Source organism: Lonchura striata, chromosome W (assembly GCF_050655825.1).
Source record: "Lonchura striata isolate lonStrDom1 chromosome W, ASM5065582v1, whole genome shotgun sequence".
Taxonomy (NCBI): Eukaryota; Metazoa; Chordata; class Aves; order Passeriformes; family Estrildidae; genus Lonchura; species Lonchura striata.
Window position 1 is genome coordinate 24,565,916 of NC_140743.1, and position 69,500 is coordinate 24,635,415.

Consider the following 69,500-nt stretch of genomic DNA (forward strand, 5'->3'; position numbering starts at 1 on the left):
CTCCTACTAGGCTTAGGAATCTTGGTCTCACTGACGAGTTAAGGTCGAACGACCTGCCGAACCTTAGTCTCAAACTTATGCCAAGTTCCTTCGCCTGACTCCAACTAGGCTTAGGAAGCTTTGGCTCACAGCCGAGGTAAGGTCGAACGTCCTGCTGAGCCTTAGACTTGAACTCCGGCCATGTAATCTCGCCTGACTCTCCTACTAGTCTTAGGAAGCTTGGACTCCCTGCCGAGGTAAGGTCGAACGTCCTGCCGAGCCTTGCACTCAAACACCGGCCAGGCCATTTGCCTGACTCTCCTACTAGGCTTAGGAAGCTTGGTGTCCCTGCCGAGGAAAGGTCGAACGTCCTGCCGAGCCTTACACTCGAACTCCGGCCAAGTCATTTTGCATGACTCCTACTAAGCTTAGATAGCTTGGTCTCCCTGCCGAGGTAACGTCGAATGTCCTGCCGGACCTTAGTCTCAAACTTCGGCCAAGTTCCTTCGCCTGACTCCAACTAGACTTAGGAAGCTTTGTCTCCCAGCCGAGGTAATGTTGAACGTCCTGCCGAGACTTACACTCGAACTCTGGCCAAGTCCGCTTGCCTGACTCCTACTAGGCTTAGGAAGCTTGGTCTCCCTGCCGAGGTAAGGTCGAGCGTCCTGCCGAGCCTTGCACTCGAACTCCGGGCAAGTCCCTTTGCCTGACTCCTACTAGGCTTAGGAATCTTGGTCTCCCTGCCAAGTTAAGGTCGAACGACCTGCCGAACCTTACACTCGAACTCCGGCCAACTCCCTTCGACTAACTCTCCTACTAGGCTTAGGAAGCTTGGTCTCCCTGCCGAGGTAAGGTCGAACGTCCTGCCGAGCCTTACACTCGAACTCCGTCCGAGTCCCTTCGCCTGACTCTCCTACTAGGCTTAGGAAGCTTGGTCTCCCTGCTGAGGTAAGGTCGAACGTCCTGCCGAGCCTTACAATCGAACTCCAGCCAAGTTCCTTTTGCCTGTCTCCTACTAATCTTAGATAGCTTGGTCTCCCTGCCGAGGTAAGGTCGAATATCCTGACGACCCTTACACTCGAACTCCGGCCAAATCCCCTCGCCTGTCTCCAACTAGGCGTAGGAAGCTTGGTCTCCCTGCCGAGGTAAGGTCGAAGGTCCTGCCGAGCCTTACACTCGAACTCCGGCCAAGTCCCTTCGCCTGACTCCTACTAGGCTTAGGAAGCTTGGTCTCCCTGCCGAGGTAAGGTCGAAGGTCTTGCCGAGACTTACACTCGAACTCCGGCCAAGTCCCCTTGTCTGACTCCTACTAGGCTTAGGAAGCATGGTCTCTTTGCCGAGTTACGGTCGAACGTCCTGCCGAGCCTTAGTCTCAAACTTCGGCCAAGTTCCTTCGCCTGACTCCAATTAGGCTTAGGAAGCTTTGTCTCCCAGCCGAGGTAAGGTCGAATGTCCTGCTGAGACTTAGACTTGAACTCCGGCCAAGTCCTCTCGCCTGACTCTCCTACTAGGCTTAGGGAGCTTGGTCTCCCTGCCGAGTTAAGGTCGAACGTCCTGCCAAGCCTTACACTCGAACACCGGCCAAGTCCCTTAGCCTGACTCCTACTAGGCTTAGGAAGTATGGTCTCCCTGCCGAGGTAAGGTCAGACGTCCTGCTGAGCCTTACACTCGAACTCCGGCCAAATCCCCTCTCCTAACTCTCCTCCTAGGCTTAGGAAGATTTGTCTCCCTGCCGATGTAACATCGAACGTCCTGCCGAGCCTTACACTCGAACTCCGGCCATGTCCCTTCCCCTGACACTCCTAATAGGCTTAGCAAGCTTGGTCTCCCTGCCGAGGCAAGGTCGAGCGTTTTTCCGAGGCTTGTACTCGAACTCCGGCCAAGTCGCTTTGCCTGACTCCTACTAGGCTTAGGAATCTTGGTCTCACTGACGAGTTAAGGTCGAACGACCTGCCGAACCTTACACTCGAACTCCGGCCAAGTCCCTTCGCCTAACTCTCCTACTAGGCTTAGGAAGCTTTGTCTCCCTGCCGAGGTAACGTCGAACGTCCTGCCGAGCCTTACACTCGAACTCCGTCCGAATCCCTTCGCCTGACTCTCCTTCTAGGCTTAGGAAGCTTGGTGTCCCTGCCGAGGTACGGTCTAATGTCCTGCCGAGCCTTACACTCGAACACCAGCCAAGTCCCTTTGCCTGTCTCCTACTAGGATTAGGAAGCTTGGTCTCCCTGCCGAGGTAAGGTCAAGCGTCCTGCCGAGCCTTACACTCGATCTCCGGCCAAGTCCCTTCGCCTGACTCTCCTACTAGGCTTAGGAAGCTTGGTCTCCCTGCCGAATTTAGGTCGAACATCCTGCCAAGCCTTACACTCGAACTCCGGCCAAGTCATTTTGAATGGCTCCTAATAAGCTTAGATAGCTTGGTCTCCTTGCCGAGGTAACGTCGAACGTCCTGCCGAACCTTAGTCTCAAACTTCGGCCAAGTTCCTTCGCCTGACTCCAACTAGGCTTAGGAAGCTTTGTCTCCCAGCCGAGGTAATGTTGAACGTCCTGCCGAGACTTACACTCGAAATCTGGCCAAGTCCCCTCGCCTGACTCCTACTAGGCTTAGGAAGCTTGGTCTCCCTGCCGAGGTAAGGTCGAACGTCCTGCCAAGCCTTACACTCGAACACCGGCCAAGTCCCTTCCTATGACACTCCTACTAGGCTTAGGAAGCTTTATCTCCCATCCGAGGTCAGGTCGAGCGTCCTTCCGAGCCTTACACTTGAACTCCGGCCAAGGCATTTTGCATGACTCCTACTAAGCTTAGATAGCTTGGTCTCCCTGCCGAGGTAAGGTCGAACGTCCTGCCGAGACTTACACTCGAACTCTGGCCAAGTCCCCTCGCCGGACTCCTAATAGGCTTAGGAAGCTTGGTCTCCCTGCCGAGGTAAGGTCGAACGTCCTGCCGAGCCTTACACTCGAACTCCGGCCAAGTCGTTTTGCATGACTCCTACTAAGCTTAGATAGCTTGGTCTCCCTGCCGAGGTAACGTCGAATGTCCTGCCGAACCTTAGTCTCAAACTTCGGCCAAGTTCCTTCGCCTGACTCCAACTAGACTTAGGAAGCTTTGTCTCCCAGCCGAGGTAATGTTGAACGTCCTGCCGAGACTTACACTCGAACTCTGGCCAAGTCCGCTTGCCTGACTCCTACTAGGCTTAGGAATCTTGGTCTCACTGAGGAGTTAAGGTCGAACGACCTGCCGAACCTTACACTCGAACTCCGGCCAAGTCCCTTCGCCTAACTCTCCTACTAGTCTTAGGAAGCTTTGTCTCCCTGCCGAGGTAACGTTGAACGTCCTGCCGAGCCTTACACTCGAACTCTGTCCGAGTCCCTTCGCCTGACTCTCCTCCTAGGCTTAGGAAGCTTGGTGTCCCTGCCGAGGTATGGTCTAACGTCCTGCCGAGCCTTACACTCGAACACCAGCCAAGTCCCTTTGCCTGTCTCCTACTAGGATTAGGAAGCTTGGTCTCCCTGCCGAGGTAAGGTCAAGCGTCCTGCCGAGCCTTACACTCGATCTCCGGCCAAGTCCCTTCGCCTGACTCTCCTACTAGGCTTAGGAAGCTTGGTCTCCCTGCCGAATTTAGGTCGAACATCCTGCCAAGCCTTACACTCGAACTCCGGCCAAGTCCCTTTGCAAGACTCCTACTAGGCTTAGGAATCTTGGTCTCCCTGCCGAGTTAAGGTCGAACGACCTGCCGAACCTTACACTCGAACTCCGGCTCACTCCCTTCGCCTAACTCTCCTACTAAGCTTAGGAAGCTTGGTCTCCCTGCCGAGGTAAGGTCGAACGTCCTGCCGAGCCTTACACTCGAACTCCGGCCAAGTCCCCTTGTCTGACTCCTACTAGGCTTAGGAAGCATGGTCTCCCCGCCGAGGTAAGGTAGAACGTCCTGCCGAGCCTTGCACTCGAACTCCGGCCAAGTCCCTTTGCCTGACTCCTACTAGGCTTAGGAATCTTGGTCTCCCTGCCGAGTTAAGGTCGAACGACCTGCCGAACCTTAGTCTCAAACTTATGCCAAGTTCCTTCGCCTGACTCCAACTAGGCTTAGGAAGCTTTGTCTCACAGCCGAGGTAAGGTCGAACGTCCTGCTGAGCCTTAGACTTGAACTCCGGCCATGTAATCTCGCCTGACTCTCCTACTAGTCTTAGGAAGCTTGGACTCCCTGCCGAGGTAAGGTCGAACGTCCTGCCGAGCCTTGCACTCAAACACCGGCCAGGCCATTTGCCTGTCTCCTACTAGGCTTAGGAAGCTTGGTGTCCCTGCCGAGGAAAGGTCGAACGTCCTGCCGAGCCTTACACTCGAACTCCGGCCAAGTCATTTTGCATGACTCCTACTAAGCTTAGATAGCTTGGTCTCCCTGCCGAGGTAACGTCGAATGTCCTGCCGAACCTTAGTCTCAAACTTCGGCCAAGTTCCTTCGCCTGACTCCAACTAGACTTAGGAAGCTTTGTCTCCCAGCCGAGGTAATGTTGAACGTCCTGCCGAGACTTACACTCGAACTCTGGCCAAGTCCGCTTGCCTGACTCCTACTAGGCTTAGGAAGCTTGGTCTCCCTGCCGAGGTAAGGTCGAGCGTCCTGCCGAGCCTTGCACTCGAACTCCGGGCAAGTCCCTTTGCCTGACTCCTACTAGGCTTAGGAATCTTGGTCTCCCTGCCAAGTTAAGGTCGAACGTCCTGCCGAGCCTTACACTCGAACTCCGTCCGAGTCCCTTCGCCTGACTCTCCTACTAGGCTTAGGAAGCTTGGTCTCCCTGCTGAGGTAAGGTCGAACGTCCTGCCGAGCCGTACAATCGAACTCCAGCCAAGTTCCTTTTGCCTGTCTCCTACTAATCTTAGATAGCTTGGTCTCCCTGCCGAGGTAAGGTCGAATATCCTGACGACCCTTACACTCGAACTCCGGCCAAATCCCCTCGCCTGTCTCCAACTAGGCGTAGGAAGCTTGGTCTCCCTGCCGAGGTAAGGTCGAACGTCCTGCCGAGCCTTACACTCGAACTCCGGCCAAGTCCCTTCGCCTGACTCCTACTAGGCTTAGGAAGCTTGGTCTCCCTGCCGAGGTAAGGTCGAAGGTCTTGCCGAGACTTACACTCGAACTCCGGCCAAGTCCCCTTGTCTGACTCCTACTAGGCTTAGGAAGCATGGTCTCTTTGCCGAGTTACGGTCGAACGTCCTGCCGAGCCTTAGTCTCAAACTTCGGCCAAGTTCCTTCGCCTGACTCCAATTAGGCTTAGGAAGCTTTATCTCCCAGCCGAGGTAAGGTCGAATGTCCTGCTGAGACTTAGACTTGAACTCCGGCCAAGTCCTCTCGCCTGACTCTCCTACTAGGCTTAGGGAGCTTGGTCTCCCTGCCGAGTTAAGGTCGAACGTCCTGCCAAGCCTTACACTCGAACACCGGCCAAGTCCCTTAGCCTGTCTCCTACTAGGCTTAGGAAGTATGGTCTCCCTGCCGAGGTAAGGTCAGACGTCCTGCTGAGCCTTACACTCGAACTCCGGCCAAATCCCCTCTCCTAACTCTCCTCCTAGGCTTAGGAAGATTTGTCTCCCTGCCGATGTAACATCGAACGTCCTGCCGAGCCTTACACTCGAACTCCGGCCATGTCCCTTCCCCTGACACTCCTAATAGGCTTAGCAAGCTTGGTCTCCCTGCCGAGGCAAGGTCGAGCGTTTTTCCGAGGCTTGCACTCGAACTCCGGCCAAGTCGCTTTGCCTGACTCCTACTAGGCTTAGGAATCTTGGTCTCACTGAGGAGTTAAGGTCGAACGACCTGCCGAACCTTACACTCGAACTCCGGCCAAGTCCCTTCGCCTGACTCCTACTAGGCTTAGGAAGCTTGGTCTCCCTGCCGAGGTAAGGTCGAAGGTCCTGCCGAGACTTACACTCGAACTCCGGCCAGGTCCCCTTGTCTGACTCTTACTAGGCTTAGGAAGCATGGTCTCTTTGCCGAGTTAAGGTCGAATGTCCTGCCGAGCCTTAGTCTCAAACTTCGGCCAAGTTCCTTCGCCTGACTCCAATTAGGCTTAGGAAGCTTTATCTCCCAGCCGAGGTAAGGTCGAATGTCCTGCTGAGCCTTAGACTTGAACTCCGGCCAAGTCCTCTAGCCTGACTCTCCTACTAGGCTTAGGGAGCTTGGTCTCCCTGCCGAGTTAAGGTCGAACGTCCTGCCAAGCCTTACACTCGAACACCGGCCAAGTCCCTTAGCCTGTCTCCTACTAGGCTTAGGAAGTATGGTCTCCCTGCCGAGGTAAGGTCAGACGTCCTGCTGAGCCTTACACTCGAACTCCGGCCAAATCCCCTCTCCTAACTCTCCTCCTAGGCTTAGGAAGATTTGTCTCCCTGCCGATGTAACATCGAACGTCCTGCCGAGCCTTACACTCGAACTCCGGCCATGTCCCTTCCCCTGACACTCCTAATAGGCTTAGCAAGCTTGGTCTCCCTGCCGAGGCAAGGTCGAGCGTCCTTCCGAGGCTTGCACTCGAACTCCGGCCAAGTCGCTTTGCCTGACTCCTACTAGGCTTAGGAATCTTGGTCTCACTGAGGAGTTAAGGTCGAACGACCTGCCGAACCTTACACTCGAACTCCGGCCAAGTCCCTTCGCCTAACTCTCCTACTAGTCTTAGGAAGCTTTGTCTCCCTGCCGAGGTAACGTTGAACGTCCTGCCGAGCCTTACACTCGAACTCTGTCCGAGTCCCTTCGCCTGACTCTCCTCCTAGGCTTAGGAAGCTTGGTGTCCCTGCCGAGGTACGGTCTAACGTCCTGCCGAGCCTTACACTCGAACACCAGCCAAGTCCCTTTGCCTGTCTCCTACTAGGATTAGGAAGCTTGGTCTCCCTGCCGAGGTAAGGTCAAGCGTCCTGCCGAGCCTTACACTCGATCTCCGGCCAAGTCCCTTCGCCTGACTCTCCTACTAGGCTTAGGAAGCTTGGTCTCCCTGCCGAATTTAGGTCGAACATCCTGCCAAGCCTTACACTCGAACTCCGGCCAAGTCCCTTTGCAAGACTCCTACTAGGCTTAGGAATCTTGGTCTCCCTGCCGAGTTAAGGTCAAACGACCTGCCGAACCTTACACTCGAACTCCGGCTCACTCCCTTCGCCTAACTCTCCTACTAAGCTTAGGAAGCTTGGTCTCCCTGCCGAGGTAAGGTCGAACGTCCTGCCGAGCCTTACACTCGAACTCCGGCCAAGTCCCCTTGTCTGACTCCTACTAGGCTTAGGAAGCATGGTCTCCCCGCCGAGGTAAGGTAGAACGTCCTGCCGAGCCTTGCACTCGAACTCCGGCCAAGTCCCTTTGCCTGACTCCTACTAGGCTTAGGAATCTTGGTCTCCCTGCCGAGTTAAGGTCGAACGACCTGCCGAACCTTAGTCTCAAACTTATGCCAAGTTCCTTCGCCTGACTCCAACTAGGCTTAGGAAGCTTTGTCTCACAGCCGAGGTAAGGTCGAACGTCCTGCTGAGCCTTAGACTTGAACTCCGGCCATGTAATCTCGCCTGACTCTCCTACTAGTCTTAGGAAGCTTGGACTCCCTGCCGAGGTAAGGTCGAACGTCCTGCCGAGCCTTGCACTCAAACACCGGCCAGGCCATTTGCCTGTCTCCTACTAGGCTTAGGAAGCTTGGTGTCCCTGCCGAGGAAAGGTCGAACGTCCTGCCGAGCCTTACACTCGAACTCCGGCCAAGTCATTTTGCATGACTCCTACTAAGCTTAGATAGCTTGGTCTCCCTGCCGAGGTAACGTCGAATGTCCTGCCGAACCTTAGTCTCAAACTTCGGCCAAGTTCCTTCGCCTGACTCCAACTAGACTTAGGAAGCTTTGTCTCCCAGCCGAGGTAATGTTGAACGTCCTGCCGAGACTTACACTCGAACTCTGGCCAAGTCCGCTTGCCTGACTCCTACTAGGCTTAGGAAGCTTGGTCTCCCTGCCGAGGTAAGGTCGAGCGTCCTGCCGAGCCTTGCACTCGAACTCCGGGCAAGTCCCTTTGCCTGACTCCTACTAGGCTTAGGAATCTTGGTCTCCCTGCCGAGGTAAGGTCGAACGACCTGCCGAACCTTACACTCGAACTCCGGCCAACTCCCTTCGACTAACTCTCCTACTAGGCTTAGGAAGCTTGGTCTCCCTGCCGAGGTAAGGTCGAACGTCCTGCCGAGCCTTACACTCGAACTCCGTCCGAGTCCCTTCGCCTGACTCTCCTACTAGGCTTAGGAAGCTTGGTCTCCCTGCTGAGGTAAGGTCGAACGTCCTGCCGAGCCGTACAATCGAACTCCAGCCAAGTTCCTTTTGCCTGTCTCCTACTAATCTTAGATAGCTTGGTCTCCCTGCCGAGGTAAGGTCGAATATCCTGACGACCCTTACACTCGAACTCCGGCCAAATCCCCTCGCCTGTCTCCAACTAGGCGTAGGAAGCTTGGTCTCCCTGCCGAGGTAAGGTCGAACGTCCTGCCGAGCCTTACACTCGAACTCCGGCCAAGTCCCTTCGCCTGACTCCTACTAGGCTTAGGAAGCTTGGTCTCCCTGCCGAGGTAAGGTCGAAGGTCTTGCCGAGACTTACACTCGAACTCCGGCCAAGTCCCCTTGTCTGACTCCTACTAGGCTTAGGAAGCATGGTCTCTTTGCCGAGTTACGGTCGAACGTCCTGCCGAGCCTTAGTCTCAAACTTCGGCCAAGTTCCTTCGCCTGACTCCAATTAGGCTTAGGAAGCTTTATCTCCCAGCCGAGGTAAGGTCGAATGTCCTGCTGAGACTTAGACTTGAACTCCGGCCAAGTCCTCTCGCCTGACTCTCCTACTAGGCTTAGGGAGCTTGGTCTCCCTGCCGAGTTAAGGTCGAACGTCCTGCCAAGCCTTACACTCGAACACCGGCCAAGTCCCTTAGCCTGTCTCCTACTAGGCTTAGGAAGTATGGTCTCCCTGCCGAGGTAAGGTCAGACGTCCTGCTGAGCCTTACACTCGAACTCCGGCCAAATCCCCTCTCCTAACTCTCCTCCTAGGCTTAGGAAGATTTGTCTCCCTGCCGATGTAACATCGAACGTCCTGCCGAGCCTTACACTCGAACTCCGGCCATGTCCCTTCCCCTGACACTCCTAATAGGCTTAGCAAGCTTGGTCTCCCTGCCGAGGCAAGGTCGAGCGTTTTTCCGAGGCTTGCACTCGAACTCCGGCCAAGTCGCTTTGCCTGACTCCTACTAGGCTTAGGAATCTTGGTCTCACTGAGGAGTTAAGGTCGAACGACCTGCCGAACCTTACACTCGAACTCCGGCCAAGTCCCTTCGCCTAACTCTCCTACTAGGCTTAGGAAGTTTTGTCTCCCTGCCGAGGTAACGTTGAACGTCCTGCCGAGCCTTACACTCGAACTCCGGCCAAGTCCCTTCGCCTAACTCTCCTACTAGGCTTAGGAAGCTTGGTGTCCCTGCCGAGGTACGGTCTAACGTCCTGCCGAGCCTTACACTCGAACACCAGCCAAGTCCCTTTGCCTGTCTCCTACTAGGATTAGGAAGATTGGTCTCCCTGCCGAGGTAAGGTCAAGCGTCCTGCCGAGCCTTACACTCGATCTCCGGCCAAGTCCCTTCGCCTGACTCTCCTACTAGGCTTAGGAAGCTTCGTCTCCCTGCCGAATTTAGGTCGAACATCCTGCCAAGCCTTACACTCGAACTCCGGCCAAGTCCCTTTGCAAGACTCCTACTAGGCTTAGGAATCTTGGTCTCCCTGCCGAGTTAAGGTCGAACGACCTGCCGAACCTTACACTCGAACTCCGGCTCACTCCCTTCGCCTAACTCTCCTACTAAGCTTAGGAAGCTTGGTCTCCCTGCCGAGGTAAGGTCGAACGTCCTGCCGAGCCTTACACTCGAACTCCGGCCAACTCCCCTTGTCTGACTCCTACTAGGCTTAGGAAGCATGGTCTCCCCGCCGAGGTAAGGTAGAACGTCCTGCCGAGCCTTGCACTCGAACTCCGGCCAAGTCCCTTTGCCTGACTCCTACTAGGCTTAGGAATCTTGGTCTCACTGACGAGTTAAGGTCGAACGACCTGCCGAACCTTAGTCTCAAACTTATGCCAAGTTCCTTCGCCTGACTCCAACTAGGCTTAGGAAGCTTTGGCTCACAGCCGAGGTAAGGTCGAACGTCCTGCTGAGCCTTAGACTTGAACTCCGGCCATGTAATCTCGCCTGACTCTCCTACTAGTCTTAGGAAGCTTGGACTCCCTGCCGAGGTAAGGTCGAACGTCCTGCCGAGCCTTGCACTCAAACACCGGCCAGGCCATTTGCCTGACTCTCCTACTAGGCTTAGGAAGCTTGGTGTCCCTGCCGAGGAAAGGTCGAACGTCCTGCCGAGCCTTACACTCGAACTCCGGCCAAGTCATTTTGCATGACTCCTACTAAGCTTAGATAGCTTGGTCTCCCTGCCGAGGTAACGTCGAATGTCCTGCCGGACCTTAGTCTCAAACTTCGGCCAAGTTCCTTCGCCTGACTCCAACTAGACTTAGGAAGCTTTGTCTCCCAGCCGAGGTAATGTTGAACGTCCTGCCGAGACTTACACTCGAACTCTGGCCAAGTCCGCTTGCCTGACTCCTACTAGGCTTAGGAAGCTTGGTCTCCCTGCCGAAGTAAGGTCGAGCGTCCTGCCGAGCCTTGCACTCGAACTCCGGGCAAGTCCCTTTGCCTGACTCCTACTAGGCTTAGGAATCTTGGTCTCCCTGCCAAGTTAAGGTCGAACGACCTGCCGAACCTTACACTCGAACTCCGGCCAACTCCCTTCGACTAACTCTCCTACTAGGCTTAGGAAGCTTGGTCTCCCTGCCGAGGTAAGGTCGAACGTCCTGCCGAGCCTTACACTCGAACTCCGTCCGAGTCCCTTCGCCTGACTCTCCTACTAGGCTTAGGAAGCTTGGTCTCCCTGCTGAGGTAAGGTCGAACGTCCTGCCGAGCCTTACAATCGAACTCCAGCCAAGTTCCTTTTGCCTGTCTCCTACTAATCTTAGATAGCTTGGTCTCCCTGCCGAGGTAAGGTCGAATATCCTGACGACCCTTACACTCGAACTCCGGCCAAATCCCCTCGCCTGTCTCCAACTAGGCGTAGGAAGCTTGGTCTCCCTGCCGAGGTAAGGTCGAAGGTCCTGCCGAGCCTTACACTCGAACTCCGGCCAAGTCCCTTCGCCTGACTCCTACTAGGCTTAGGAAGCTTGGTCTCCCTGCCGAGGTAAGGTCGAAGGTCTTGCCGAGACTTACACTCGAACTCCGGCCAAGTCCCCTTGTCTGACTCCTACTAGGCTTAGGAAGCATGGTCTCTTTGCCGAGTTACGGTCGAACGTCCTGCCGAGCCTTAGTCTCAAACTTCGGCCAAGTTCCTTCGCCTGACTCCAATTAGGCTTAGGAAGCTTTGTCTCCCAGCCGAGGTAAGGTCGAATGTCCTGCTGAGACTTAGACTTGAACTCCGGCCAAGTCCTCTCGCCTGACTCTCCTACTAGGCTTAGGGAGCTTGGTCTCCCTGCCGAGTTAAGGTCGAACGTCCTGCCAAGCCTTACACTCGAACACCGGCCAAGTCCCTTAGCCTGACTCCTACTAGGCTTAGGAAGTATGGTCTCCCTGCCGAGGTAAGGTCAGACGTCCTGCTGAGCCTTACACTCGAACTCCGGCCAAATCCCCTCTCCTAACTCTCCTCCTAGGCTTAGGAAGATTTGTCTCCCTGCCGATGTAACATCGAACGTCCTGCCGAGCCTTACACTCGAACTCCGGCCATGTCCCTTCCCCTGACACTCCTAATAGGCTTAGCAAGCTTGGTCTCCCTGCCGAGGCAAGGTCGAGCGTTTTTCCGAGGCTTGTACTCGAACTCCGGCCAAGTCGCTTTGCCTGACTCCTACTAGGCTTAGGAATCTTGGTCTCACTGACGAGTTAAGGTCGAACGACCTGCCGAACCTTACACTCGAACTCCGGCCAAGTCCCTTCGCCTAACTCTCCTACTAGGCTTAGGAAGCTTTGTCTCCCTGCCGAGGTAACGTCGAACGTCCTGCCGAGCCTTACACTCGAACTCCGTCCGAATCCCTTCGCCTGACTCTCCTTCTAGGCTTAGGAAGCTTGGTGTCCCTGCCGAGGTACGGTCTAATGTCCTGCCGAGCCTTACACTCGAACACCAGCCAAGTCCCTTTGCCTGTCTCCTACTAGGATTAGGAAGCTTGGTCTCCCTGCCGAGGTAAGGTCAAGCGTCCTGCCGAGCCTTACACTCGATCTCCGGCCAAGTCCCTTCGCCTGACTCTCCTACTAGGCTTAGGAAGCTTGGTCTCCCTGCCGAATTTAGGTCGAACATCCTGCCAAGCCTTACACTCGAACTCCGGCCAAGTCATTTTGAATGGCTCCTAATAAGCTTAGATAGCTTGGTCTCCTTGCCGAGGTAACGTCGAACGTCCTGCCGAACCTTAGTCTCAAACTTCGGCCAAGTTCCTTCGCCTGACTCCAACTAGGCTTAGGAAGCTTTGTCTCCCAGCCGAGGTAATGTTGAACGTCCTGCCGAGACTTACACTCGAAATCTGGCCAAGTCCCCTCGCCTGACTCCTACTAGGCTTAGGAAGCTTGGTCTCCCTGCCGAGGTAAGGTCGAACGTCCTGCCAAGCCTTACACTCGAACACCGGCCAAGTCCCTTCCTATGACACTCCTACTAGGCTTAGGAAGCTTTATCTCCCATCCGAGGTCAGGTCGAGCGTCCTTCCGAGCCTTACACTTGAACTCCGGCCAAGGCATTTTGCATGACTCCTACTAAGCTTAGATAGCTTGGTCTCCCTGCCGAGGTAAGGTCGAACGTCCTGCCGAGACTTACACTCGAACTCTGGCCAAGTCCCCTCGCCGGACTCCTAATAGGCTTAGGAAGCTTGGTCTCCCTGCCGAGGTAAGGTCGAACGTCCTGCCGAGCCTTACACTCGAACTCCGGCCAAGTCGTTTTGCATGACTCCTACTAAGCTTAGATAGCTTGGTCTCCCTGCCGAGGTAACGTCGAATGTCCTGCCGAACCTTAGTCTCAAACTTCGGCCAAGTTCCTTCGCCTGACTCCAACTAGACTTAGGAAGCTTTGTCTCCCAGCCGAGGTAATGTTGAACGTCCTGCCGAGACTTACACTCGAACTCTGGCCAAGTCCGCTTGCCTGACTCCTACGAGGCTTAGGAAGCTTGGTCTCCCGGCCGAGGTAAGGTCGAGCGTCCTTCCGAGCCTTACACTAGAACTCCGGCCAAGTCCCTTTGCCTGATACCTTCTAGGCTTAGGAAGCTTGGTCTCCCTGCCGAGGTAAGGTCGAGCGTCCTGCCGAGCCTTGCACTCGAACTCCGGGCAAGTCCCTTTGCCTGACTCCTACTAGGCTTAGGAATCTTGGTCTCCCTGCCAAGTTAAGGTCGAACGACCTGCCGAACCTTACACTCGAACTCTGGCCAACTCCCTTCGACTAACTCTCCTACTAGGCTTAGGAAGCTTGGTCTCCCTGCCGAGGTAAGGTCGAACGTCCTGCCGCGCCTTACACTCGAACTCCGTCCGAGTCCCTTCGCCTGACTCTCCTACTAGGCTTAGGAAGCTTGGTCTCCCTGCTGAGGTAAGGTCGAACGTCCTGCCGAGCCTTACAATCGAAATACAGCCAAGTTCCTTTTGCCTGTCTCCTACTAATCTTAGATAGCTTGGTCTCCCTGCCGAGGTAAGGTCGAATATCCTGACGACCCTTACACTCGAACTCCGGCCAAGTTCCTTCGCCTGACTCCAACTAGGCTTAGGAAGCTTTGTCTCCCAGCCGAGGTAATGTTGAACGTCCTGCCGAGACTTACACTCGAACTCTGGCCAAGTCCCCTCGCCTGACTCCTACTAGGCTTAGGAAGCTTGGTCTCCCATCCGAGGTCAGGTCGAGCATCCTTCCGAGCCTTATACTTGAACTCCGGCCAAGTCATTTTGCATGACTCCTACTAAGCTTAGATAGCTTGGTCTCCCTGCCGAGGTAAGGTCGAACGTCCTGCCGAGACTTACACTCGAACTCTGGCCAAGTCCCCTCGCCTGACTCCTACTAGGCTTAGGAAGCTTGGTCTCCCTGCCGAGGTAAGGTCGAACGTCCTGCCGAGCCTTACACTCGAACTCCGGCCAAGTCCCTTTGCCTGACTCCTACTAGGATTAGGAAGCTTGGTCTCCCTGCCGAGGTAAGGTCAAACGTCCTGCCGAGCCTTACACTCGATCTCCGGCCAAGTCCCTTCGCCTGACTCTCCTACTAGGCTTAGGAAGCTTGGTCTCCCTGCCGAATTAAGGTCGAACATCCTGCCAAGCCTTACACTCGAACTCCGGCCAAGTCATTTTGCATGGCTCCTAATAAGCTTAGATAGCTTGGTCTCCTTGCCGAGGTAACGTCGAACGTCCTGCCGAACCTTAGTCTCAAACTTCGGCCAAGTTCCTTCGCCTGACTCCAACTAGGCTTAGGAAGCTTTGTCTCCCAGCCGAGGTAATGTTGAACGTCCTGCCGAGACTTACACTCGAACTCTGGCCAAGTCCCCTCGCCTGACTCCTACTAGGCTTAGGAAGCTTGGTCTCCCTGCCGAGGTAAGGTCGAACGTCCTGCCAAGCCTTACACTCGAACTCCGGCCAAGTCCTCTCGCCTGACTCTCCTATTAGCCTTAGGGAGCTTGGTCTCCCTGCCAAGGTAAGGTCGAACGTCCTGCCGAGCCTTACACTCGAACACCGGCCAAGTCCCTTCCTATGACACTCCTACTAGGCTTAGGAAGCTTTATCTCTCAGCCGAGGTCAAGTCGAGCGTCCTTCCGAGCCTTACAATTGAACTCCGGCCAAGTCATTTTGCATGACTCCTACTAAGCTTAGATAGCTTGGTCTCCCTGCGGAGGTAAGGTCGAACGTCCTGCCGAGACTTACACTCGAACTCTGGCCAAGTCCCATCGCCTGACTCCTACTAGGCTTAGGAAGCTTGGTCTCCCTGCCGAGGTAAGGTCGAACGTCCTGCCGAGCCTTACACTCGAACTCCGGCCAAGTCCCTTTGCCTGACTCCTACTAGGCTTAGGATGCTTGGTCCCCCTGCCGAGGTACGGTCGAAAGTCCTGCCGAGCCTTACAATCAAACTCCAGCCAAGTTCCTTTTGCCTGTCTCCTACTAAGCTTAGATACCTTGGTCTCCCTGCCGAGTTAAGGTCGAAAGTCCTGCCGAGACTTTCACTCGAACTCTGGCCAAGTCCCCTCGCCTGACTCCTACTAGGCTTAGGAAGCATGGTCTCCCTGCCGAGGTAACGTTGAACGTCCTGCCGAGCCTTAGTCTCAAACTTCGGCCAAGTTCCTTTGCCTGACTCCAACTAGGCTTAGGAAGCTTTGTCTCCCAGCCGAGGTAAGGTCGAACGTCCTGCTGAGCCTTAGACTTGAACTCCGGCCAAGTCCTCTCGCCTGACTCTCCTACTAGGCTTAGGAAGCTTGGACTGCCTGCCAAGGTAAGGTCGAACGTCCTGCCAAGTCTTGCACTCAAACACCGGCCAGGACATTTGCCTGTCTTCTACTAGGCTTAGGAAGCTTGGTGTCCCTGCCGAGGAAAGGTCGAACATCCTGCCAAGCCTTACATTCGAACTCTGGCCAAGTCCCTTCGCCTGACTCCTACTAGGCTTACGAAGCTTGGTCTCCCTGCCGAGGTAAGGTCGAAGGTCCTGCCGAGCCTTACACTCGAACTCCGGCCAAGTCCCCTTGTCTGACTCCTACTAGGCTTAGGAAGCATGGTCTCTTTGCCGAGTTAAGGTCGAACGTCCTGCCAAGCCTTAGTCTGAAACTTCGGCCAGGTTCCTTCGCCTGACTCCAACTAGGCTTAGGAAGCTTTGTCTCCCAGCCGAGGTAAGGTTAAACGTCCTGCTGAGCTTTAGATTTGAACTACGGCCAAGTCCTCTCGCCTGACTCGCCTACTAGGCTTAGGAAGCTTGGTCACCCTGCCGAGGTAAGGTCGAGCGTCCTGCCGAGCCTTACACTCGAACTCTGGCCAAGTCCCCTCTCCTAACTCTCCTCCTAGGCTTAGGAAGATTTGTCTCCCTGCCGAGGATACATCGAACGTCCTGCCGAGCCTTACACTCGAGCTCCGGCCAAGTCCCTTCCCCTAACACTCCTACTAAGCTTAGGAACCTTGGTCTCCCTGCCAAGGTAAGGTCGAGCGTCCTGCCGAGCCTTGCACTCGAACTCCGGCCAAGTCCCTTTGCAAGACTCCTACTAGGCTTAGGAATCTTGGTCTCCCTGCCGAGTTAACGTCCAACGACCTGCCGAACCTTACACTCGAACTCTGGCCAACTCCCTTCGCCTAACTCTCCTAATAGGCTTAGCAAGCTTGGTCTCCCTGCCGAGGTAAGGTCGAAGGTCCTGCCGAGCCTTACAATCGAACTCCAGCCAAGTTCCTTTTGCCTGTCTCCTACTAATCTTAGATAGCTTGGTCTCCCTGCCGAGGTAAGGTCGAAGGTCCTGCCGAGCCTTACACTCGAACTCCGGCCAAGTCCCCTTGCCTGACTCCTACTAGGCTTAGGAATCTTGGTCTCCCTGCCGAGTTAAGGTCGAACGACCTGCCGAACCTTACACTCGAACTCCGGCCAACTCCCTTCGACTAACTCTCCTAGCAGGCTTAGGAAGCTTGGTCTCACTGCCGAGGTAAGGTCGAACGTCCTGCCGAGCCTTACACTCGAACTCCGTCCGAGTCCCTTCGCCTGACTCTCCTACTAGGCTTAGGAAGCTTGGTCTCCCTGCCGAGGTAAGGTCGAATGTCCTGCCGAGCCTTACAATCGAACTCCAGCCAAGTTCCTTTTGCCTGTCTCCTACTAATCTTAGATAGCTTGGTCTCCCTGCCGAGGTAAGGTCGAACATCCTGACGACCCTTACACTCGAACTCCAGCCAAGTCCCCTTGTCTGACTCCTACTAGGCTTAGGAAGCATGGTCTCTTTGCCGAGTTAAGGTCGAACGTCCTGCCAAGCCTTAGTCTCAAACTTCGGCCAAGTTCCTTCGCCTGACTCTAACTAGGCTTAGGAAGCTTTGTCTCCAAGCCGAGGTAAGGTTGAACGTCCTGCTGAGCCTTACACTCGAACTCCGGCCAAGTCCCCTTGTCTGACTCCTACTAGGCTTAGGAAACATGGTCTCCCCGCCGAGGTAAGGTAGAACGTCCTGCCGAGCCTTCCACTCGAACTCCGGCCAAGTCCCTTTGCCTGACTCCTACTAGGCTTAGGAATCTTGGTCTCCCTGCCGAGTTAAGGTCGAACGACCTGCCAAACCTTAGTCTCAAACTTATGCCAAGTTCCTTCGCCTGACTCCAACTAGGCTTAGGAAGCTTTGTCTCACAGCCGAGGTAAGGTCGAACTTCCTGCTGAGCCTTAGACTTCAACTCCGGCCATGTAATCTCGCCTGACTCTCCTACTAGTCTTAGGAAGCTTGGACTCCCTGCCGAGGTAAGGTCGAACGTCCTGCCGAGCCTTGCACTCAAACACCGGCCAGGCCATTTGCCTGTCTCCTACTAGGCTTAGGAAGCTTGGTGTCCCTGCCGAGGAAAGGTCGAACGTCCTGCCGAGGCTTACACTCGAACTCCGGCCAAGTCGTTTTGCATGACTCCTACTAAGCTTAGATAGCTTGGTCTCCCTGCCGAGGTAACGTCGAATGTCCTGCCGAACCTTAGTCTCAAACTTCGGCCAAGTTCCTTCGCCTCACTCCAACTAGACTTAGGAAGCTTTGTCTCCCAGCCGAGGTAATGTTGAACGTCCTTCCGAGCCTTACACTAGAACTCTGGCCAAGTCCCTTTGCCTGATACCTTCTAGGCTTAGGAAGCTTGGTCTCCTTGCCGAGGTAAGGTCGAGCGTCCTGCCGAGCCTTGCACTCGAACTCCGGGCAAGTCCCTTTGCCTGACTCCTACTAGGCTTAGGAATCTTGGTCTCCCTGCCAAGTTAAGGTCGAACAACCTGCCGAACCTTACACTCGAACTCTGGCCAACTCCCTTCGACTAACTCTCCTACTAGGCTTAGGAAGCTTGGTCTCCCTGCCGAGGTAAGGTCGAACGTCCTGCCGAGCCTTACACTCGAACTCCGGCCAAGTCCCTTCGCCTGACTCCTACTAGGCTTAGGAAGCTTGGTCTCCCTGCTGAGGTAAGGTCGAACGTCCTGCCGAGACTTACACTCGAACTCCGGCCAAGTCCCCTTGTCTGACTCCTACTAGGCTTAGGAAGCATGGTCTCTTTGCCGAGTTAAGGTCGAACGTCCTGCCGAGCCTTAGTCTGAAACTCCGGCCAAGTTCCTTCGCCTGACACCAATTAGGCTTAGGAAGCTTTATCTCCCAGCCGAGGTAAGGTCGAATGTCCTGCTGAGCCTTAGACTTGAACTCCGGCCAAGTCCTCTCGCCTGACTCTCCTACTAGGCTTAGGGAGCTTGGTCTCCCTGCCGAGTTAAGGTCGAACGTCCTGCCAAGCCTTACACTCGAACACCGGCCAAGTCCCTTAGCCTGTCTCCTACTAGGCTTAGGAAGTATGGTCTCCCTGCCGAGGTAAGGTCAGACGTCCTGCTGAGCCTTACACTCGAACTCCGGCCAAATCCCCTCTCCTAACTCTCCTCCTAGGCTTAGGAAGATTTGTCTCCCTGCCGATGTAACATCGAACGTCCTGCCGAGCCTTACACTCGAACTCCGGCCATGTCCCTTCCCCTGACACTCCTAATAGGCTTAGCAAGCTTGGTCTCCCTGCCGAGGCAAGGTCGAGCGTCCTTCCGAGGCTTGCACTCAAACTCCGGCCAAGTCTCTTTGCCTGACTCCTACTAGGCTTAGGAATCTTGGTCTCACTGACGAGTTAAGGTCGAACGACCTGCCGAAACTTACACTCGAACTCCGGCCAAGTCCCTTCGCCTAACTCTCCTACTAGGCTTAGGAAAATTTGTCTCCCTGCCGAGGTAACGTTGAACGTCCTGCCGAGCCTTACACTCGGACTCCGTCCGAGTCCCTTCGCCTGACTCTCCTTCTAGGCTTAGGAAGGTTGGTGTCCCTGCCGAGGTACGGTCTAACGTCCTGCCGAGTCTTACACTCGAACACCAGCCAAGTCCCTTTGCCTGTCTCCTACTAGGCTTAGGAAGCTTGGTCTCCCTGCCGAGTTAAGGTCGAACGACCTGCCGAACCTTACACTCGAACTCCGGCCAACTCCCTTCGCCTAACTCTCCTACTAAGCTTAGGAAGCTTGGTCTCCCTGCCGACGTAAGGTCGAACGTCCTGCCGAGCCTTACAGTCGAACTCCAGCCAAGTTCCTTTTGCCTGTCTCCTACTAATCTTAGATAGCTTGGTCTCCCTGCCGAGGTACGGTCTAACGTCCTGCCGAGCCTTACACTCGAACTCCGGCCAAGTCCCCTTGTCTGACTCCTACTAGGCTTAGGAAGCATGGTCTCCCCGCCGAGGTAAGGTAGAACGTCCTGCCGAGCCTTGCACTCGAACACCGGCCAAGTCCCTTTGCCTGACTCCTACTAGGCTTAGGAATCTTGGTCTCCCTGCCGAGTTAAGGTCGAACGACCTGCCGAACCTTAGTCTCAAACTTATGCCAAGTTCCTTCGCCTGACTCCAACTAGGCTTAGGAAGCTTTGTCTCACAGCCGAGGTAAGGTCGAACGTCCTGCTGAGCCTTAGACTTGAACTCCGGCCAAGTCCCTTTGCCTGTCTCCTACTAGGATTAGGAAGCTTGGTCTCCCTGCCGAGGTAAGGTCAAACGTCCTGCCGAGCCTTACACTCGATCTCTGGCCAAGTCCCTTCGCCTGACTCTCCTACTAGGCTTAGGAAGCTTGGTCTCCCTGCCGAATTAAGGTCGAACATCCTGCCAAGCCTTACACTCGAACTCCGGCCAAGTCATTTTGAATGGCTCCTAATAAGCTTAGATAGCTTGGTCTCCTTGCCGAGGTAACGTCGAACGTCCTGCCGAACCTTAGTCTCAAACTTCGGCCAAGTTCCTTCGCCTAACTCTCCTACTAGGCTTAGGAAGCTTTGTCTCCCTGCCGAGGTAAGGTCGAACGTCCTGCCGAGCCTTACACTCGAACTCCGTCCAAGTCCCCTCCCCTGACTCTCCTACTAGCCTTAGGGAGCTTGGTGTCCCTGCCGAGGTACGGTCGAACGTCCTGCCGAGCCTTACACTCGAACACCAGCCAAGTCCCTTTGCCTGTCTCCTACTAGGATTAGGAAGCTTGGTCTCCCTGCCGAGGTAAGGTCAAACGTCCTGCCGAGCCTTACACTCGAACTCCGTGCAAGTCCCCTCGCCTGACTCTCCTACTAGCCTTAGGGAGCTTGGTGTCCCTGCCGAGGTACGGTCGAACGTCCTGCCGAGCCTTACACTCGAACACCGGCCAAGTCCCTTCCTCTGACACTCCTACTAGGCTTAGGAAGCTTTATCTCCCAGCCGAGGTCAGGTCGAGCGTCCTTCCGAGCCTTACAATTGAACTCCGGCCAAGTCATTTTGCATGACTCCTACTAAGCTTAGATAGCTTGGTCTCCCTGCCGAGGTAAGGTCGAACGTCCTGCCGAGACTTACACTCGAACTCTGGCCAAGTCCCCTCGGCTGACTCCTACTAGGCTTAGGAAGCTTGGTCTCCCTGCCGAGGTAAGGTCGAACGTCCTGCCGAGCCTTACACTCGAACTCCGGCCAAGTCCCTTTGCCTGACTCCTACTAGGCTTAGGAATCTTGGTCTCCCTGCCGAGTTAAGGTCGAACGACCTGCCGAACCTTACACTCGAACCCCGGCCGACTCTTTTCGACTAACTCTCCTACTAGGCTTAGGAAGCTTTGTCTCCCTGCCGAGGCAAGGTCGAATGTCCTGCCGAGCCTTACACTCGAACTCTGTCCGTGTCCTTTCGCCTGACTCTCCTACTAGGCTTAGGAAGCTTGGTCTCCCTGCCGAGGTAAGGTCGAACGTCCCGCCGAGCCTTACAATCGAACTCCAGCCAAGTTCCTTTTGTCTGTCTCCTACTAATCTTAGATAGCTTGGTCTCCCTGCCGAGGTAAGGTCGAACGTCCTGCCGAGCCTTACACTCGAACTCCGGCCAAGTCCCTTCGCCTGACTCCTACTAGGCTTAGGAAGCTTGGTCTCCCTGCCGAGGTAAGGTCGAAGGTCCTGCCGAGCCTTACACTCGAACTCCGGCCAAGTCCCTTTGTCTGACTCCTACTAGGCTTAGGAAGCATGGTCTCTTTGCCGAGTTAAGGTCGAACGTCCTGCCGAGCCTTAGTCTCAAACTTCGGCCAAGTTCCTTCGCCTGACTCCAACTAGGCTTAGGAAGCTTTATCTCCCAGCCGAGGTAAGGTCGAACGTCCTGCTGAGCCTTAGACTTGAACTCCGGCCAAGTCCTCTCGCCTGACTCTCCTGCTAGGCTTAGGGAGCTTGGTCTCCCTGCCGAGTTAAGGTCGAAGGTCCTGCCGAGCCTTACACTCGAACTCCGGCCAAGTCCCTTCGCCTGACTCCTACTAGGCTTAGGAAGCTTGGTCTCCCTGCTGAGGTAAGGTCGAACGTCCTGCCGAGACTTACACTCGAACTCCGGCCAAGTCCCCTTGTCTGACTCCTACTAGGCTTAGGAAGCATGGTCTCTTTGCCGAGTTAAGGTCGAACGTCCTGCCGAGCCTTAGTCTGAAACTCCGGCCAAGTTCCTTCGCCTGACACCAATTAGGCTTAGGAAGCTTTATCTCCCAGCCGAGGTAAGGTCGAATGTCCTGCTGAGCCTTAGACTTGAACTCCGGCCAAGTCCTCTCGCCTGACTCTCCTACTAGGCTTAGGGAGCTTGGTCTCCCTGCCGAGTTAAGGTCGAACGTCCTGCCAAGCCTTACACTCGAACACCGGCCAAGTCCCTTAGCCTGTCTCCTACTAGGCTTAGGAAGTATGGTCTCCCTGCCGAGGTAAGGTCAGACGTCCTGCTGAGCCTTACACTCGAACTCCGGCCAAATCCCCTCTCCTAACTCTCCTCCTAGGCTTAGGAAGATTTGTCTCCCTGCCGATGTAACATCGAACGTCCTGCCGAGCCTTACACTCGAACTCCGGCCATGTCCCTTCCCCTGACACTCCTAATAGGCTTAGCAAGCTTGGTCTCCCTGCCGAGGCAAGGTCGAGCGTCCTTCCGAGGCTTGCACTCAAACTCCGGCCAAGTCTCTTTGCCTGACTCCTACTAGGCTTAGGAATCTTGGTCTCACTGACGAGTTAAGGTCGAACGACCTGCCGAAACTTACACTCGAACTCCGGCCAAGTCCCTTCGCCTAACTCTCCTACTAGGCTTAGGAAAATTTGTCTCCCTGCCGAGGTAACGTTGAACGTCCTGCCGAGCCTTACACTCGGACTCCGTCCGAGTCCCTTCGCCTGACTCTCCTTCTAGGCTTAGGAAGCTTGGTGTCCCTGCCGAGGTACGGTCTAACGTCCTGCCGAGTCTTACACTCGAACACCAGCCAAGTCCCTTTGCCTGTCTCCTACTAGGCTTAGGAAGCTTGGTCTCCCTGCCGAGTTAAGGTCGAACGACCTGCCGAACCTTACACTCGAACTCCGGCCAACTCCCTTCGCCTAACTCTCCTACTAAGCTTAGGAAGCTTGGTCTCCCTGCCGACGTAAGGTCGAACGTCCTGCCGAGCCTTACAGTCGAACTCCAGCCAAGTTCCTTTTGCCTGTCTCCTACTAATCTTAGATAGCTTGGTCTCCCTGCCGAGGTACGGTCTAACGTCCTGCCGAGCCTTACACTCGAACTCCGGCCAAGTCCCCTTGTCTGACTCCTACTAGGCTTAGGAAGCATGGTCTCCCCGCCGAGGTAAGGTAGAACGTCCTGCCGAGCCTTGCACTCGAACACCGGCCAAGTCCCTTTGCCTGACTCCTACTAGGCTTAGGAATCTTGGTCTCCCTGCCGAGTTAAGGTCGAACGACCTGCCGAACCTTAGTCTCAAACTTATGCCAAGTTCCTTCGCCTGACTCCAACTAGGCTTAGGAAGCTTTGTCTCACAGCCGAGGTAAGGTCGAACGTCCTGCTGAGCCTTAGACTTGAACTCCGGCCAAGTCCCTTTGCCTGTCTCCTACTAGGATTAGGAAGCTTGGTCTCCCTGCCGAGGTAAGGTCAAACGTCCTGCCGAGCCTTACACTCGATCTCTGGCCAAGTCCCTTCGCCTGACTCTCCTACTAGGCTTAGGAAGCTTGGTCTCCCTGCCGAATTAAGGTCGAACATCCTGCCAAGCCTTACACTCGAACTCCGGCCAAGTCATTTTGAATGGCTCCTAATAAGCTTAGATAGCTTGGTCTCCTTGCCGAGGTAACGTCGAACGTCCTGCCGAACCTTAGTCTCAAACTTCGGCCAAGTTCCTTCGCCTAACTCTCCTACTAGGCTTAGGAAGCTTTGTCTCCCTGCCGAGGTAAGGTCGAACGTCCTGCCGAGCCTTACACTCGAACTCCGTCCAAGTCCCCTCCCCTGACTCTCCTACTAGCCTTAGGGAGCTTGGTGTCCCTGCCGAGGTACGGTCGAACGTCCTGCCGAGCCTTACACTCGAACACCAGCCAAGTCCCTTTGCCTGTCTCCTACTAGGATTAGGAAGCTTGGTCTCCCTGCCGAGGTAAGGTCAAACGTCCTGCCGAGCCTTACACTCGAACTCCGTGCAAGTCCCCTCGCCTGACTCTCCTACTAGCCTTAGGGAGCTTGGTGTCCCTGCCGAGGTACGGTCGAACGTCCTGCCGAGCCTTACACTCGAACACCGGCCAAGTCCCTTCCTCTGACACTCCTACTAGGCTTAGGAAGCTTTATCTCCCAGCCGAGGTCAGGTCGAGCGTCCTTCCGAGCCTTACAATTGAACTCCGGCCAAGTCATTTTGCATGACTCCTACTAAGCTTAGATAGCTTGGTCTCCCTGCCGAGGTAAGGTCGAACGTCCTGCCGAGACTTACACTCGAACTCTGGCCAAGTCCCCTCGGCTGACTCCTACTAGGCTTAGGAAGCTTGGTCTCCCTGCCGAGGTAAGGTCGAACGTCCTGCCGAGCCTTACACTCGAACTCCGGCCAAGTCCCTTTGCCTGACTCCTACTAGGCTTAGGAATCTTGGTCTCCCTGCCGAGTTAAGGTCGAACGACCTGCCGAACCTTACACTCGAACCCCGGCCGACTCTTTTCGACTAACTCTCCTACTAGGCTTAGGAAGCTTTGTCTCCCTGCCGAGGCAAGGTCGAATGTCCTGCCGAGCCTTACACTCGAACTCTGTCCGTGTCCTTTCGCCTGACTCTCCTACTAGGCTTAGGAAGCTTGGTCTCCCTGCCGAGGTAAGGTCGAACGTCCCGCCGAGCCTTACAATCGAACTCCAGCCAAGTTCCTTTTGTCTGTCTCCTACTAATCTTAGATAGCTTGGTCTCCCTGCCGAGGTAAGGTCGAACGTCCTGCCGAGCCTTACACTCGAACTCCGGCCAAGTCCCTTCGCCTGACTCCTACTAGGCTTAGGAGGCTTGGTCTCCCTGCCGAGGTAAGGTCGAAGGTCCTGCCGAGCCTTACACTCGAACTCCGGCCAAGTCCCTTTGTCTGACTCCTACTAGGCTTAGGAAGCATGGTCTCTTTGCCGAGTTAAGGTCGAACGTCCTGCCGAGCCTTAGTCTCAAACTTCGGCCAAGTTCCTTCGCCTGACTCCAACTAGGCTTAGGAAGCTTTATCTCCCAGCCGAGGTAAGGTCGAACGTCCTGCTGAGCCTTAGACTTGAACTCCGGCCAAGTCCTCTCGCCTGACTCTCCTGCTAGGCTTAGGGAGCTTGGTCTCCCTGCCGAGTTAAGGTCGAAGGTCCTGCCGAGCCTTACACTCGAACTCCGGCCAAGTCCCTTCGCCTGACTCCTACTAGGCTTAGGAAGCTTGGTCTCCCTGCTGAGGTAAGGTCGAACGTCCTGCCGAGACTTACACTCGAACTCCGGCCAAGTCCCCTTGTCTGACTCCTACTAGGCTTAGGAAGCATGGTCTCTTTGCCGAGTTAAGGTCGAACGTCCTGCCGAGCCTTAGTCTGAAACTCCGGCCAAGTTCCTTCGCCTGACACCAATTAGGCTTAGGAAGCTTTATCTCCCAGCCGAGGTAAGGTCGAATGTCCTGCTGAGCCTTAGACTTGAACTCCGGCCAAGTCCTCTCGCCTGACTCTCCTACTAGGCTTAGGGAGCTTGGTCTCCCTGCCGAGTTAAGGTCGAACGTCCTGCCAAGCCTTACACTCGAACACCGGCCAAGTCCCTTAGCCTGTCTCCTACTAGGCTTAGGAAGTATGGTCTCCCTTCCGAGGTAAGGTCAGACGTCATGCCGAGCCTTACACTCGAACTCCGGCCAAATCCCCTCTCCTAACTCTCCTCCTAGGCTTAGGAAGATTTGTCTCCCTGCCGATGTAACATCGAACGTCCTGCCGAGCCTTACACTCGAACTCCGGCCATGTCCCTTCCCCTGACACTCCTACTAGGCTTAGCAAGCTTGGTCTCCCTGCCGAGGTAAGGTCGAATGTCCTGCCAAGCCTTACACTCAAACTCTGGCCAAGTCCCCTCGCCTAACTCTCCTACAAGGCTAAGGAAGCTTGGTCTCCCTGCCGAGGTAAGGTCGAACGTCCTGCCAAGCCTTACACTCGAACTCCGGCCAAGTCCCCTCTCCTAACTCTCGTCCTAGGCTTAGGAAGATTTGTCTCCTTGCCGAGGTAACATCGAACGTCCTGCCGAGCCTTACACTTGAACTCCGGCCAAGTCCCTTCCCCTGACACTCCTACTAGGCTTAGGAACCTTGGTCTCCCTGCCGAGGCAAGGTCGAGCGTCCTTCCGAGCCTTACACTAGAACTCCGGCCAAGTCCCTTTGCCTGATACCTTCTAGGCTTAGGAAGCTTGGTCTCCCTGCCGAGGTAAGGTAGAACGTCCTGCCGATCCTTGCTCTCGAACTCCGGCCAAGTCGCTTTGCCTGACTCCTACTAGGCTTAGGAATCTTGGTCTCCCTGCCGAGGTAATGTCGGACGTCCTGCCGAGCCTTACACTCGAACTCCGTCCGAGTCCCTTTGCCTAACTATCCTACTAGGCTTAGGAAGCTTTGTCTCCCTGCCGAGGTAAGGTCGAACGTCCTACCGAGCCTTACACTCGAACTCCGTCCGAGTCCCTTTGCCTAACTCTCCTACTAGGATTAGGAAGCTTTGTCTCCCTGCCGAGGTAAGGTCGAACGTCCTACCGAGCCTTACACTCGAACTCTGGCCAAGTCCCCTCGCCTGACTCCTACTAGGCTTAGGAAGCTTGGTCTCCCTGCCGAGGTAAGGTCAAACGTCCTGCCGAGCCTTACACTCGATCTCCGGCCAAGTTCCTTCGCCTGACTCCAACTAGGCTTAGGAAGCTTTGTCTCCCAGCCGAGGTAAGGTTGAACGTCCTGCTGAGCCTTAGACTTGAACTACGGCCAAGTCCCCTCTCCTAACTCTCCTCCTAGGCTTAGGAAGATTTGTCTCCCTGCCGAGGATACATCGAACGTCCTGCCGAGCCTTACACTCGACCTCCGGCCGAGTCCATTCCCCTGACACTCCTACTAGGCTTAGGAACCTTGGTCTCCCTGCCAAGGTAAGGTCGAGCGTCCTGCCGAGCCTTGCACTCGAACTCCGGCCAAGTCCCTTTGCAAGACTCCTACTAGGCTTAGGAATCTTGGTCTCCCTGCCGAGTTAAGGTCGAACGACCTGCCGAACCTTACACTCGAACTCCGGCCAACTCCCTTCGCCAAACTCTCCTACTAAGCTTAGGAAGCTTGGTCTCCCTGCCGAGGTAAGGTCGAACGTCCTGCCGAGCCTTACAATCGAACTCCAGCCAAGTTCCTTTTGCCTGTCTCCTACTAATCTTAGATAGCTTGGTCTCCCTGCCGAGGTAAGGTCGAACGTCCTGACGAACCTTACACTCGAACTCCGGCCAAGTCCCCTCGCCTGACTCCAACTAGGCGTAGGAAGCTTGGTCTCCCTGCCGAGATAAGGTCGAACGTCCTGCCGAGCCTTACACTCGAACTTCGACCAAGTCCCTTCGCCTGACTCCTACTAGGATTAGGAAGCTTGGTCTCCCTGCCGAGGTAAGGTCGAAGGTCCTGCCGAGCCTTACACTCGAACACCAGCCAAGTCCGTTTGCCTGTCTCCTACTAGGATTAGGAAGCTTGGTCTCCCTGCCGAGGTAAGGTCAAACGTCCTGCCGAGCCTTACACTCGAACTCCGTCCCAGTCCCCTCGCCTGACTCTCCTACTAGCCTTAGGGAGCTTGGTCTCCCTGCCAAGGTAAGGTCGAACGTCCTGCCGAGCCTTACACTCGAACACTGGCCAAGTCCCTTCCTCTGACACTCCTACTTGGCTTAGTAAGCTTTATCTCCCAGCCGAGGTAAGGTCGAACGTCCTGCCGAACCTTACACTCGAACTCCGGCCGACTCCCTTCGACTAACTCTCCTACTAGGCTTAGGAAGCTTGGTCTCCCTGCCGAGGCAAGGTCGAACGTCCTGCCGAGCCTTACACTCGAACTCTGTCCGTGTCCTTTCGCCTGACTCTCCTACTAGGCTTAGGAAGCTTGGTCTCCCTGCCGAGGTAAGGTCGAACGTCCTGCTGAGCCTTAGACTTGAACTCCGGCCAAGTCCTCTCGCCTGACTCGCCTACTAGGCTTAGGAAGCTTGGTCACCCTGCCGAGGTAAGGTCAAACGTCCTGCCGAGCCTTACACTCGAACTCTGGCCAAGTCCCCTCTCCTAACTCTCCTCCTAGGCTTAGGAAGATTTGTCTCCCTGCCGAGGATACATCGAACGTCCTGCCGAGCCTTACACTCGAGCTCCGGCCAAGTCCCTTCCCCTAACACTCCTACTAAGCTTAGGAACCTTGGCCTCCCTGCCAAGGTAAGGTCGAGCGTCCTGCCGAGCCTTGCACTCGAACTCCGGCCAAGTCCCTTTGCAAGACTCCTACTAGGCTTAGGAATCTTGGTCTCCCTGCCGAGGTAAGGTCGAAGGTCCTGACGAACCTTACACTCGAACTCCGGCCATGTCCCCTCGCCTGACTCCGACTAGGCGTAGGAAGCTTGTACTCCCTGCCGAGATAAGGTCGAACGTCCTGCCGAGCCTTGCACTCAAACACCGGCCAGGCCATTTGCCTGTCTCCTACTAGGCTTAGGAAGCTTGGTGTCCCTGCCGAGGAAAGGTCGAACGTCCTGCCGAGCCTTACACTCGAACTCCGGCCAAGTCATTTTTCATGACTCCTACTAAGCTTAGATAGCTTGGTCTCCCTGCCGAGGTAACATCGAATGTCCTGCCGAACCTTAGTCTCAAACTTCGGCCAAGTTCCTTCGCCTGACTCCAACTAGACTTAGGAAGCTTTGTCTCCCAGCCGAGGTAATGTTGAACGTCCTGCCGAGACTTACACTCGAACTCCGGCCAAGTCCTCTAGCCTGACTCTCCTACTAGGCTTAGGGAGCTTGGTCTCCCTGCCGAGTTAAGGTCGAAGGTCCTGCCGAGCCTTACACTCGAACTCCGGCCAAGTCCCTTAGCCTGTCTCCTACTAGGCTTACGAAGTATGGTCTCCCTGCCGAGGTAAGGTCAGACGTCCTGCTGAGCCTTACACTCGAACTCCGGCCAAATCCCCTCTCCTAACTCTCCTCCTAGGCTTAGGAAGATTTGTCTCCCTGCCGATGTAACATCGAACGTCCTGCCGAGCCTTACACTCGAACTCCGGCCATGTCCCTTCCCCTGACACTCCTAATAGGCTTAGCAAGCTTGGTCTCCCTGCCGAGGCAAGGTCGAGCGTCCTTCCGAGGCTTGCACTCGAACTCCGGCCAAGTCGCTTTGCCTGACTCGTACTAGGCTTAGGAATCTTGGTCTCACTGACGAGTTAAGGTCGAACGACCTGCCGAACCTTACACTCGAACTCCGGCCAAGTCCCTTCGCCTAACTCTCCTACTAGGCTTAGGAAGCTTTGTCTCCCTGCCGAGGTAACGTTGAACGTCCTGCCGAGCCTTACACTCGAACTCCGTCCGAGTCCCTTCGCCTGACTCTCCTTCTAGGCTTAGGAAGCTTGGTGTCCCTGCCGAGGTACGGTCTAACGTCCTGCCGAGCCTTACACTCGAACACCAGCCAAGTCCCTTTGCCTGTCTCCTACTAGGATTAGGAAGCTTGGTCTCCCTGCCGAGGTTAGGTCAAGCGTCCTGCCGAGCCAAACACTCGATCTCCGGCCAAGTCCCTTCGCCTGACTCTCCTACTAGGCTTAGGAAGCTTGGTCTCCCTGCCGAATTTAGGTCGAACATCCTGCCAAGCCTTACACTCGAACTCCGGCCAAGTCCCTTTGCAAGACTCCTACTAGGCTTAGGAATCTTGGTCTCCCTGCCGAGTTAAGGTCGAACGACCTGCCGAACCTTACACTCGAACTTCGGCCAAGTTCCTTCGCCTAACTCTCCTACTAGGCTTAGGAAGCTTTGTCTCCCTGCCGAGGTAAGGTCGAACGTCCTGCCGAGCCTTACACTCGAACTCCGTCCAAGTCCCCTCCCCTGACTCTCCTACTAGCCTTAGGGAGCTTGGTGTCCCTGCCGAGGTACGGTCGAACGTCCTGCCGAGCCTTACACTCGAACACCAGCCAAGTCCCTTTGCCTGTCTCCTACTAGGATTAGGAAGCTTGGTCTCCCTGCCGAGGTAAGGTCAAACGTCCTGCCGAGCCTTACACTCGAACTCCGTGCAAGTCCCCTCGCCTGACTCTCCTACTAGCCTTAGGGAGCTTGGTGTCCCTGCCGAGGTACGGTCGAACGTCCTGCCGAGCCTTACACTCGAACACCGGCCAAGTCCCTTCCTCTGACACTCCTACTAGGCTTAGGAAGCTTTATCTCCCAGCCGAGGTCAGGTCGAGCGTCCTTCCGAGCCTTACAATTGAACTCCGGCCAAGTCATTTTGCATGACTCCTACTAAGCTTAGATAGCTTGGTCTCCCTGCCGAGGTAAGGTCGAACGTCCTGCCGAGACTTACACTCGAACTCTGGCCAAGTCCCCTCGGCTGACTCCTACTAGGCTTAGGAAGCTTGGTCTCCCTGCCGAGGTAAGGTCGAACGTCCTGCCGAGCCTTACACTCGAACTCCGGCCAAGTCCCTTTGCCTGACTCCTACTAGGCTTAGGAATCTTGGTCTCCCTGCCGAGTTAAGGTCGAACGACCTGCCGAACCTTACACTCGAACCCCGGCCGACTCTTTTCGACTAACTCTCCTACTAGGCTTAGGAAGCTTTGTCTCCCTGCCGAGGCAAGGTCGAATGTCCTGCCGAGCCTTACACTCGAACTCTGTCCGTGTCCTTTCGCCTGACTCTCCTACTAGGCTTAGGAAGCTTGGTCTCCCTGCCGAGGTAAGGTCGAACGTCCCGCCGAGCCTTACAATCGAACTCCAGCCAAGTTCCTTTTGTCTGTCTCCTACTAATCTTAGATAGCTTGGTCTCCCTGCCGAGGTAAGGTCGAACGTCCTGCCGAGCCTTACACTCGAACTCCGGCCAAGTCCCTTCGCCTGACTCCTACTAGGCTTAGGAAGCTTGGTCTCCCTGCCGAGGTAAGGTCGAAGGTCCTGCCGAGCCTTACACTCGAACTCCGGCCAAGTCCCTTTGTCTGACTCCTACTAGGCTTAGGAAGCATGGTCTCTTTGCCGAGTTAAGGTCGAACGTCCTGCCGAGCCTTAGTCTCAAACTTCGGCCAAGTTCCTTCGCCTGACTCCAACTAGGCTTAGGAAGCTTTATCTCCCACCCGAGGTAAGGTCGAACGTCCTGCTGAGCCTTAGACTTGAACTCCGGCCAAGTCCTCTCGCCTGACTCTCCTGCTAGGCTTAGGGAGCTTGGTCTCCCTGCCGAGTTAAGGTCGAAGGTCCTGCCGAGCCTTACACTCGAACACCGGCCAAGTCCCTTAGCCTGTCTCCTACTAGGCTTAGGAAGTATGGTCTCCCTTCCGAGGTGAGGTCAGACGTCATGCCGAGCCTTACACTCGAACTCCGGCCAAATCCCCTCTCCTAACTCTCCTCCTAGGCTTAGGAAGATTTGTCTCCCTGCCGATGTAACATCGAACGTCCTGCCGAGCCTTACACTCGAACTCCGGCCATGTCCCTTTCCCTGACACTCCTACTAGGCTTAGCAAGCTTGGTCTCCCTGCCGAGGTAAGGTCGAATGTCCTGCCAAGCCTTACACTCAAACTCTGGCCAAGTCCCCTCGCCTAACTCTCCTACAAGGCTAAGGAAGCTTGGTCTCCCTGCCGAGGTAAGGTCGAACGTCCTGCCAAGCCTTACACTCGAACTCCGGCCAAGTCCCCTCTCCTAACTCTCGTCCTAGGCTTAGGAAGATTTGTCTCCTTGCCGAGGTAACATCGAACGTCCTGCCGAGCCTTACACTTGAACTCCGGCCAAGTCCCTTCCCCTGACACTCCTACTAGGCTTAGGAACCTTGGTCTCCCTGCCGAGGCAAGGTCGAGCATCCTTCCGAGCCTTACACTAGAACTCCGGCCAAGTCCCTTTGCCTGATACCTTCTAGGCTTAGGAAGCTTGGTCTCCCTGCCGAGGTAAGGTAGAACGTCCTGCCGATCCTTGCTCTCGAACTCCGGCTAAGTCGCTTTGCCTGACTCCTACTAGGCTTAGGAATCTTGGTCTCCCTGCCGAGGTAATGTCGGACGTCCTGCCGAGCCTTACACTCGAACTCCGTCCGAGTCCCTTTGCCTAACTCTCCTACTAGGCTTAGGAAGCTTTGTCTCCCTGCCGAGGTAAGGTCGAACGTCCTACCGAGCCTTACACTCGAACTCCGTCCGAGTCCCTTTGCCTAACTCTCCTACTAGGATTAGGAAGCTTTGTCTCCCTGCCGAGGTAAGGTCGAACGTCCTACCGAGCCTTACACTCGAACTCCGTCCGAGTCCCTTCGCCTGACTCTCCTACTAGGCTTAGGAAGCTTGGTGTCCCTGCCGAGGTACGGTCGAACGTCCTGCCGAGCCTTGCACTCGAACACCAGCCAAGTCCCTTTGCCTGTCTCCTACTAGGATTAGGAAGCTTGGTCTCCCTGCCGAGGTAAGGTCAAACGTCCTGCCGAGCCTTACACTAGAACTCCGGCCAAGTCTCTTTGCCTGATACCTTCTAGGCTTAGGAAGCTTGGTCTCCCTGCCGAATTAAGGTCAAACGTCCTGCCAAGCCTTACACTCGAACTCTGGCCAAGTCATTTTGCATGGCTCCTAATAAGCTTAGATAGCTTGGTCTCCCTGCCGAGGTAACGTCGAACGGCCTGCCGAACCTTATTCTCAAACTTCGGCCAAGTTCCTTTGGCTGACTCCAACTAGGCTTAGGAAGCTTTGTCTCCCAGCCGAGGTAATGTTGAACGTCCTGCCGAGACCTACGCTCGAACTCTGGCCAAGTCCCCTCGCCTGACTCCTACTAGGCTTAGGAAGCTTGGTCTCCCTGCCGAGGTAAGGTCAAACGTCCTGCCGAGCCTTACACTCGATCTCCGGCCAAGTTCCTTCGCCTGACTCCAACTAGGCTTAGGAAGCTTTGTCTCCCAGCCGAGGTAAGGTTGAACGTCCTGCTGAGCCTTAGACTTGAACTACGGCCAAGTCCCCTCTCCTAACTCTCCTCCTAGGCTTAGGAAGATTTGTCTCCCTGCCGAGGATACATCGAACGTCCTGCCGAGCCTTACACTCGACCTCCGGCCGAGTCCATTCCCCTGACACTCCTACTAGGCTTAGGAACCTTGGTCTCCCTGCCAAGGTAAGGTCGAGCGTCCTGCCGAGCCTTGCACTCGAACTCCGGCCAAGTCCCTTTGCAAGACTCCTACTAGGCTTAGGAATCTTGGTCTCCCTGCCGAGTTAAGGTCGAACAACCTGCCGAACCTTACACTCGAACTCCGGCCAACTCCCTTCGCCAAACTCTCCTACTAAGCTTAGGAAGCTTGGTCTCCCTGCCGAGGTAAGGTCGAACGTCCTGCCGAGCCTTACAATCGAACTCCAGCCAAGTTCCTTTTGCCTGTCTCCTACTAATCTTAGATAGCTTGGTCTCCCTGCCGAGGTAAGGTCGAACGTCCTGACGAACCTTACACTCGAACTCCGGCCAAGTCCCCTCGCCTGACTCCAACTAGGCGTAGGAAGCTTGGTCTCCCTGCCGAGATAAGGTCGAACGTCCTGCCGAGCCTTACACTCGAACTTCGACCAAGTCCCTTCGCCTGACTCCTACTAGGATTAGGAAGCTTGGTCTCCCTGCCGAGGTAAGGTCGAAGGTCCTGCCGAGCCTTACACTCGAACACCAGCCAAGTCCGTTTGCCTGTCTCCTACTAGGATTAGGAAGCTTGGTCTCCCTGCCGAGGTAAGGTCAAACGTCCTGCCGAGCCTTACACTCGAACTCCGTCCCAGTCCCCTCGCCTGACTCTCCTACTAGCCTTAGGGAGCTTGGTCTCCCTGCCAAGGTAAGGTCGAACGTCCTGCCGAGCCTTACACTCGAACACTGGCCAAGTCCCTTCCTCTGACACTCCTACTTGGCTTAGTAAGCTTTATCTCCCAGCCGAGGTAAGGTCGAACGTCCTGCCGAGCCTTACACTCGAACTCCGGCCAAGTCCCTTTTCCTGACTCCTACTAGGCTTAGGAATCTTGGTCTCCCTGCCGAGTTAAGGTCGAACGACCTGCCGAACCTTACACTCGAACTCCGGCCGACTCCCTTCGACTAACTCTCCTACTAGGCTTAGGAAGCTTGGTCTCCCTGCCGAGGCAAGGTCGAACGTCCTGCCGAGCCTTACACTCGAACTCTGTCCGTGTCCTTTCGCCTGACTCTCCTACTAGGCTTAGGAAGCTTGGTCTCCCTGCCGAGGTAAGGTCGAACGTCCTGCTGAGCCTTAGACTTGAACTCCGGCCAAGTCCTCTCGCCTGACTCGCCTACTAGGCTTAGGAAGCTTGGTCACCCTGCCGAGGTAAGGTCAAACGTCCTGCCGAGCCTTACACTCGAACTCTGGCCAAGTCCCCTCTCCTAACTCTCCTCCTAGGCTTAGGAAGATTTGTCTCCCTGCCGAGGATACATCGAACGTCCTGCCGAGCCTTACACTCGAGCTCCGGCCAAGTCCCTTCCCCTAACACTCCTACTAAGCTTAGGAACCTTGGCCTCCCTGCCAAGGTAAGGTCGAGCGTCCTGCCGAGCCTTGCACTCGAACTCCGGCCAAGTCCCTTTGCAAGACTCCTACTAGGCTTAGGAATCTTGGTCTCCCTGCCGAGGTAAGGTCGAAGGTCCTGACGAACCTTACACTCGAACTCCGGCCATGTCCCCTCGCCTGACTCCGACTAGGCGTAGGAAGCTTGTACTCCCTGCCGAGATAAGGTCGAACGTCCTGCCGAGCCTTGCACTCAAACACCGGCCAGGCCATTTGCCTGTCTCCTACTAGGCTTAGGAAGCTTGGTGTCCCTGCCGAGGAAAGGTCGAACGTCCTGCCGAGCCTTACACTCGAACTCCGGCCAAGTCATTTTTCATGACTCCTACTAAGCTTAGATAGCTTGGTCTCCCTGCCGAGGTAACATCGAATGTCCTGCCGAACCTTAGTCTCAAACTTCGGCCAAGTTCCTTCGCCTGACTCCAACTAGACTTAGGAAGCTTTGTCTCCCAGCCGAGGTAATGTTGAACGTCCTGCCGAGACTTACACTCGAACTCCGGCCAAGTCCTCTAGCCTGACTCTCCTACTAGGCTTAGGGAGCTTGGTCTCCCTGCCGAGTTAAGGTCGAACGTCCTGCCAAGCCTTACACTCGAACTCCGGCCAAGTCCCTTAGCCTGTCTCCTACTAGGCTTACGAAGTATGGTCTCCCTGCCGAGGTAAGGTCAGACGTCCTGCTGAGCCTTACACTCGAACTCCGGCCAAATCCCCTCTCCTAACTCTCCTCCTAGGCTTAGGAAGATTTGTCTCCCTGCCGATGTAACATCGAACGTCCTGCCGAGCCTTACACTCGAACTCCGGCCATGTCCCTTCCCCTGACACTCCTAATAGGCTTAGCAAGCTTGGTCTCTCTGCCGAGGCAAGGTCGAGCGTCCTTCCGAGGCTTGCACTCGAACTCCGGCCAAGTCGCTTTGCCTGACTCGTACTAGGCTTAGGAATCTTGGTCTCACTGACGAGTTAAGGTCGAACGACCTGCCGAACCTTACACTCGAACTCCGGCCAAGTCCCTTCGCCTAACTCTCCTACTAGGCTTAGGAAGCTTTGTCTCCCTGCCGAGGTAACGTTGAACGTCCTGCCGAGCCTTACACTCGAACTCCGTCCGAGTCCCTTCGCCTGACTCTCCTTCTAGGCTTAGGAAGCTTGGTGTCCCTGCCGAGGTACGGTCTAACGTCCTGCCGAGCCTTACACTCGAACACCAGCCAAGTCCCTTTGCCTGTCTCCTACTAGGATTAGGAAGCTTGGTCTCCCTGCCGAGGTTAGGTCAAGCGTCCTGCCGAGCCATACACTCGATCTCCGGCCAAGTCCCTTCGCCTGACTCTCCTACTAGGCTTAGGAAGCTTGGTCTCCCTGCCGAATTTAGGTCGAACATCCTGCCAAGCCTTACACTCGAACTCCGGCCAAGTCCCTTTGCAAGACTCCTACTAGGCTTAGGAATCTTGGTCTCCCTGCCGAGTTAAGGTCGAACGACCTGCCGAACCTTACACTCGAACTCCGGCCAACTCCCTTCGCCTAACTCTCCTACCAAGCTTAGGAAGCTTGGTCTCCCTGCCGAGGTAAGGTCGAACGTCCTGCCGAGCCTTACAATCGAACTCCAGCCAAGTTCCTTTTGCCTGTCTCCTACTAATCTTAGATAGCTTGGTCTCCCTGCCGAGGTAAGGTCGAACGTCCTGACGAACCTTACACTCGAACTTTGGCCAAGTCCCCTCGCCTGACTCCAACTAGGCGTAGGAAGCTTGGTCTCCCTGCCGAGATAAGGTCGAACGTCCTGCCGAGCCTTACACTCGAACTTCGGCCAAGTCCCTTCGCCTGACTCCTACTAGGCTTAGGAAGCTTGGTCTCCCTTCCGAGGTAAGGTCGAAGGTCCTGCCGAGCCTTACACTCGAACTCCGGCCAAGTCCCCTTGTCTGACTCCTACTAGGCTTAGGAAGCATGGTCTCCCCGCCGAGGTAAGGTAGAACGTCCTGCCGAGCCTTGCACTCGAACACCGGCCAAGTCCCTTTGCCTGACTCCTACTAGGCTTAGGAATCTTGGTCTCCCTGCCGAGTTAAGGTCGAACGACCTGCCGAACCTTAGTCTCAAACTTATGCCAAGTTCCTTCGCCTGACTCCAACTAGGCTTAGGAAGCTTTGTCTCACAGCCGAGGTAAGGTCGAACGTCCTGCTGAGCCTTAGACTTGAACTCCGGCCAAGTCCCTTTGCCTGTCTCCTACTAGGATTAGGAAGCTTGGTCTCCCTGCCGAGGTAAGGTCAAACGTCCTGCCGAGCCTTACACTCGATCTCTGGCCAAGTCCCTTCGCCTGACTCTCCTACTAGGCTTAGGAAGCTTGGTCTCCCTGCCGAATTAAGGTCGAACATCCTGCCAAGCCTTACACTCGAACTCCGGCCAAGTCATTTTGAATGGCTCCTAATAAGCTTAGATAGCTTGGTCTCCTTGCCGAGGTAACGTCGAACGTCCTGCCGAACCTTAGTCTCAAACTTCGGCCAAGTTCCTTCGCCTAACTCTCCTACTAGGCTTAGGAAGCTTTGTCTCCCTGCCGAGGTAAGGTCGAACGTCCTGCCGAGCCTTACACTCGAACTCCGTCCAAGTCCCCTCCCCTGACTCTCCTACTAGCCTTAGGGAGCTTGGTGTCCCTGCCGAGGTACGGTCGAACGTCCTGCCGAGCCTTACACTCGAACACCAGCCAAGTCCCTTTGCCTGTCTCCTACTAGGATTAGGAAGCTTGGTCTCCCTGCCGAGGTAAGGTCAAACGTCCTGCCGAGCCTTACACTCGAACTCCGTGCAAGTCCCCTCGCCTGACTCTCCTACTAGCCTTAGGGAGCTTGGTGTCCCTGCCGAGGTACGGTCGAACGTCCTGCCGAGCCTTACACTCGAACAACGGCCAAGTCCCTTCCTCTGACACTCCTACTAGGCTTAGGAAGCTTTATCTCCCAGCCGAGGTCAGGTCGAGCGTCCTTCCGAGCCTTACAATTGAACTCCGGCCAAGTCATTTTGCATGACTCCTACTAAGCTTAGATAGCTTGGTCTCCCTGCCGAGGTAAGGTCGAACGTCCTGCCGAGACTTACACTCGAACTCTGGCCAAGTCCCCTCGGCTGACTCCTACTAGGCTTAGGAAGCTTGGTCTCCCTGCCGAGGTAAGGTCGAACGTCCTGCCGAGCCTTACACTCGAACTCCGGCCAAGTCCCTTTGCCTGACTCCTACTAGGCTTAGGAATCTTGGTCTCCCTGCCGAGTTAAGGTCGAACGACCTGCCGAACCTTACACTCGAACTCCGGCCGACTCCCTTCGACTAACTCTCCTACTAGGCTTAGGAAGCTTTGTCTCCCTGCCGAGGCAAGGTCGAACGTCCTGCCGAGCCTTACACTCGAACTCTGTCCGTGTCCTTTCGCCTGACTCTCCTACTAGGCTTAGGAAGCTTGGTCTCCCTGCCGAGGTAAGGTCGAACGTCCTGCCGAGCCTTACAATCGAACTCCAGCCAAGTTCCTTTTGCCTGTCTCCTACTAATCTTAGATAGCTTGGTCTCCCTGCCGAGGCAAGGTCGAACGTCCTGCCGAGCCTTACACTCGAACTCCGGCCAAGTCCCTTCGCCTGACTCCTACTAGGCTTAGGAAGCTTGGTCTCCCTGCCGAGGTAAGGTCGAAGGTCCTGCCGAGCCTTACACTCGAACTCCGGCCAAGTCCCCTTGTCTGACTCCTACTAGGCTTAGGAAGCATGGTCTCTTTGCCGAGTTAAGGTCGAACGTCCTGCCGAGCCTTAGTCTCAAACTTCGGCCAAGTTCCTTCGCCTGACTCCAACTAGGCTTAGGAAGCTTTATCTCCCAGCCGAGGTAAGGTCGAACGTCCTGCTGAGCCTTAGACTTGAACTCCGGCCAAGTCCTCTCGCCTGACTCTCCTACTAGGCTTAGGGAGCTTGGTCTCCCTGCCGAGTTAAGGTCGAACGTCCTGCCGAGCCTTACACTCGAACACCGGCCAAGTCCCTTAGCCTGTCTCCTACTAGGCTTAGGAAGTATGGTCTCCCTTCCGAGGTAAGGTCAGACGTCCTGCCGAGCCTTACACTCGAACTCCGGCCAAATCCCCTCTCCTAACTCTCCTCCTAGGCTTAGGAAGATTTGTCTCCCTGCCGATGTAACATCGAACGTCCTGCCGAGCCTTACACTCGAACTCCGGCCATGTCCCTTCCCCTGACACTCCTACTAGGCTTAGCAAGCTTGGTCTCCCTGCCGAGGTAAGGTCGAATGTCCTGCCAAGCCTTACACTCAAACTCTGGCCAAGTCCCCTCGCCTAACTCTCCTACAAGGCTAAGGAAGCTTGGTCTCCCTGCCGAGGTAAGGTCGAACGTCCTGCCAAGCCTTACACTCGAACTCCGGCCAAGTCCCCTCTCCTAACTCTCGTCCTAGGCTTAGGAAGATTTGTCTCCTTGCCGAGGTAACATCGAACGTCCTGCCGAGCCTTACACTTGAACTCCGGCCAAGTCCCTTCCCCTGACACTCCTACTTGGCTTAGGAACCTTGGTCTCCCTGCCGAGGCAAGGTCGAGCGTCCTTCCGAGCCTTACACTAGAACTCCGGCCAAGTCCCTTTGCCTGATACCTTCTAGGCTTAGGAAGCTTGGTCTCCCTGCCGAGGTAAGGTAGAACGTCCTGCCGATCCTTGCTCTTGAACTCCGGCCAAGTCGCTTTGCCTGACTCCTACTAGGCTTAGGAATCTTGGTCTCCCTGCCGAGGTAATGTCGGACGTCCTGCCGAGCCTTACACTCGAACTCCGTCCGAGTCCCTTTGCCTAACTCTCCTACTAGGCTTAGGAAGCTTTGTCTCCCTGCCGAGGTAAGGTCGAACGTCCTACCGAGCCTTACACTCGAACTCCGTCCGAGTCCCTTCGCCTGACTCTCCTACTAGGCTTAGGAAGCTTGGTGTCCCTGCCGAGGTACGGTCGAACGTCCTGCCGAGCCTTGCACTCGAACACCAGCCAAGTCCCTTTGCCTGTCTCCTACTAGGATTAGGAAGCTTGGTCTCCCTGCCGAGGTAAGGTCAAACGTCCTGCCGAGCCTTACACTCGATCTCCGGCCAAGTCCCTTCGCCTGACTCTCCTACTAGGCTTAGGAAGCTTGGTCTCCCTGCCGAATTAAGGTCAAACGTCCTGCCAAGCCTTACACTCGAACTCTGGCCAAGTCATTTTGCATGGCTCCTAATAAGCTTAGATAGCTTGGTCTCCCTGCCGAGGTAACGTCGAACGGCCTGCCGAACCTTATTCTCAAACTTCGGCCAAGTTCCTTTGCCTGACTCCAACTAGGCTTAGGAAGCTTTGTCTCCCAGCCGAGGTAATGTTGAACGTCCTGCCGAGACCTACACTCGAACTCTGGCCAAGTCCCCTCGCCTGACTCCTACTAGGCTTAGGAAGCTTGGTCTCCCTGCCGAGGTAAGGTCAAACGTCCTGCCGAGCCTTACACTCGATCTCCGGCCAAGTTCCTTCGCCTGACTCCAACTAGGCTTAGGAAGCTTTGTCTCCCAGCCGAGGTAAGGTTGAACGTCCTGCTGAGCCTTAGACTTGAACTACGGCCAAGTCCCCTCTCCTAACTCTCCTCCTAGGCTTAGGAAGATTTGTCTCCCTGCCGAGGATACATCGAACGTCCTGCCGAGCCTTACACTCGACCTCCGGCCGAGTCCCTTCCCCTGACACTCCTACTAGGCTTAGGAACCTTGGTCTCCCTGCCAAGGTAAGGTCGAGCGTCCTGCCGAGCCTTGCACTCGAACTCCGGCCAAGTCCCTTTGCAAGACTCCTACTAGGCTTAGGAATCTTGGTCTCCCTGCCGAGTTAAGGTCGAACGACCTGCCGAACCTTACACTCGAACTCCGGCCAACTCCCTTCGCCAAACTCTCCTACTAAGCTTAGGAAGCTTGTTCTCCCTGCCGAGGTAAGGTCGAACGTCCTGCCGAGCCTTACAATCGAACTCCAGCCAAGTTCCTTTTGCCTGTCTCCTACTAATCTTAGATAGCTTGGTCTCCCTGCCGAGGTAAGGTCGAACGTCCTGACGAACCTTACACTCGAACTCCGGCCAAGTCCCCTCGCCTGACTCCAACTAGGCGTAGGTAGCTTGGTCTCCCTGCCGAGATAAGGTCGAACGTCCTGCCGAGCCTTACACTCGAACTTCGACCAAGTCCCTTCGCCTGACTCCTACTAGGATTAGGAAGCTTGGTCTCCCTGCCGAGGTAAGGTCGAAGGTCCTGCCGAGCCTTACACTCGAACACCAGCCAAGTCCGTTTGCCTGTCTCCTACTAGGATTAGGAAGCTTGGTCTCCCTGCCGAGGTAAGGTCAAAAGTCCTGCCGAGCCTTACACTCGAACTCCGTCCCAGTCCCCTCGCCTGACTCTCCTACTAGCCTTAGGGAGCTTGGTCTCCCTGCCAAGGTAAGGTCGAACGTCCTGCCGAGCCTTACACTCGAACACCGGCCAAGTCCCTTCCTCTGACACTCCTACTAGGCTTAGTAAGCTTTATCTCCCAGCCGAGGTAAGGTCGAACGTCCTGCCGAGCCTTACACTCGAACTCCGGCCAAGTCCCTTTGCCTGACTCCTACTAGGCTTAGGAATCTTGGTCTCCCTGCCGAGTTAAGGTCGAACGACCTGCCGAACCTTACACTCGAACTCCGGCCGACTCCCTTCGACTAACTCTCCTACTAGGCTTAGGAAGCTTGGTCTCCCTGCCGAGGCAAGGTCGAACGTCCTGCCGAGCCTTACACTCGAACTCTGTCCGTGTCCTTTCGCCTGACTCTCCTACTAGGCTTAGGAAGCTTGGTCTCCCTGCCGAGGTAAGGTCGAACGTCCTGCCGAGCCTTACAATCGAACTCCAGCCAAGTTCCTTTTGCCTGTCTCCTACTAATCTTAGATAGCTTGGTCTCCCTGCCGAGGTAAGGTCAAACATCCTGACGACCCTTACACTCGAACTCCGGCCAAGTCCCCTCGCCTGTCTCCAACTAGGCGTAGGAAGCTTGGTCTCCCTGCCGAGGTAAGGTCGAACGTCCTGCCGAGCCTTACACTCGAACTCCGGCCAAGTCCCTTCGCCTGACTCCTACTAGGCTTAGGAAGCTTGGTCTCCCTGCCGAGGTAAGGTCGAAGGTCCTGCCGAGCCTTACACTCGAACTCCGGCCAAGTCCCCTTGTCTGACTCCTACTAGGCTTAGGAAGCATGGTCTCTTTGCCGAGTTAAGGTCGAACATCCTGCCGAGCCTTAGTCTCAAACTTCGGCCAAGTTCCTTCGCCTGACTCCAACTAGGCTTAGGAAGCTTTATCTCCCAGCCGAGGTAAGGTCGAACGTCCTGCTGAGCCTTAGACTTGAACTCCGGCCAAGTCCTCTCGCCTGACTCTCCTACTAGGCTTAGGAATCTTGGTCTCCCTGCCGAGTTAAGGTCGAACGTCCTGCCGAGCCTTACACTCGAACACCGGCCAAGTCCCTTAGCTTGTCTCCTACTAGGCTTAGGAAGTATGGTCTCCCTTCCGAGGTAAGGTCAGACGTCCTGCCGAGCCTTACACTCGAACTCCGGCCAAATCCCCTCTCCTAACTCTCCTTTAGGCTTAGGAAGATTTGTCTCCCTGCCGATGTAACATCGAACGTCCTGCCGAGCCTTACACTCGAACTCCGGCCATGTCCCTTCCCCTGACACTCCTACTAGGCTTAGCAAGCTTGGTCTCCCTGCCGAGGTAAGGTCGAATGTCCTGCCAAGCCTTACACTCAAACTCCGGCCAAGTCCCCTCGCCTAACTCTCCTACAAGGCTAAGGAAGCTTGGTCTCCCTGCCGAGGCAAGGTCGAGCGTCCTTCCGAGCCTTACACTAGAACTCCGGCCAAGTCCCTTTGCCTGATACCTTCTAGGCTTAGGAAGCTTGGTCTCCCTGCCGAGGTAAGGTAGAACGTCCTGCCGATCCTTGCTCTCGAACTCCGGCCAAGTCGCTTTGCCTGATTCCTACTAGGCTTAGGAATCTTGGTCTCCCTGCCGAGGTAAGGTCGAACGTCCTGCCGAGCCTTACACTCGAACTCCGTCCGAGTCCCTTTGCCTAACTCTCCTACTAGGCTTAGGAATCTTTGTCTCCCTGCCGAGGTAAGGTCGAACGTCCTACCGAGCCTTACACTCGAACTCCGTCCGAGTCCCTTCGCCTGACTCTCCTACTAGGCTTAGGAAGCTTGGTGTCCCTGCCGAGGTACGGTCGAACGTCCTGCTGAGCCTTGCACTTGAACACCAGCCAAGTCCCTTTGCCTGTCTCCTACTAGGATTAGGAAGCTTGGTCTCCCTGCCGAGGTAAGGTCAAACGTCCTGCCGAGCCTTACACTCGATCTCCGGCCAAGTCCTTTCGCCTGACTCTCCTACTAGGCTTAGGAAGCTTGGTCTCCCTGCCGAATTAAGGTCAAACGTCCTGCCAAGCCTTACACTCAAACTCTGGCCAAGTCATTTTGCATGGCTCCTAATAAGCTTAGATAGCTTGGTCTCCCTGCCGAGGTAACGTCGAACGGCCTGCCGAACCTTATTCTCAAACTTCGGCCAAGTCCTATTGGCTGACTCCAACTAGGCTTAGGAAGCTTTGTCTCCCAGCCGAGGTAATGTTGAACGTCCTGCCGAGACTTACACTCGAACTCTGGCCAAGTCCCCTCGCCTGACTCCTACTAGGCTTAGGAACCTTGGTCTCCCTGCCAAGGTAAGGTCGAGCGTCCTGCCGAGCCTTGCACTCGAACTCCGGCCAAGTCCCTTTGCAAGACTCCTACTAGGCTTAGGAATCTTGGTCTCCCTGCCGAGTTAAGGTCGAACGACCTGCCGAACCTTACACTCGAACTCCGGCCAACTCCCTTCGCCAAACTCTCCTACTAAGCTTAGGAAGCTTGGTCTCCCTGCCGAGGTAAGGTCGAACGTCCTGCCGAGCCTTACAATCGAACTCCAGCCAAGTTCCTTTTGCCTGTCTCCTACAAATCTTAGATAGCTTGGTCTCCCTGCCGAGGTAAGGTCGAACGTCCTGACGAACCTTACACTCGAACTCCGGCCAAGTCCCCTCGCCTGACTCCAACTAGGCGTAGGAAGCTTGGTCTCCCTGCCGAGATAAGGTCGAACGTCCTGCCGAGCCTTACACTCGAACTTCGGCCAAGTCCCTTCGCCTGACTCCTACTAGGATTAGGAAGCTTGGTCTCCCTGCCGAGGTAAGGTCGAAGGTCCTGCCGAGCCTTACACTCGAACTCCGGCCAAGTCCCCTTGTCTGACTCCTACTAGGCTTAGGAAGCATGGTCTCCCCGCCGAGGTAAGGTAGAACGTCCTGCCGAGCCTTGCACTCGAACTCCGGCCAAGTCCCTTTGCCTGACTCCTACTAGGCTTAGGAATCTTGGTCTCCCTGCCGAGTTAAGGTCGAACGACCTGCCGAACCTTAGTCTCAAACTTATGCCAAGTTCCTTCGCCTGACTCCAACTAGGCTTAGGAAGCTTTGTCTCACAGCCGAGGTAAGGTCGAACGTCCTGCTGAGCCTTAGACTTGAACTCCGGCCATGTCCTCTCGCCTGACTCTCCTACTAGGCTTAGGAAGCTTGGACTCCCTGCCGAGGTAAGGTCGAACGTCCTGCCGAGCCTTACACTCGAACTTCGGCCAAGTCCCTTTGCCTGTCTCCTACTAGGATTAGGAAGCTTGGTCTCCCTGCCGAGGTAAGGTCGAATATCCTGATGACCCTTACACTCGAACTCCGGCCAAATCCCCTCGCCTGTCTCCAACTAGGCTTAGATAGCTTGGTCTCCCTGCCGAGGTAAGGTCGAACGTCCTGCCGAGCCTTACACTCGAACTCCGGCCAAGTCCCTTTGCCTGACTCCTACTAGGCTTAGGAAGCTTGGTGTCCCTGCCGAGGAAAGGTCGAACGTCCTGCCGAGCCTTACACTCGAACTCCGGCCAAGTCATTTTTCATGACTCCTACTAAGCTTAGATAGCTTGGTCTCCCTGCCGAGGTAACGTCGAATGTCCTGCCGAGCCTTAGTCTCAAACTTCGGCCAAGTTCCTTCGCCTGACTCCAACTAGACTTAGGAAGCTTTGTCTCCCAGCCGAGGTAATGTTGAACATCCTGCCGAGACTTACACTCGAACTCTGGCCAAGTCCGCTTGCCTGACTCCTACTAGGCTTAGGAAGCTTGGTCTCCCGGCCGAGGTAAGGTCGAGCGTCCTTCCGAGCCTTACACTAGAACTCCGGCCAAGTCCCTTTGCCTGATACCTTCTAGGCTTAGGAAGCATGGTCTCCCTGCCGAGGTAAGGTCGAGCGTCCTGCCGAGCCTTGCACTCGAACTCCGGGCAAGTCCCTTTGCCTGACTCCTACTAGGCTTAGGAATCTTGGTCTCCCTGCCAAGTTAAGGTCGAACGACCTGCCGAACCTTACACTCGAACTCCGGCCAACTCCCTTCGACTAACTCTCCTACTAGGCTTAGGAAGCTTGGTCTCCCTGCCGAGGTAAGGTCGAACGTCCTGCCGAGCCTTACACTCGAACTCCGTCCGAGTCCCTTCGCCTGACTGTCCTACTAGGCTTAGGAAGCTTGGTCTCCCTGCTGAGGTAAGGTCGAACGTCCTGCCGAGCCTTACAATCGAACTCCAGCCAAGTTCCTTTTGCCTGTCTCCTACTAATCTTAGATAGCTTGGTCTCCCTGCCGAGGTAAGGTCGAATATCCTGACGACCCTTACACTCGAACTCCGGCCAAATCCCCTCGCCTGTCTCCAACTAGGCGTAGGAAGCTTGGTCTCCCTGCCGAGGTAAGGTCGAACGTCCTGCCGAGCCTTACACTCAAACTCCGGCCAAGTCCCTTCGCCTGACTCCTACTAGGCTTAGGAAGCTTGGTCTCCCTGCCGAGGTAAGGGCGAAGGTCCTGCCGAGACTTACACTCGAACTCCGGCCAAGTCCCCTTGTCTGACTCCTACTAGGCTTAGGAAGCATGGTCTCTTTGCCGAGTTAAGGTCGAACGTCCTGCCGAGCCTTAGTCTCAAACTTCGGCCAAGTTCCTTCGCCTGACTCCAATTAGGCTTAGGAAGCTTTATCTCCCAGCCGAGGTAAGGTCGAATGTCCTGCTGAGCCTTAGACTTGAACTCCGGCCAAGTCCTCTAGCCTGACTCTCCTACTAGGCGTAGGGAGCTTGGTCTCCCTGCCGAGTTAAGGTCGAACGTCCTGCCAAGCCTTACACTCGAACACCGGCCAAGTCCCTTAGCCTGTCTCCTACTAGGCTTAGGAAGTATGGTCTCCCTGCCGAGGTAAGGTCAGACGTCCTGCTGAGCCTTACACTCGAACTCCGGCCAAATCCCCTCTCCTAACTCTCCTCCTAGGCTTAGGAAGATTTGTCTCCCTGCCGATGTAACATCGAACGTCCTGCCGAGCCTTACACTCGAACTCCGGCCATGTCCCTTCCCCTGACACTCCTAATAGGCTTAGCAAGCTTGGTCTCCCTGCCGAGGCAAGGTCGAGCGTCCTTCCGAGGCTTGCACTCGAACTCCGGCCAAGTCGCTTTGCCTGACTCGTACTAGGCTTAGGAATCTTGGTCTCACTGACGAGTTAAGGTCGAACGACCTGCCGAACCTTACACTCGAACTCCGGCCAAGTCCCTTCGCCTAACTCTCCTTCTAGGCTTAGGAAGCTTTGTCTCCCTGCCGAGGTAACGTTGAACGTCCTGCCGAGCCTTACACTCGAACTCCGTCCGAGTCCCTTCGCCTGACTCTCCTTCTAGGCTTAGGAAGCTTGGTGTCCCTGCCGAGGTACGGTCTAACGTCCTGCCGAGCCTTACACTCGAACACCAGCCAAGTCCCTTTGCCTGTCTCCTACTAGGATTAGGAAGCTTGGTCTCCCTGCCGAGGTAAGGTCAAGCGTCCTGCCGAGCCTTACACTCGATCTCCGGCCAAGTCCCTTCGCCTGACTCTCCTACTAGGCTTAGGAAGCTTGGTCTCCCTGCCGAATTTAGGCCGAACATCCTGCCAAGCCTTACACTCGAACTCCAGCCAAGTCCCTTTGCAAGACTCCTACTAGGCTTAGGAATCTTGGTCTCCCTGCCGAGTTAAGGTCGAACGACCTGCCGAACCTTACACTCGAACTCCGGCCAACTCCCTTCGCCTAACTCTCCTACTAAGCTTAGGAAGCTTGGTCTCCCTGCCGAGGTAAGGTCGAACGTCCTGCCGAGCCTTACAATCGAACTCCAGCCAAGTTCCTTTTGCCTGTCTCCTACTAATCTTAGATAGCTTGGTCTCCCTGCCGAGGTAAGGTCGAACGTCCTGACGAACCTTACACTCGAACTTTGGCCAAGTCCCCTCGCCTGACTCCAACTAGGCGTAGGAAGCTTGGTCTCCCTGCCGAGATAAGGTCGAACGTCCTGCCGAGCCTTACACTCGAACTTCGGCCAAGTCCCTTCGCCTGACTCCTACTAGGCTTAGGAAGCTTGGTCTCCCTTCCGAGGTAAGGTCGAAGGTCCTGCCGAGCCTTACACTCGAACTCCGGCCAAGTCCCCTTGTCTGACTCCTACTAGGCTTAGGAAGCATGGTCTCCCCGCCGAGGTAAGGTAGAACGTCCTGCCGAGCCTTGCACTCGAACTCCGGCCAAGTCCCTTTGCCTGACTCCTACTAGGCTTAGGAATCTTGGTCTCCCTGCCGAGTTAAGGTCGAACGACCTGCCGAACCTTAGTCTCAAACTTATGCCAAGTTCCTTCGCCTGACTCCAACTAGGCTTAGGAAGCTTTGTCTCACAGCCGAGGTAAGGTCGAACGTCCTGCTGAGCCTTAGACTTGAACTCCGGCCATGTAATCTCGCCTGACTCTCCTACTAGGCTTAGGAAGCTTGGACTCTCTGCCGAGGTAAGGTCGAACGTCCTGCCGAGCCTTGCACTCAAACACCGGCCAGGCCATTTGCCTGTCTCCTACTAGGCTTAGGAAGCTTGGTGTCCCTGCCGAGGAAAGGTCGAACGTCCTGCCGAGCCTTACACTCGAACTCCGGCCAAGTCATTTTGCATGACTCCTACTAAGCTTAGATAGCTTGGTCTCCCTGCCGAGGTAACGTCGAATGTCCTGCCGAACCTTAGTCTCAAACTTCGGCCAAGTTCCTTCGCCTGACTCCAACTAGACTTAGGAAGCTTTATCTCCCAGCCGAGGTAAGGTCGAATGTCCTGCTGAGCCTTAGACTTGAACTCCGGCCAAGTCCTCTAGCCTGACTCCTACTAGGCTTAGGAAGCTTGGTCTCCCGGCCGAGGTAAGGTCGAGCGTCCTTCCGAGCCTTACACTAGAACTCCGGCCAAGTCCCTTTGCCTGATACCTTCTAGGCTTAGGAAGCTTGGTCTCCCTGCAGAGGTAAGGTCGAGCGTCCTGCCGAGCCTTGCACTCGAACTCCGGGCAAGTCCCTTTGCCTGACTCCTACTAGGCTTAGGAATCTTGGTCTCCCTGCCAAGTTAAGGTCGAACGACCTGCCGAACCTTACACTCGAACTCCGGCCAACTCCCTTCGACTAACTCTCCTACTAGGCTTAGGAAGCTTGGTCTCCCTGCCGAGGTAAGGTCGAACGTCCTGCCGAGCCTTACACTCGAACTCCGTCCGAGTCCCTTCGCCTGACTGTCCTACTAGGCTTAGGAAGCTTGGTCTCCCTGCTGAGGTAAGGTCGAACGTCCTGCCGAGCCTTACAATCGAACTCCAGCCAAGTTCCTTTTGCCTGTCTCCTACTAATCTTAGATAGCTTGGTCTCCCTGCCGAGGTAAGGTCGAAGGTCCTGCCGAGACTTACACTCGAACTCCGGCCAAGTCCCCTTGTCTGACTCCTACTAGGCTTAGGAAGCATGGTCTGTTGCCGAGTTAAGGTCGAACGTCCTGCCGAGCCTTAGTCTCAAACTTCGGCCAAGTTCCTTCGCCTGACTCCAATTAGGCTTAGGAAGCTTTATCTCCCAGCCGAGGTAAGGTCGAATGTCCTGCTGAGACTTAGACTTGAACTTTGGCCAAGTCCTCTCGCCTGACTCTCCTACTAGGCTTAGGGAGCTTGGTCTCCCTGCCGAGTTAAGATCGAACGTCCTGCCAAGCCTTACACTCGAACACCGGCCAAGTCCCTTAGCCTGTCTCGTACTAGGCTTAGGAAGTATGGTCTCCCTGCCGAGGTAAGGTCAGACGTCCTGCTGAGCCTTACACTCGAACTCCGGCCAAATCCCCTCTCCTAACTCTCCTCCTAGGCTTAGGAAGATTTGTCTCCCTGCCGATGTAACATCGAACGTCCTGCCGAGCCTTACACTCGAACTCCGGCCATGTCCCTTCCCCTGACACTCCTAATAGGCTTAGCAAGCTTGGTCTCCCTGCCGAGGCAAGGTCGAGCGTCCTTCCGAGCCTTGCACTCGAACTCCGGCCAAGTCGCTTTGCCTGACTCCTACTAGGCTTAGGAATCTTGGTCTCACTGACGAGTTAAGGTCGAACGACCTGCCGAACCTTACACTCGAACTCCGGCCAAGTCCCTTCGCCTAACTCTCCTACTAGGCTTAGGAAGCTTTGTCTCCCTGCCGATGTAACGTCGAACGTCCTGCCGAGCCTTACACTCGAACTCCGTCCGAGTCCCTTCGCCTGACTCTCCTTCTAGGCTTAGGAAGCTTGGTGTCCCTGCCGAGGTACGGTCTAACGTCCTGCCGAGCCTTACACTCGAACACCAGCCAAGTCCCTTTGCCTGTCTCCTACTAGGATTAGGAAGCTTGGTCTCCCTGCCGAGGTAAGGTCAAGCGTCCTGCCGAGCCTTACACTCGATCTCCGGCCAAGTCCCTTCGCCTGACTCTCCTACTAGGCTTAGGAAGCTTGGTCTCCCTGCCGAATTTAGGTCGAACATCCTGCCAAGCCTTACACTCGAACTCCGGCCAAGTCATTTTGAATGGCTCCTAATAAGCTTAGATAGCTTGGTCTCCTTGCCGAGGTAACGTCGAACGTCCTGCCGAACCTTAGTCTCAAACTTCGGCCAAGTTCCTTCGCCTGACTCCAATTAGGCTTAGGAAGCTTTGTCTCCCAGCCGAGGTAAGGTCGAACGTCCTGCCAAGCCTTACACTCGAACTCCGGCCAAGTCCCCTCGCCTGACTCCTACTAGGCTTAGGAAGCTTGGTCTCTCTGCCGAGGTAAGGTCGAACGTCCTGCCAAGCCTTACACTCGAACTCCGGCCAAGTCCCCTCGCCTGACTCTCCTACTAGCCTTAGGGAGCTTGGTCTCCCTGCCGAGGTAAGGTCGAACGTCCTGCCGAGCCATACACTCGAACTCCGGCCAAGTCCCTTTGCCTGACTCCTACTAGGATTAGGAAGCTTGGTCTCCCTTCCGAGGTAAGGTCAAACGTCCTGCCGAGCCTTACACTCGATCTCCGGCCAAGTCCCTTCGCCTGACTCTCCTACTAGGCTTAGGAAGCTTGGTCTCCCTGCCGAATTAAGGTCGAACATCCTGCCAAGCCTTACACTCGAACTCCGGCCAAGTCATTCTGCATGGCTCCTAATAAGCTTAGATAGCTTGGTCTCCTTGCCGAGGTAACGTCGAACGTCCTGCCGAACCTTAGTCTCAAACTTCGGCCAAGTCCCCTCGCCTGACTCTCCTACTAGCCTTAGGGAGCTTGGTCTCCCTGCCAAGGTAAGGTCGAACGTCCTACCGAGCCTTACACTCGAACACCGGCCAAGTCCCTTCCTATGACACTCCTACTAGGCTTAGGAAGCTTTATCTCTCAGCCGAGGTCAGGTCGAGCGTCCTTCCGAGCCTTACACTTGAACTCCGGCCAAGTCATTTTGCATGACTCCTACTAAGCTTAGATAGCTTGGTCTCCCTGCCGAGGTAAGGTCGAACGTCCTGCCGAGACTTACACTCGAACTCTGGCCAAGTCCCATCGCCTGACTCCTACTAGGCTTAGGAAGCTTGGTCTCCCTGCCGAGGTAAGGTCGAACGTCCTGCCGAGCCTTACACTCGAACTCCGGCCAAGTCCCTTTGCCTGACTCCTACTAGGCTTAGGATGCTTGGTCCCCCTGCCGAGGTAAGGTCGAAAGTCCTGCCGAGCCTTACAATCAAACTCCAGCCAAGTTCCTTTTGCCTTTCTCCTACTAAGCTTAGATACCTTGGTCTCCCTGCCGAGTTAAGGTCGAAAGTCCTGCCGAGACTTTCACTCGAACTCTGGCCAAGTCCCCTCGCCTGACTCCTACTAGGCTTAGGAAGCATGGTCTCCCTGCCGAGGTAACGTTGAACGTCCTGCCGAGCCTTAGTCTCAAACTTCGGCCAAGTTCCTTTGCCTGACTCCAACTAGGCTTAGGAAGCTTTGTCTCCCAGCCGAGGTAAGGTCGAACGTCCTGCTGAGCCTTAGACTTGAACTCCGGCCAAGTCCTCTCGCCTGACTCTCCTACTAGGCTTAGGAAGCTTGGACTGCCTGCCAAGGTAAGGTCGAACGTCCTGCCAAGTCTTCCACTCAAACACCGGCCAGGCCATTTGCCTGTCTTCTACTAGGCTTAGGAAGCTTGGTGTCCCTGCCGAGGAAAGGACGAACGTCCTGCCGAGCCTTACACTCGAACTCCGGCCAAGTCCCCTTGTCTGACTCCTACTAGGCTTAGGAAGCATGGTCTCTTTGCCGAGTTAAGGTCGAACGTCCTGCCAAGCCTTAGTCTCAAACTTCGGCCAGGTTCCTTCGCCTGACTCCAACTAGGCTTAGGAAGCTTTGTCTCCCAGCCGAGGTAAGGTTAAACGTCCTGCTGAGCTTTAGATTTGAACTACGGCCAAGTCCTCTCGCCTGACTCGCCTACTAGGCTTAGGAAGCTTGGTCACCCTGCCGAGGTAAGGTCAAACGTCCTGCCGAGCCTTACACTCGAACTCTGGCCAAGTCCCCTTCCCTAACTCTCCTCCTAGGCTTAGGAAGATTTGTCTCCCTGCCGAGGATACATCGAACGTCCTGCCGAGCCTTACACTCGAGCTCCGGCCAAGTCCCTTCCCCTAACACTCCTACTAGGCTTAGGAACCTTGGTCTCCCTGCCAAGGTAAGATCGAGCGTCCTGCCGAGCCTTGCACTCGAACTCCGGCCAAGTCCTTTTGCAAGACTCCTACTAGGCTTAGGAATCTTGGTCTCCCTGCCGAGTTAAGGTCGAACGACCTGCCGAACCTTACACTCGAACTCTGGCCAACTCCCTTCGCCTAACTCTCCTAATAGGCTTAGCAAGCTTGGTCTCCCTGCCGAGGTAAGGTCGAAGGTCCTGCCGAGCCTTACAATCGAACTCCAGCCAAGTTCCTTTTGCCTGTCTCCTGCTAATCTTAGATAGCTTGGTCTCCCTGCCGAGGTAAGGTCGAACGTCCTGACGAACCTTACACTCGAACTCCGGCCAAGTCCCCTCGCCTGACTCCGACTAGGCGTAGGAAGCTTGGTCTCCCTGCCGAGATAAGGTCGAACGTCCTGCCGAGCCTTACACTCGAACTTCGGCCAAGTCCCTTCGCCTGACTCCTACTAGGATTAGGAAGCTTGGTCTCCCTGCCGAGGTAAGGTCGAAGGTCCTGCCGAGCCTTACACTCGAACTCCGGCCAAGTCCCGTTGTCTGACTCCTACTGGGCTTAGGAATCTTGGTCTCCCTGCCGAGTTAAGGTCGAACGACCTGCCGAACCTTACACTCGAACTCCGGCCAACTCCCTTCGACTAAATCTCCTAGTAGGCTTAGGAAGCTTGGTCTCCCTGCCGAGGCAAGGTCGAACGTCCTGCCGAGCCTTACACTCGAACTCCGTCCGAGTCCCTTCGCCTGACTCTCCTACTAGGCTTAGGAAGCTTGGTCTCCCTGCCGAGGTAAGGTCGAATGTCCTGCCGAGCCTTACAATCGAACTCCAGCCAAGTTCCTTTTGCCTGTCTCCTACTAATCTTATATAGCTTGGTCTTCCTGCCGAGGTAAGGTCGAACATCCTGACGACCCTTACACTCGAACTCCGGCCAACTCCCCTCGCCTGTCTCCAACTAGGCGTAGGAAGCTTGGTCTCCCTGCCGAGGTAAGGTCGAACGTCCTGCCGAGCCTTACACTCGAACTCCGGCCAAGTCCCTTCGCCTGACTCCTACTAGGCTTAGGAAGCTTGGTCTCCCTGCCGAGGTAAGGTCGAAGGTCCTGCCGAGCCTTACACTCGAACTCCGGCCAAGTCCCCTTGTCTGACTCCTACTAGGCTTAGGAAGCATGGTCTCTTTGCCGAGTTAAGGTCGAACGTCCTGCCGAGCCTTAGTCTCAAACTTCGGCCAAGTTCCTTCGCCTGACTCCAACTAGGCTTAGGAAGCTTTATCTCCCACCCGAGGTAAGGTCGAACGTCCTGCTGAGCCTTAGACTTGAACTCCGGCCAAGTCCTCTCGCCTGACTCTCCTACTAGGCTTAGCAAGCTTGGTCTTCCTGCCGAGGTAAGGTCGAATGTCCTGCCAAGCCTTACACTCAAACTCCGGCCAAGTCCCCTCGCCTAACTCTCCTACAAGGCTTAGGAAGCTTGGTCTCCCTGCCGAGGTAAGGTCGAACGTCCTGCCAAGCCGTACACTCGAACTCCGGCCAAGTCCCCTCTCCTAACTCTCGTCCTAGGCTTAGGAAGCTTGGTCTCCCTGCCGAGGTAAGGTAGAACGTCCTGCCGAGCCCTGCACTCGAAGTCCGGCCAGGTCCCTTCCCCTGACACTCCTACTACGCTTAGGAACCTTGGTCTCTCTGCCGAGGCAAGGTCGAGCGTCCTTCCGAGCCTTACACTAGAATTCCGGCCAAGTCCCTTTGCCTGATACCTTCTAGGCTTAGGAAGCTTGGTCTCCCTGCCGAGGTAAGGTCGAACGTCCTGCCGAGCCTTACACTCGAACTCCGTCGGAGTCCCTTCGCCTGACTCTCCTACTAGGCTTAGGAAGCTTGGTCTCCCTGCCGAGGTAAGGTCGAACGTCCTGCCGAGCCTTACAATCGAACTCCAGCCAAGTTCCTTTTGCCTGTCTCCTGCTAATCTTAGATAGCTTGGTCTCCCTGCCGAGGTAAGGTCGAACATCCTGACGACCCTTACACTCGAACTCCGGCCAAATCCCCTCGCCTGTCTCCAACTAGGCGTAGGAAGCTTGGTCTCCCTGCCGAAGTAAGATCGAAAGTCCTGCCGAGCCTTACAATCAAACTCCAGCCAAGTTCGTTTTGCCTGTCTCCTACTAAGCTTAGATACCTTGGTCACCCTGCTGAGGTAAGGTCGAAAGTCCTGCCGAGACTTACACTCGAACTCTGGCCAAGTCCCCTCGCCTGACTCCTACTAGGCTTAGGAAGCATGGTCTCCCTGCCGAGGTAACGTTGAACGTCCTGCCGAGCCTTAGTCTGAAACTTCGGCCAAGTTCCTTTGCCTGACTCCAACTAGGCTTAGGAAGCTTTGTCTCCCAGCCGAGGTAAGGTCGAACGTCCTGCTGAGACTTAGACTTGAACTCCGGCCAAGTCCTCTCGCCTGACTCTCCTACTAGGCTTAGGAAGCTTGGACTGCCTGCCAAGGTAAGGTCGAACGTCCTGCCAAGCCTTGCACTCAAACACCGGCCCGGCCATTTGCCTGTCTTCTACTAGGCTTAGGAAGCTTGGTGTCCCTGCCGAGGAAAGGTCGAACGTCCTGCCAAGCCTTACACTCGAACTCTGGCCAAGTCCCTTCGCCTGACTTCTACTAGGCTTATGAAGCTTGGTCTCCCTGCCGAGGTAAGGTCGAAGGTCCTGCCGAGCCTTACACTCGAACTCCGGCCAAGTCCCCTTGTCTGACTCCTACTAGGCTTAGGAAGCATGGTCTCTTTGCCGAGTTAAGGTCGAACGTCCTGCCAAGCCTTAGTCTCAAACTTCTGCCAAGTTCCTTCGCTTGACTCCAACTAGGCTTAGGAATCTTTGTCTCCCAGCCGAGGTAAGGTTAAACGTCCTGCTGAGCCTTAGACTTGAACTCTGGCCAAGTCCCCTCTCCTAACTCTCCCCCTAGGCTTAGGAAGATTTGTCTCCCTGCCGAGGATACATCGAACGTCCTGCCGAGCCTTACACTCGAGCTCCGGCCAAGTCCCTTTGCAAGACTCCTACTAGGCTTAGGAATCTTGGTCTCCCTGCCGAGTTAAGGTCGAACGACCTGCCGAACCTTACACTCGAACTCCGGCCAACTCCCTTCGCCTAACTCTCCTACTAGGCTTAGGAAGCTTGGTCTCCCTGCCGAGGTAAGGTAGAACGTCCTGCCGATCCTTGCTCTCGAACTCCGGCCAAGTCGCTTTGCCTGACTCCTACTAGGCTTAGGAATCTTGGTCTCCCTGCCGAGTTAAGGTCGAACGACCTGCCGAACCTTACACTCGAACTCCGGCCAAGTCCCTTCGCCTAACTCTCCTACTAGGCTTAGGAAGCTTGGTCTCCCTGCCGAGGTAAGGTCGAACGTCCTGCTGAGCCTTACACTCGAACACCGGCCAAGTCCCTTTGCCTGTCTCCTACTAGGATAAGGAAGCTTGGTCTCCCTGCCGAGGTAAGGTCAAACGTCCTGCCGAGCGTTACACTCGATCTCCGGCCAAGTGCCGTCGCCTGACTCTCCTACTAGGCTTAGGAAGCTTGGTCTCCCTGCCGAATTAAGGTCGAACGTCCTGCCAAGCCTTACACTCGAACTCCGGCCAAGTCATTTTGCATGGCTCCTAATAAGCTTAGATAGCTTGGTCTCCCTGCCGAGGTAACGTCGAACGGCCTGCTGAACCTTATTCTCAAACTTCGGCCAAGTTCCTTCGCCTGACTCCAATTAGGCTTAGGAAGCTTTGTCTCCCAGCCGAGGTAAGGTTAAACGTCCTGCCGAGCCTTAGACTTGAACTACGGCCAAGTCCTCTCCCCTGACTCGCCTACTAGGCTTAGGAAGCTTGGTCACCCTGCCGAGGTAAGGTCAAACGTCCTGCCGAGCCTTACACTCGAACTCTGGCCAAGTCCCCTCTCCTAACTCTCCTCCTAGGCTTAGGAAGATTTGTCTCCCTGCCGAGGATACATCGAACGTCCTGCCGAGCCTTACACTCGAGCTCCGGCCAAGTCCCTTCCCCTAACACTCCTACTAGGCTTAGGAACCTTGGTCTCCCTGCCAAGGTAAGGTCGAGCGTCCTGCCGAGCCTTGCACTCGAACTCCGGCCAAGTCCCTTTGCAAGACGCCTACTAGGCTTAGGAATCTTGGTCTCCCTGCCGAGTTAAGGTGGAACGACCTGCCGAACCTTACACTCGAACTCTGGCCAACTCCCTTCGCCTAACTCTCCTAAGAGGCTTAGGAAGCTTGGTCTCCCTGCCGAGGTAAGGTCGAAGGTCCTGCCGAGCCTTACAATCGATCTCCAGCCAAGTTCCTTTTGCCTGTCTCCTACTAATCTTAGATAGCTTGGTCTCCCTGCCGAGGTAAGGTCGAACGTCCTGACGAACCTTACACTCGAACTCCGGCCAAGTCCCCTCGCCTGACTCCGACTAGGCGTAGGAAGCTTGGTCTCCCTGCCGAGATAAGGTCGAACGTCCTGCCGAGCCTTACACTCGAACTTCAGCCAAGTCCCTTCGCCTGACTCCTACTAGGATTAGGAAGCTTGGTCTCCCTGCCGAGGTAAGGACGAAGGTCCTGCCAAGCCTTACACTCGAACTCCGGCCAAGTCCCCTTGTCTGACTCCTACTAGGCTTAGGAATCTTGGTCTCCCTGCCGAGTTAAGGTCGAACGACCTGCCGAACCTTACACTCGAACTCCGGCCAACTCCCTTCGACTAACTCTCCTACTAGGCTTAGGAAGCTTGGTCTCCCTGCCGAGGCAAGGTCGAACGTCCTGCCGAGCCTTACACTCGAACTCCGTCCGAGTCCCTTCGCCTGACTCTCCTACTAGGCTTAGGAAGCTTGGTCTCCCTGCCGAGGTAAGGTCGAACGTCCTGCCGAGCCTTACAATCGAACTGCGGCCAAGTCCCTTCGCCTGACTCCTACTAGGATTAGGAAGCTTGGTCTCCCTGCCGAGGTAAGGTCGAAGGTCCTGCCGAGCCTTACACTCGAACTCCAGCCAAGTCCCCTTGTCTGACTCCTACTAGGCTTAGGAAGCATGGTCTCCCCGCCGAGGTAAGGTAGAACGTCCTGCCGAGCCTTGCACTCGAACTCCGGCCAAGTCCCTTTGCCTGACTCCTACTAGGCTTAGGAATCTTGGTCTCCCTGCCGAGTTAAGGTCGAACGACCTGCCGAACCTTAGCCTCAAACTTATGCCAAGTTCCTTCGCCTGACTCCAACTAGGCTTAGGAAGCTTTGTCTCCCAGCCGAGGAAAGGTCGAACGTCCTGCTGAGCCTTAGACTTGAACTCCGGCCATGTCTTCTCGCCTGACTCTCCTACTAGGCTTAGGAAGCTTGGACTCCCTGCCGAGGTAAGGTCGAACGTCCTGCCGAGCCTTGCACTCAAACACCGGCCAGGCCATTTGCCTGTCTCCTACTAGGCTTAGGAAGCTTGGTGTCCCTGCCGAGGAAAGGTCGAACGTCCTGCCGAGCCTTACACTCGAACTCCGGCCAAATCATTTTGCATGACTCCTACTAAGCTTAGATAGCTTGGTCTCCCTGCCGAGGTAACGTCGAATGTCCTGCCGAACCTTAGTCTCAAACTTCGGCCACGTTCCTTCGCCTGACTCCAACTAGACTTAGGAAGCTTTGTCTCCCAGCCGAGGTAATGTTGAACGTCCTGCCGAGACTTACAGTCGAACTCTGGCCAAGGCCGCTTGCCTGACTCCTACTAGGCTTAGGAAGCTTGGTCTCCCGGCCGAGGTAAGGTCGAGCGTCCTTCCGAGCCTTACACTAGAACTCCGGCCAAGTCCCTTTGCCTGATACCTTCTAGGCTTAGGAAGCTTGGTCTCCCTGCAGAGGTAAGGTCGAGCGTCCTGCCGAGCCTTGCACTCGAACTCCGGGCAAGTCCCTTTGCCTGACTCCTCCTAGGCTTAGGAATCTTGGTCTCCCTGCCGAGTTAAGGTCGAACGACCTGCCGAACCTTACACTCGAACTCCGGCCAACTCCCTTCGACTAACTCTCCTACTAGGCTTAGGAAGCTTGGTCTCCCTGCCGAGGTAAGGTCGAACGTCCTGCCGAGCCTTACACTCGAACTCCGGCCAAATCATTTTGCATGACTCCTACTAAGCTTAGATAGCTTGGTCTCCCTGCCGAGGTAACGTCGAATGTCCTGCCGAACCTTAGTCTCAAACTTCGGCCACGTTCCTTCGCCTGACTCCAACTAGACTTAGGAAGCTTTGTCTCCCAGCCGAGGTAATGTTGAACGTCCTGCCGAGACTTACAGTCGAACTCTGGCCAAGGCCGCTTGCCTGACTCCTACTAGGCTTAGGAAGCTTGGTCTCCCGGCCGAGGTAAGGTCGAGCGTCCTTCCGAGCCTTACACTAGAACTCCGGCCAAGTCCCTTTGCCTGATACCTTCTAGGCTTAGGAAGCTTGGTCTCCCTGCAGAGGTAAGGTCGAGCGTCCTGCCGAGCCTTGCACTCGAACTCCGGGCAAGTCCCTTTGCCTGACTCCTCCTAGGCTTAGGAATCTTGGTCTCCCTGCCGAGTTAAGGTCGAACGACCTGCCGAACCTTACACTCGAACTCCGGCCAACTCCCTTCGACTAACTCTCCTACTAGGCTTAGGAAGCTTGGTCTCCCTGCCGAGGTAAGGTCGAACGTCCTGCCGAGCCTTACACTCGAACTCCGTCCGAGTCCCTTCGCCTGACTCTCCTACTAGGCTTAGGAAGCTTGGTCTCCCTGCCGAGGTAAGGTCGAACGTCCTGCCGAGCCTTACAATCGAACTGCGGCCAAGTCCCTTCGCCTGACTCCTACTAGGATTAGGAAGCTTGGTCTCCCTGCCGAGGTAAGGTCGAAGGTCCTGCTGAGCCTTACACTCGAACTCCGGCCAAGTCCCCTTGTCTGACTCCTACTAGGCTTAGGAAGCATGGTCTCCCCGCCGAGGTAAGGTAGAACGTCCTGCCGAGCCTTGCACTCGAACTCCGGCCAAGTCCCTTTGCCTGACTCCTACTAGGCTTAGGAATCTTGGTCTCCCTGCCGAGTTAAGGTCGAACGACCTGCCGAACCTTAGTCTCAAACTTATGCCAAGTTCCTTCGCCTGACTCCAACTAGGCTTAGGAAGCTTTGTCTCCCAGCCGAGGAAAGGTCGAACGTCCTGCTGAGCCTTAGACTTGAACTCCGGCCATGTCCTCTCGCCTGACTCTCCTACTAGGCTTAGGAAGCTTGGACTCCCTGCCGAGGTAAGGTCGAACGTCCTGCCGAGCCTTGCACTCAAACACCGGCCAGGCCATTTGCCTGTCTCCTTCTAGGCTTAGGAAGCTTGGTGTCCCTGCCGAGGAAAGGTCGAACGTCCTGCCGAGCCTTACACTCGAACTCCGGCCAAATCATTTTGCATGACTCCTACTAAGCTTAGATAGCTTGGTCTCCCTGCCGAGGTAACGTCGAATGTCCTGCCGAACCTTAGTCTCAAACTTCGGCCACGTTCCTTCGCCTGACTCCAACTAGACTTAGGAAGCTTTGTCTCCCAGCCGAGGTAATGTTGAACGTCCTGCCGAGACTTACAGTCGAACTCTGGCCAAGTCCGCTTGCCTGACTCCTACTAGGCTTAGGAAGCTTGGTCTCCCGGCCGAGGTAAGGTCGAGCGTCCTGCCGAGCCTTACACTAGAACTCCGGCCAAGTCCCTTTGCCTGATACCTTCTAGGCTTAGGAAGCTTGGTCTCCCTGCAGAGGTAAGGTCGAGCGTCCTGCCGAGCCTTGCACTCGAACTCCGGGCAAGTCCCTTTGCCTGACTCCTCCTAGGCTTAGGAATCTTGGTCTCCCTGCCGAGTTAAGGTCGAACGACCTGCCGAACCTTACACTCGAACTCCGGCCAACTCCCTTCGACTAACTCTCCTACTAGGCTTAGGAAGCTTGGTCTCCCTGCCGAGGTAAGGTCGAACGTCCTGCCGAGCCTTACACTCGAACTCCGTCCGAGTCCCTTCGCCTGACTCCTACTAGGATTAGGAAGCTTGGTCTCCCTGCCGAGGTAAGGACGAAGGTCCTGCCGAGCCTTACACTCGAACTCTGGCCAAGTCCCCTTGTCTGACTCCTACTAGGCTTAGGAATCTTGGTCTCCCTGCCGAGTTAAGGTCGAACGACCTGCCGAACCTTACACTCGAACTCCGGCCAACTCCCTTCGACTAACTCTCCTACTAGGCTTAGGAAGCTTGGTCTCCCTGCCGAGGCAAGGTCGAACGTCCTGCCGAGACTTACACTCGAACTCCGTCCGAGTCCCTTCGCCTGACTCTCCTACTAGGCTTAGGAAGCTTGGTCTCCCTGCCGAGGTAAGGTCGAACGTCCTGCCGAGCCTTACAATCGAACTGCGGCCAAGTCCCTTCGCCTGTCTCCTACTAGGATTAGGAAGCTTGGTCTCCCTGCCGAGGTAAGGTCGAAGGTCCTGCCGAGCCTTACACTCGAACTCCGGCCAAGTCCCCTTGTCTGACTCCTACTAGGCTTAGGAAGCATGGTCTCCCCGCCGAGGTAAGGTAGAACGTCCTGCCGAGCCTTGCACTCGAACTCCGGCCAAGTCCCTTTGCCTGACTCCTACTAGGCTTAGGAATCTTGGTCTCCCTGCCGAGTTAAGGTCGAACGACCTGCCGAACCTTAGTCTCAAACTTATGCCAAGTTCCTTTGCCTGACTCCAACTAGGCTTAGGAAGCTTTGTCTCCCAGCCGAGGAAAGGTCGAACGTCCTGCTGAGCCTTAGACTTGAACTCCGGCCAAGTCCTCTCGCCTGACTCTCCTACTAGGCTTAGGAAGCTTGGACTCCCTGCCGAGGTAAGGTCGAACGTCCTGCCGAGCCTTGCACTCAAACACCGGCCAGGCCATTTGCCTGTCTCCTACTAGGCTTAGGAAGCTTGGTGTCCCTGCCGAGGAAAGGTCGAACGTCCTGCCGAGCCTTACACTCGAACTCCGGCCAAATCATTTTGCATGACTCCTACTAAGCTTAGATAGCTTGGTCTCCCTGCCGAGGTAACGTCGAATGTCCTGCCGAACCTTAGTCTCAAACTTCGGCCACGTTCCTTCGCCTGACTCCAACTAGACTTAGGAAGCTTTGTCTCCCAGCCGAGGTAATGTTGAACGTCCTGCCGAGACTTACAGTCGAACTCTGGCCAAGGCCGCTTGCCTGACTCCTACTAGGCTTAGGAAGCTTGGTCTCCCGGCCGAGGTAAGGTCGAGCGTCCTTCCGAGCCTTACACTAGAACTTCGGCCAAGTCCCTTTGCCTGATACCTTCTAGGCTTAGGAAGCTTGGTCTCCCTGCAGAGGTAAGGTCGAGCGTCCTGCCGAGCCTTGCACTCGAACTCCGGGCAAGTCCCTTTGCCTGACTCCTCCTAGGCTTAGGAATCTTGGTCTCCCTGCCGAGTTAAGGTCGAACGACCTGCCGAACCTTACACTCGAACTCCGGCCAACTCCCTTCGACTAACTCTCCTACTAGGCTTAGGAAGCTTGGTCTCCCTGCCGAGGTAAGGTCGAACGTCCTGCCGAGCCTTACACTCGAACTCCGGCCAAATCATTTTGCATGACTCCTACTAAGCTTAGATAGGTTGGTCTCCCTGCCGAGGTAACGTCGAATGTCCTGCCGAACCTTAGTCTCAAACTTCGGCCACGTTCCTTCGCCTGACTCCAACTAGACTTAGGAAGCTTTGTCTCCCAGCCGAGGTAATGTTGAACGTCCTGCCGAGACTTACAGTCGAACTCTGGCCAAGGCCGCTTGCCTGACTCCTACTAGGCTTAGGAAGCTTGGTCTCCCGGCCGAGGTAAGGTCGAGCGTCCTTCCGAGCCTTACACTAGAACTCCGGCCAAGTCCCTTTGCCTGATACCTTCTAGGCTTAGGAAGCTTGGTCTCCCTGCAGAGGTAAGGTCGAGCGTCCTGCCGAGCCTTGCACTCGAACTCCGGGCAAGTCCCTCTGCCTGACTCCTCCTAGGCTTAGGAATCTTGGTCTCCCTGCCGAATTAAGGTCGAACGACCTGCCGAACCTTACACTCGAACTCCGGCCAACTCCCTTCGACTAACTCTCCTACTAGGCTTAGGAAGCTTGGTCTCCCTGCCGAGGTAAGGTCGAACGTCCTGCCGAGCCTTACACTCGAACTCCGTCCGAGTCCCTTCGCCTGACTCTCCTACTAGGCTTAGGAAGCTTGGTCTCCCTGCCGAGGTAAGGTCGAACGTCCTGCCGAGCCTTACAATCGAACTGCGGCCAAGTCCCTTCGCCTGACTCCTACTAGGATTAGGAAGCTTGGTCTCCCTGCCGAGGTAAGGTCGAAGGTCCTGCTGAGCCTTACACTCGAACTCCGGCCAAGTCCCCTTGTCTGACTCCTACTAGGCTTAGGAAGCATGGTCTCCCCGCCGAGGTAAGGTAGAACGTCCTGCCGAGCCTTGCACTCGAACTCCGGCCAAGTCCCTTTGCCTGACTCCTACTAGGCTTAGGAATCTTGGTCTCCCTGCCGAGTTAAGGTCGAACGACCTGCCGAACCTTAGTCTCAAACTTATGCCAAGTTCCTTCGCCTGACTCCAACTAGGCTTAGGAAGCTTTGTCTCCCAGCCGAGGAAAGGTCGAACGTCCTGCTGAGCCTTAGACTTGAACTCCGGCCATGTCCTCTCGCCTGACTCTCCTACTAGGCTTAGGAAGCTTGGACTCCCTGCCGAGGTAAGGTCGAACGTCCTGCCGAGCCTTGCACTCAAACACCGGCCAGGCCATTTGCCTGTCTCCTTCTAGGCTTAGGAAGCTTGGTGTCCCTGCCGAGGAAAGGTCGAACGTCCTGCCGAGCCTTACACTCGAACTCCGGCCAAATCATTTTGCATGACTCCTACTAAGCTTAGATAGCTTGGTCTCCCTGCCGAGGTAACGTCGAATGTCCTGCCGAACCTTAGTCTCAAACTTCGGCCACGTTCCTTCGCCTGACTCCAACTAGACTTAGGAAGCTTTGTCTCCCAGCCGAGGTAATGTTGAACGTCCTGCCGAGACTTACAGTCGAACTCTGGCCAAGTCCGCTTGCCTGACTCCTACTAGGCTTAGGAAGCTTGGTCTCCCGGCCGAGGTAAGGTCGAGCGTCCTGCCGAGCCTTACACTAGAACTCCGGCCAAGTCCCTTTGCCTGATACCTTCTAGGCTTAGGAAGCTTGGTCTCCCTGCAGAGGTAAGGTCGAGCGTCCTGCCGAGCCTTGCACTCGAACTCCGGGCAAGTCCCTTTGCCTGACTCCTCCTAGGCTTAGGAATCTTGGTCTCCCTGCCGAGTTAAGGTCGAACGACCTGCCGAACCTTACACTCGAACTCCGGCCAACTCCCTTCGACTAACTCTCCTACTAGGCTTAGGAAGCTTGGTCTCCCTGCCGAGGTAAGGTCGAACGTCCTGCCGAGCCTTACACTCGAACTCCGTCCGAGTCCCTTCGCCTGACTCCTACTAGGATTAGGAAGCTTGGTCTTCCTGCCGAGGTAAGGACGAAGGTCCTGCCGAGCCTTACACTCGAACTCCGGCCAAGTCCCCTTGTCTGACTCCTACTAGGCTTAGGAATCTTGGTCTCCCTGCCGAGTTAAGGTCGAACGACCTGCCGAACCTTACACTCGAACTCCGGCCAACTCCCTTCGACTAACTCTCCTACTAGGCTTAGGAAGCTTGGTCTCCCTGCCGAGGCAAGGTCGAACGTCCTGCCGAGCCTTACACTCGAACTCCGTCCGAGTCCCTTCGCCTGACTCTCCTACTAGGCTTAGGAAGCTTGGTCTCCCTGCCGAGGTAAGGTCGAACGTCCTGCCGAGCCTTACAATCGAACTGCGGCCAAGTCCCTTCGCCTGACTCCTACTAGGATTAGGAAGCTTGGTCTCCCTGCCGAGGTAAGGTCGAAGGTCCTGCCGAGCCTTACACTCGAACTCCGGCCAAGTCCCCTTGTCTGACTCCTACTAGGCTTAGGAAGCATGGTCTCCCCGCCGAGGTAAGGTAGAACGTCCTGCCGAGCCTTGCACTCGAACTCCGGCCAAGTCCCTTTGCCTGACTCCTACTAGGCTTAGGAATCTTGGTCTCCCTGCCGAGTTAAGGTCGAACGACCTGCCGAACCTTAGTCTCAAACTTATGCCAAGTTCCTTTGCCTGACTCCAACTAGGCTTAGGAAGCTTTGTCTCCCAGCCGAGGAAAGGTCGAACGTCCTGCTGAGCCTTAGACTTGAACTCCGGCCAAGTCCCTTTGCCTGATACCTTCTAGGCTTAGGAAGCTTGGTCTCCCTGCAGAGGTAAGGTCGAGCGTCCTGCCGAGCTTTGCACTCGAACTCCGGGCAAGTCCCTTTGCCTGACTCCTCCTAGGCTTAGGAATCTTGGTCTCCCTGCCGAGTTAAGGTCGAACGACCTGCCGAACCTTACACTCGAACTCCGGCCAACTCCCTTCGACTAACTCTCCTACTAGGCTTAGGAAGCTTGGTCTCCCTGCCGAGGTAAGGTCGAACGTCCTGCCGAGCCTTACACTCGAACTCCGTCCGAGTCCCTTCGCCTGACTCTCCTACTAGGCTTAGGAAGCTTGGTCTCCCTGCCGAGGTAAGGTCGAACGTCCTGCCGAGCCTTACAATCGAACTGCGGCCAAGTCCCTTCGCCTGACTCCTACTAGGATTAGGAAGCTTGGTCTCCCTGCCGAGGTAAGGTCGAAGGTCCTGCTGAGCCTTACACTCGAACTCCGGCCAAGTCCCCTTGTCTGACTCCTACTAGGCTTAGGAAGCATGGTCTCCCCGCCGAGGTAAGGTAGAACGTCCTGCCGAGCCTTGCACTCGAACTCCGGCCAAGTCCCTTTGCCTGACTCCTACTAGGCTTAGGAATCTTGGTCTCCCTGCCGAGTTAAGGTCGAACGACCTGCCGAACCTTAGTCTCAAACTTATGCCAAGTTCCTTCGCCTGACTCCAACTAGGCTTAGGAAGCTTTGTCTCCCAGCCGAGGAAAGGTCGAACGTCCTGCTGAGCCTTAGACTTGAACTCCGGCCATGTCCTCTCGCCTGACTCTCCTACTAGGCTTAGGAAGCTTGGACTCCCTGCCGAGGTAAGGTCGAACGTCCTGCCGAGCCTTGCACTCAAACACCGGCCAGGCCATTTGCCTGTCTCCTTCTAGGCTTAGGAAGCTTGGTGTCCCTGCCGAGGAAAGGTCGAACGTCCTGCCGAGCCTTACACTCGAACTCCGGCCAAATCATTTTGCATGACTCCTACTAAGCTTAGATAGCTTGGTCTCCCTGCCGAGGTAACGTCGAATGTCCTGCCGAACCTTAGTCTCAAACTTCGGCCACGTTCCTTCGCCTGACTCCAACTAGACTTAGGAAGCTTTGTCTCCCAGCCGAGGTAATGTTGAACGTACTGCCGAGACTTACAGTCGAACTCTGGCCAAGTCCGCTTGCCTGACTCCTACTAGGCTTAGGAAGCTTGGTCTCCCGGCCGAGGTAAGGTCGAGCGTCCTGCCGAGCCTTACACTAGAACTCCGGCCAAGTCCCTTTGCCTGATACCTTCTAGGCTTAGGAAGCTTGGTCTCCCTGCAGAGGTAAGGTCGAGCGTCCTGCCGAGCCTTGCACTCGAACTCCGGGCAAGTCCCTTTGCCTGACTCCTCCTAGGCTTAGGAATCTTGGTCTCCCTGCCGAGTTAAGGTCGAACGACCTGCCGAACCTTACACTCGAACTCCGGCCAACTCCCTTCGACTAACTCTCCTACTAGGCTTAGGAAGCTTGGTCTCCCTGCCGAGGTAAGGTCGAACGTCCTGCCGAGCCTTACACTCGAACTCCGTCCGAGTCCCTTCGCCTGACTCCTACTAGGATTAGGAAGCTTGGTCTTCCTGCCGAGGTAAGGACGAAGGTCCTGCCGAGCCTTACACTCGAACTCCGGCCAAGTCCCCTTGTCTGACTCCTACTAGGCTTAGGAATCTTGGTCTCCCTGCCGAGTTAAGGTCGAACGACCTGCCGAACCTTACACTCGAACTCCGGCCAACTCCCTTCGACTAACTCTCCTACTAGGCTTAGGAAGCTTGGTCTCCCTGCCGAGGCAAGGTCGAACGTCCTGCCGAGCCTTACACTCGAACTCCGTCCGAGTCCCTTCGCCTGACTCTCCTACTAGGCTTAGGAAGCTTGGTCTCCCTGCCGAGGTAAGGTCGAACGTCCTGCCGAGCCTTACAATCGAACTGCGGCCAAGTCCCTTCGCCTGACTCCTACTAGGATTAGGAAGCTTGGTCTCCCTGCCGAGGTAAGGTCGAAGGTCCTGCCGAGCCTTACACTCGAACTCCGGCCAAGTCCCCTTGTCTGACTCCTACTAGGCTTAGGAAGCATGGTCTCCCCGCCGAGGTAAGGTAGAACGTCCTGCCGAGCCTTGCACTCGAACTCCGGCCAAGTCCCTTTGCCTGACTCCTACTAGGCTTAGGAATCTTGGTCTCCCTGCCGAGTTAAGGTCGAACGACCTGCCGAACCTTAGTCTCAAACTTATGCCAAGTTCCTTTGCCTGACTCCAACTAGGCTTAGGAAGCTTTGTCTCCCAGCCGAGGAAAGGTCGAACGTCCTGCTGAGCCTTAGACTTGAACTCCGGCCAAGTCCCTTTGCCTGATACCTTCTAGGCTTAGGAAGCTTGGTCTCCCTGCAGAGGTAAGGTCGAGCGTCCTGCCGAGCTTTGCACTCGAACTCCGGGCAAGTCCCTTTGCCTGACTCCTCCTAGGCTTAGGAATCTTGGTCTCCCTGCCGAGTTAAGGTCGAACGACCTGCCGAACCTTACACTCGAACTCCGGCCAACTCCCTTCGACTAACTCTCCTACTAGGCTTAGGAAGCTTGGTCTCCCTGCCGAGGTAAGGTCGAACGTCCTGCCGAGCCTTACACTCGAACTCCGTCCGAGTCCCTTCGCCTGACTCCTACTAGGATTAGGAAGCTTGGTCTCCCTGCCGAGGTAAGGACGAAGGTCCTGCCGAGCCTTACACTCGAACTCCGGCCAAGTCCCCTTGTCTGACTCCTACTAGGCTTAGGAATCTTGGTCTCCCTGCCGAGTTAAGGTCGAACGACCTGCCGAACCTTACACTCGAACTCCGGCCAACTCCCTTCGACTAACTCTCCTACTAGGCTTAGGAAGCTTGGTCTCCCTGCCGAGGCAAGGTCGAACGTCCTGCCGAGCCTTACACTCGAACTCCGTCCGAGTCCCTTCGCCTGACTCTCCTACTAGGCTTAGGAAGCTTGGTCTCCCTGCCGAGGTAAGGTCGAACGTCCTGCCGAGCCTTACAATCGAACTCCAGCCAAGTTCCTTTTGCCTGTCTCCTACTAATCTTAGATAGCTTGGTCTCCCTGCCGAGGTAAGGTCGAACATCCTGACGACCCTTACACTCGAACTCCGGCCAAATCCCCTCGCCTGTCTCCAACTAGGCGTAGGAAGCTTGGTCTCCCTGCCGAGGCAAGGTCGAACGTCCTGCCGAGCCTTACACTCGAACTCCGTCCGAGTCCCTTCGCCTGACTCTCCTACTAGGCTTAGGAAGCTTGGTCTCCCTGCCGAGGTAAGGTCGAACGTCCTGCCGAGCCTTACAATCGAACTGCGGCCAAGTCCCTTCGCCTGACTCCTACTAGGATTAGGAAGCTTGGTCTCCCTGCCGAGGTAAGGTCGAAGGTCCTGCCGAGCCTTACACTCGAACTCCGGCCAAGTCCCCTTGTCTGACTCCTACTAGGCTTAGGAAGCATGGTCTCCCCGCCGAGGTAAGGTAGAACGTCCTGCCGAGCCTTGCACTCGAACTCCGGCCAAGTCCCTTTGCCTGACTCCTACTAGGCTTAGGAATCTTGGTCTCCCTGCCGAGTTAAGGTCGAACGACCTGCCGAACCTTAGTCTCAAACTTATGCCAAGTTCCTTCGCCTGACTCCAACTAGGCTTAGGAAACTTTGTCTCCCAGCCGAGGAAAGGTCGAACGTCCTGCTGAGCCTTAGACTTGAACTCCGGCCATGTCCTCTCGCCTGACTCTCCTACTAGGCTTAGGAAGCTTGGACTCCCTGCCGAGGTAAGGTCGAACGTCCTGCCGAGCCTTGCACTCAAACACCGGCCAGGCCATTTGCCTGTCTCCTACTAGGCTTATGAAGCTTGGTGTCCCTCCCGAGGAAAGGTCGAACGTCCTGCCGAGCCTTACACTCGAACTCCGGCCAAATCATTTTGCATGACTCCTACTAAGCTTAGATAGCTTGGTCTCCCTGCCGAGGTAACGTCGAATGTCCTGCCGAACCTTAGTCTCAAACTTCGGCCACGTTCCTTCGCCTGACTCCAACTAGACTTAGGAAGCTTTGTCTCCCAGCCGAGGTAATGTTGAACGTCCTGCCGAGACTTACAGTCGAACTCTGGCCAAGTCCGCTTGCCTGACTCCTACTAGGCTTAGGAAGCTTGGTCTCCCGGCCGAGGTAATGTCGAGCGTCCTTCCGAGCCTTACACTAGAACTCCGGCCAAGTCCCTTTGCCTGATACCTTCTAGGCTTAGGAAGCTTGGTCTCCCTGCAGAGGTAAGGTCGAGCGTACTGCCGAGCCTTGCACTCGAACTCCGGGCAAGTCCCTTTGCCTGACTCCTCCTAGGCTTAGGAATCTTGGTCTCCCTGCCGAGTTAAGGTCGAACGACCTGCCGAACCTTACACTCGAACTCCGGCCAAGTCCCCTTGTCTGACTCCTACTAGGCTTAGGAAGCATGGTCTCCCCGCCGAGGTAAGGTAGAACGTCCTGCCGAGCCTTGCACTCGAACTCCGGCCAAGTCCCTTTGCCTGACTCCTACTAGGCTTAGGAATCTTGGTCTCCCTGCCGAGTTAAGGTCGAACGACCTGCCGAACCTTAGTCTCAAACTTATGCCAAGTTCCTTTGCCTGACTCCAACTAGGCTTAGGAAGCTTTGTCTCCCAGCCGAGGAAAGGTCGAACGTCCTGCTGAGCCTTAGACTTGAACTCCGGCCAAGTCCTCTCGCCTGACTCTCCTACTAGGCTTAGGAAGCTTGGACTCCCTGCCGAGGTAAGGTCGAACGTCCTGCCGAGCCTTGCACTCAAACACCGGCCAGGCCATTTGCCTGTCTCCTACTAGGCTTAGGAAGCTTGGTGTCCCTGCCGAGGAAAGGTCGAACGTCCTGCCGAGCCTTACACTCGAACTCCGGCCAAATCATTTTGCATGACTCCTACTAAGCTTAGATAGCTTGGTCTCCCTGCCGAGGTAACGTCGAATGTCCTGCCGAACCTTAGTCTCAAACTTCGGCCACGTTCCTTCGCCTGACTCCAACTAGACTTAGGAAGCTTTGTCTCCCAGCCGAGGTAATGTTGAACGTCCTGCCGAGACTTACAGTCGAACTCTGGCCAAGTCCGCTTGCCTGACTCCTACTAGGCTTAGGAAGCTTGGTCTCCCAGCCGAGGTAAGGTCGAGCGTCCTTCCGAGCCTTACACTAGAACTCCGGCCAAGTCCCTTTGCCTGATACCTTCTAGGCTTAGGAAGCTTGGTCTCCCTGCAGAGGTAAGGTCGAGCGTCCTGCCGAGTCTTGCACTCGAACTCCGGGCAAGTCCCTTTGCCTGACTCCTCCTAGGCTTAGGAATCTTGGTCTCCCTGCCGAGTTAAGGTCGAACGACCTGCCGAACCTTACACTCGAACTCCGGCCAACTCCCTTCGACTAACTCTCCTACTAGGCTTAGGAAGCTTGGTCTCCCTGCCGAGGTAAGGTCGAACGTCCTGCCGAGCCTTACACTCGAACTCCGTCCGAGTCCCTTCGCCTGACTCTCCTACTAGGCTTAGGAAGCTTGGTCTCCCTGCCGAGGTAAAGTCGAACGTCCTGCCGAGCCTTACAATCGAACTCCAGCCAAGTTCCTTTTGCCTGTCTCCTACTAATCTTAGATAGCTTGGTCTCCCTGCCGAGGTAAGGTCGAACATCCTGACGACCCTTACACTCGAACTCCGGCCAAATCCCCTCGCCTGTCTCCAACTAGGCGTAGGAAGCTTGGTCTCCCTGCCGAGGCAAGGTCGAACGTCCTGCCGAGCCTTACACTCGAACTCCGTCCGAGTCCCTTCGCCTGACTCTCCTACTAGGCTTAGGAAGCTTGGTCTCCCTGCCGAGGTAAGGTCGAACGTCCTGCCGAGCCTTACAATCGAACTGCGGCCAAGTCCCTTCGCCTGACTCCTACTAGGATTAGGAAGCTTGGTCTCCCTGCCGAGGTAAGGTCGAAGGTCCTGCCGAGCCTTACACTCGAACTCCGGCCAAGTCCCCTTGTCTGACTCCTACTAGGCTTAGGAAGCATGGTCTCCCCGCCGAGGTAAGGTAGAACGTCCTGCCGAGCCTTGCACTCAAACTCCGGCCAAGTCCCTTTGCCTGACTCCTACTAGGCTTAGGAATCTTGGTCTCCCTGCCGAGTTAAGGTCGAACGACCTGCCGAACCTTAGTCTCAAACTTATGCCAAGTTCCTTCGCCTGACTCCAACTAGGCTTAGGAAGCTTTGTCTCTCAGCCGAGGAAAGGTCGAACGTCCTGCTGAGCCTTAGACTTGAACTCCGGCCATGTC